At 41.5% G+C, this 72,089-nt stretch overlaps 1 protein-coding gene and 2 long non-coding RNA genes across 3 annotated transcripts; 2 read left to right on the top strand and 1 right to left on the bottom strand.

The window, feature by feature from the left end:
• Nucleotides 1-9,200: 9,200 nt before the first annotated feature.
• LOC140728917 (uncharacterized) lies at nt 9,201-10,527 on the bottom strand. Its single transcript, XR_012099208.1, has 2 exons — nt 10,269-10,527; nt 9,201-9,631 (listed from the first exon to the last, which is right to left on the bottom strand). It is a non-coding gene; the product is annotated as an uncharacterized lncRNA (long non-coding RNA).
• A 96-nt stretch (nt 10,528-10,623) lies between these two features.
• On the top strand, nt 10,624-13,222 carry hand2 (heart and neural crest derivatives expressed 2). Its single transcript, XM_073048011.1, has 2 exons — nt 10,624-11,724; nt 12,738-13,222. The coding sequence occupies exons 1-2, from the start codon at nt 11,188-11,190 to the stop codon at nt 12,834-12,836; spliced, it is 636 nt and encodes a 211-aa protein (XP_072904112.1). The 5' UTR covers nt 10,624-11,187; the 3' UTR covers nt 12,837-13,222.
• A 25,585-nt stretch (nt 13,223-38,807) lies between these two features.
• On the top strand, nt 38,808-57,853 carry LOC140728699 (uncharacterized). The gene is made up of 3 exons (XR_012099154.1): nt 38,808-38,896; nt 40,122-40,286; nt 55,593-57,853. It is a non-coding gene; the product is annotated as an uncharacterized lncRNA (long non-coding RNA).
• Nucleotides 57,854-72,089: the final 14,236 nt, after the last annotated feature.

The following is a 72,089-nucleotide window of genomic DNA, read 5'->3' as shown; positions in this document are numbered from 1 at the left end:
ACGTGACTGGTGGTTAACTAATGCAAACCTCTTTTTTTAACCCAAAGAAAACTAGGAGTGGGAAATATCAACAATTAACTCATGGATCGAGGGTCATCTTTATTCTTTATGCGTACTTACATGTATTAGGAAATTGCTGTGGTGTGTTGGCACATGCAACAATTATAAAGAATAAAAACATATAAAAATAAGATAGAGGTTAAAGTACGAAAATGGAATAAAATGTGCATAAACGCATACACACAGTGGCCACTTTATTAGGGGCTTCCTATAACTAATAAAGTGGCCACTAAGTGTAAAGATCAGTATGTATTCACAGTGTAAACAGCTTTATAAAATGTGGTTTAAAGTGTTTACAGTGCAGTGCAGCGTCTGAGACAGTAGATTGATGGAGATCGGGAGAATAACTAGAATGGTTGATCAGATTAACTGCCTGGGAGAAGAAGGCATGACATTTTTTGTTTTAATATTCGACTGTTCCCAGCACTGCTTTGCATTGGAGAAAACTGTGGAGTCCAATTAATTCTTCTTCGTTCTTACCTTAAAATGTTTTCAGTTTGAGGAGGCGATTATTGTAATTAGTGATTTACAAGAACAAAGATCCTCATTCTCCAAATGTTTTCTTTAAAAAAAATCACTTCATCTTCTTTACAATAGTAGATAACATCAAAAGTCTTTCAATGGCTATAAACTACTATAATACATGTTGAACTTATAAAGGTATATAATGTGAGACTTTCATTCCATTACTCTTTAAATTTCCCACAATAATAATATCAAAGCAGAAGGATTATAACTAATGGGATACATTGGATAAACTGTGCCTCTTTGATCCAGATAATCACTGCCAGAGGAAGTAGTTGAGGCAGGTACATTAACAACATTTAAAAGGTACTTGGGAAAATATTTGGATAGGGAAGGTTTAGAGAAACATGCGCCAAACTCAGAAAATGGAACTAACTCAGATCGGCATCTTGTTCAGCATAGACAAGTTGGACTGAATGGCCCATAACCATGCTCTGTGACTCTGTAAGGGAAAGTCAAGGAGAACCATGCCAACATCCTTAAAGTGATGAAAGACAGATAAACATGCAGAAAATCTTCCCATGTATGAGATCATAAGAATGAGATAGTCACGAACAAATTTTGGCTAAGAATACATGCAAACCTCTTTATTCGGCAGAGTAGTTCAGGATGTAGTCACATAAAATAAAGATACCTTTGATGACAGCAAAGAGAGAAGAAGCTAATAGTGATCAGGTAAATAGAAATAAGTTTCAAAGGAGCATGAACTGGACAGAATGTCACTTCTCTCTGCCCTAAAGTCTTGAGTAAGCCAATAACTAACTGTTCTTGCAATCTTCATATCCCAGCAGATTGTAAACTATACATTCCAACAGAGACATGAAAGATTCTGCAGATGCTGGAAATCTTGAGCAGCACATGTAAAATGCTAGAGGAACTCAGCTGGTCAGGCAGTGTCTATGGAGGGAAATGAACAGGTGATATTTCAGGCCAAGAACATTCATCATCCCTACAGACTTTGATGACCTATGCTATTTCATTCACAGTAGAGCTGCAGCCAAGAATCATTCAGCATCAGGAAATTGAAAGGAGGGGAGCAACCACTTGATGTTAAATGTAGCACAGAAGTAACTAGGATTGTGGTGCTGGATTCCCAGTTACCTATGACCTAAGAGCCACAGTGCAGTCGCTGTTACCTGGAACTTCATCTCAAACCCTTCATTATTGAGGCCATATAACCATAAGGTATAGGAGCAGAATTAGGCCATTTGGCCCATTGAGTCTTCTCCACGATTCTATCATGGCTAACTTCTCAATCCTATTCTCCTTCCTTTTCCCCATAACATTTGACACCCTTACTAATCAAGAACCCTCAAACTCTGCCTTAAAAATATGCAATGAATTGGCCTCCACAGCTGTCTGTGGAAATAAATTCCACAGATTCACCATCCTCTGGCTAAAGAAATTCCTCCTCATCTCCATTCTAAAAGGATATCCTTCTATTCAGAGCTGGTGTGCTCTGGTCCTAGACTCCCCCCATGATAGGAAACTGATGGACACCGTACAGATATTTTTATGAATATCAGGCTTAATATCCATGATGCATATTCAGCGATATTTGCAATTATGTTCTCACCACTGAACTTTTTTAAGCTAAAATTCAGTTGCCAGCAAATAGGTTGAACTAGTGGATAATGAAAAAGAATCTATATAAGTAGGGGACTGGCACCAGGAGGTTCTGGGCCAACCAGGTTAAAAGAGGAGCTGAAGAGCTCTCCTGTGGACTCTGTAGTCAGTAGCAAGAATGGTTAAGTTAATGAACAATTTATTTCAAAAATTGTGCATGTGTTTAGCATAAGACAATAAGATATAGGAGCAGACTTTGGCCATTTGGCCCCTTGAGTCGACTCCACCATTTCTCATGGCTGATTCATTTCCCCCCTCAGCCCCAATCTCCTGCCTTCTTCCCATATCCCTTTATACCCTTACCAATCAAGTATCTATCAATCTCTGCCTTAAAAATACCCACTCCCACCTGTGAGAAAAAATTTCACAGACTCATCACTCTCTGACTAAAGAAATTCTTCTCATCTCCATTATAGATGGACACCCCTCTGTTCTGAGGCTGTGTCCCTATGATCCTACACTCTCCGACCATAGAAAACATCCTCTCCACATCCACCCTAGCAAGGCCTTTCAACATTCGATAGCATAAAATTATACCAATGCTAACACGGGGTTTGGAAAAGCCAGTGTTAAACATGTCCTACAAAAGCATTTATCATTAATTTAGAATGTTAATTCTGTTCTATTCTGCTCTATTTTCCAAAGGCGTTACCTAACGTTCAAGTTCAAAGTGAATTTATCATCTAGGTAGGTATTTGTCACTATATTCTTCCATGTATTTCTTTCGGTATTTACAATAGAATCAATGAAAATCTACAAAGACTGACAAACAACCAATGTGCAAAATACTATTTTTCCCTTTTGAATCGAGTTGATATTTACTTCAGTAACCAGTGCAGCAAGCGTTAGCAGTCCCTCTGACTCTGATGATGTTAATATCGAATAATCATCACAACGCATCCTGCGTCACCCCAGTCCCCGTCCAAGGCATTATAAACATTGAGATGAATAGGTAATCCGCAGAGCACGTAGCGTTCGGCTTCTGCAGTATCGGTGTCACTTGACATTTGCGTTCCGGAGTTTTATTCACTGAATAGGATTGTACCCTTCAATCACCCCTCCACCATCGATTACAAACGACTGCTGAATCTTCAGCAACGCACACAAATCCTGAGTCACCATTACCAAAACATACCACTGTCAAACTACAAGATATACTAGCTAGGTTTCAACTAGGGGAAAAAAAAAGTTTAGTTTACGATCGATGCTCAAGAAATTCAAGACGATTGTTGAAACGTTATAGGGTTTTAACAGATTTAATTTTTAAAATAACTGCAGTCGGTTTTTGGGTCAGGTTCCTACTGGAAGACATGAAGGGCATTGGGGCGGAGCCTCCGCTAATCTGCATTGTGAAGTTTTCATTAAATCTGGACTAACTGCGGGAGAGAGGGAGAAAAAAAGCAATCCCAGGTTGTCGTGGGAATGAAGCTCTCCCACAACAAGACAGCTTCAACCTTTTAAAATAAAATTCCTGAACACCTTTTTGCCGATTTATGATAGACAACAGGAGCAGAATTATTCTGACAAGTTCGCAGTTCTGTGCTCTTTAGGTTTATATATAAACTGCCTGTCTGTGCAACGCCTCCATGAGCGCAGGGCAGCGGTCATTAAAACTTTATTCTCTAAACCATTTATTGATCGGGCCTTAAAGTAGAAAATTTTAACCTTATTTCACGAATTTATATTCCTATTTTCACACAAATATGATTGCTAACTAGGAAACGATCAGTTAAGTATTTCTCACTGTCCCTCTTTCTGTCTCTCTCTCCCTCGCTCAATAAACAGTATATCTATCTCTTTCAATCCCTAAAGAGCCTATAAAAGTAAAATATATACTATATATATAATATGATATATTATATAACAGTATGTAATATATATTCTGTATAGATGCATATAGCTTATTGATATATATCTATATATCTGTAAAAATACTATATATAATCTATCTCTGTGTGTGTGTGTGTGTGTGTGTGTGTGTGTAGTCTCAATATACAGTGTATCATTCTCTCTTAACAATTCTTAGAGTGCCACCAACATATGCCCAAAAAATGCTTCTTGACAGGCGCCGGGGTGTTGGTCGGTTAAAAAGCAATGAACAGAAGTTTCACAATTATCGTTTCTTTTCAGTGTCGGCAGCTTCTGGTGGGTTAGAATGGATGCGGCGACGCATTATTGCAACTTTTACAGCTTTCCCGAGTCGCCCGCACTTTCACTCGGTGATCCTTGAGTCTTAGCATTAATCTTAAAGCATGGGTTCTCTCTGCAAAATATTCCTGTTTGCTATCCAATCTTCACTAACAAGTAAAATCTATATGTAATATTGTCGATTTCGGTGACGAGTTAAAAACTTTTGGTGCCTATTTAGGTGTTTATACCATTCTTCATTTAACAATGTTGCAAAACATGATATGCTTTAAATAAATATACAAATATTCATTTAAAATGTCAATTTCCTTGTTCCCCCAAAGATAACAATATTTAAATTTGTTTTATTGCAAACTCTTTCAGTTTCCTCCTTCAGTCAACACTATATCCCCATCAGTTCAAGATGTATAGTTATCCAGTAGTGTTCCTATCGAATTCTGATGATGTATTTAAACCTGATCCTGTGCTAAACATTCAGCAAATTCAAATGTGTATTCTTTAAAATAAAAAGAGGGTTTTGTCGCTATCACAGGAGGGTAACTGACGAATCACGTCCACACAGAAACGAGGGTACCAACGATTAGGTGAAATCTCAATCAGTCGTTTGGTTTGAATAAGATATTTCACTCTTTAAAATTCTTCTTTCAGAATTAACCACCACTGGAGTATTTCAGAAGCTCATACAAATATTATTAGCTTAAAGAAATCGCCCTTGATTTCAGTGAGTCACTTCGGTTAGTAAATTCATGTGTAAATATCTATAAAGTAATGTTTGTTTCCATGCTACATCTGTAGACTGACTTGGTCATTGAGTGCTTTGGACTGAAAAATGAGCGCTGCTACCAAATCGATGGTTGAACTTCCATGTTGAAAAATTGCAACTTTTCTCTTTTTTTCAATAAGCCAGCCATATCTTGGTTTTCTCTGTTTGTTTGTTTAAAATAAAGTTTGAAGGCACATCAGAGAGCGCTTGAAGAGAGTGTAATAAGAGAATGGCCGAGTGACCCTTGGAGTTGATTACATGCAATTACCTGGAGTCTTAGCCTGTCCGGAGAGTCTGCGAGGGGGTGGGAGTGCGGAGAGGTGAAGGGGGGTGAGACCGACCTCACTCAGGGTAACTGTATTAGCGGGAGGGGGCGGGAAGTGAGGATAATACTTAATGCCATAAATATAATTCCAAATCAAAATAGTACCGAACGACAACTGGGTGCCGAACATAGCACCGGGTATACAAATGCAGGAACAGATTATTTACAATTTAATTAGAAACTATTTCTTTTAATTGCATGAAGCCAATCAGCAGAGTTTTAAAACAGAAACCGTCAAGCACTTTCCGTTAGGACGCATTTCGTTTCATCTCGAATGTGTACATTATTATATGTAAAGTTTGGCAGCAATGGGATAGGCATCTGCTCCATTAACCAATTTCTCAGTTCTCAAGGAAACTCGTGAACTAAAAGGTATTTCACCAACATAGTGATCTGGGGATTATTGCAATGAACGAAATTTTATTTTGTCAGTTTCTCGGTTAGAATTGTTCACAGTATTGTCCTGTGGTGCAATTTTGACGCACATTGGGTCTACGTCGGAGACCTCTTCATATTGCTTACTTTACTGCACGCATTAGTTTTGATTTAAGTGTGCACTTATGAATTAGCTTGCTACGTGGTACTATTTAGACAGGGTCAGGTATTCTCTATTAGAACATAGAACATAGAACAGTACAGCACAGGAACAGGCCCTTCAGCCCACAATGTTGTGCCGAGCCAATTAAATTAGTGATCAAATGGCCAGCTAAACTAATCCCTTCTGCCTACACAATGTCCATATCCCTCCATTTTCTTCACATTGATGTAAAGTCTCTTAAAAGTCCTTAATGTATCTGCCTCTACCACCACAGAGCATTCCTGGCACCCACTATTAATGGACTTTCGTGTACTTACACCGATAGCGTGCACACAGCATTATATAAATAAACCATTAAATGTAGTGTTATTAATATTTTCTTGTATTCATTCACGCATTCAGATAGCTCCAGTCGGGTTATATTGAGAGATGTATTCGCAACTGGTCGAGATGTGCCACAGATCAGTAAAATTCTACTGATATTAACGTAATACATCTGCTCGTAATATTTGGTGAAGAAAACGGCGATAAATATAAATAAATATTTGATAAATAAAAATATATATCACAAGTCCGTAGATACGTCCATGCATTTATTTGCGGAATAGTTATGTTTTGGTATTAGGCACGAAAAGGGCAAAGCTGTCTGAAGTTCGTTCAGAGGAACAAACCATTTGCGAACGATGGCACTACTTGCAAATCCTTCGTCGTGTGTTTGCACGGAAGGATAATTTATGTTATTAGGAAATATGTGGTTTCTTAATATTTCTCATCAGCATTTTACCAATCTGCAATCCAGCCTACCTCAATACATGAGTCCCAAAAGTGCTGTGAATATTTTTCACGGGAATTGAACAAACCGCGTTTGCTCTAAACCCCGCACATCTTTTTTCGTTCGCGTCCCAACTTGGAGGCCAACTTATCAATTTTTTTTTTAATGGATGTTTATATTGATCAGGGATAAATGAGTTCCGGCATTAAGAGTTGCTTGCACCAAAAGTTTGCTCATCAGTACCGAAGTTGAAACAAGCAGCAATATAAAATCCTCACACGCAATACTAATCCAAGTTGAAGTCTAATATGTCATTGATACGTTAGAAGAAGGGAGAAAAGAGAAAAGACGGTATTATTGCGCATTATTAAGGTACCCTGTCTATATTTTCCACTTAATCTGTTGGTACTAAACTGCGCCACCCTATGAGAAAAGATGGCAGCGCACCTTAATAATTCACTCTCTTGACACATGTACATACCTGTTACCTCTTAAAGGGACCTATACTTTTGGTGTTTAGGTAAGTTTAGAGGTGGGCTACCTCTGCTCGGGGTAAGTTAGTCGACATTTCTTCTCTGGCTGTTCAATGGCGCTTATTTTTAGAATCAATATAGCAATACAATGTATCGTGTTTATTAGAAATACGCTGGGTTTGGGGAGTTTAGTATAGCAAGATACGGAATCTGGGTTAAGTGTTCCTCCCTCCATCTAGGCTATTCTTGCGTACTGGAGAGATTTGGTATATCATAGATCGTCGTGGGTCTGCCTTCCTCGCCTATTAACTCTGTAAAAGTGGGTGTGGATGTGAAACATATCTGTGTATAGCAACGTACAAAATTTGATATTAGTTCAAGGTGTGGGGAAATCATAATTCGCCATACCTTCCCACTGAAATGCACACAGAAATTCCCTCTATTTTGGACCAGGGTCGAAATTCTGAAACTTAAATTTGAAAGTCAGCGAATTCTATTTATGACATTAACCTACTAGGTCCACACTTTCTATTATCCAGTCCCCTAAAAAATAATCAAATTGGTTTATTTATCCTTGCTAAACACCTACAAATATATATTGTAAATATAGATATATGGTCAATTATGTATGTGTGTGTGTGTGTGTGTGTGTGTGTGTGTGTGTGTGTGTGTGTGTGTGTGTGTGTGTGTGTGTGTGTGTGTGTGTGTGTACAGACACTCATATATATGTACTGTACATAATTGATTTAATTTGACTGGAGAGTGTACTTTCATTTGATCTTTTTTATAATTGCACATTTACAGATTTCATTTCAATTGATGAACTAAAGTGATGTAAATATGACTATTGCGTAGCCTTATTTTGAGCAAGGCTCCCACCTTTTCTTTGCACAAGGCTGTGGGTTCGGAGTAGCAGCCGGAGAAAGGCGTGGGTTCTCTGCCAGTTTCCAAACATCTATAGGTACCCCAGATTTCTCCCTCAATGTGTAATCGCTTTGAATTCGTTATAACCCCACCTTAGTTCTAATTATGTTAATATTACATGGACCATGAACATTGAAAAATAGTAAAACACTTACATGGTGCTCGTTGGTAGAGCTCAGTTATACACGTGGACTCGCGGTTTATGTCTTCACTTGAACTCAACTGCAGTCGCTATATTCATCCTGATCCATATTCGGATTACTTCTTGACTTTCACGCCTTAGAACTTGGAAATAGTGTTGAATTTTCAATTGCAGGGGGGGGGGGGGGGAAAGCTCATCTACTCACTCCCGGACATTTTTGGTACATTTTTGATTCTGACTCATAACAAGGAGTGGCAGCATCTCTCTTTGTGCCTGCAAGACCACAGCTCAGGGTGTGTGTTGTTTAGGCGATTAGCTAATGTTGCCGGTTCTCTTCGCAGTAGTAGAATCAGCGTTCTGCTGCATATTGTCGCACCCGCCGCCTAGATGCCCGTGTAAACACAACTCCAAAAATAAAACCCTGAATTCTGAGCAGCTCGCTGAACACAAAACTGAACTTACTGATTTTTATTTATAATCCAAACATTTAATGGTCAGGTTTGTATACACCATTCATACAGTTGTTTCGTCTCCCCTTAAAATGCAACGCTCCTTTAAAGTAGATGCCTCTGTATCGCTGCAACTAACTTCTACAACTGGACTCATTCTTACTTGGAAATTGGGAAAATGTATGTTTTTCCGTGTTCTACTCTGAATAGCAAAATGAAGTAAATGAAGAACAAAATCTTTACCGATTGAATAAGTGTTTTCATTAACATTGCAATATAAAAACAAACTGCATTCTTAACAACAATGCTTGAGACTTTCAAATACTATGTATAGTGGCAAACTCGTTTCAATGCTAGAAATATACGTTAGTGGCACTCAATATATTCACTTTTCAAGTGTACTTATGGATTGTATTCGCTTAGTTAAAAAAAAAAGTGTCCGGTTCAAAAGACAAAACTATTGAGTGGTTTTATTGGGATAAGGGCGGTTTTTATGATACAAGGAGATTAATTTTGACTGCGTAAGTCTTCTACATCCGTACAAGTATAACAAACGTTTTTGAATGGAATTGGCCTTTTCTCAGAGGTTGGACAAGCCAGAAATGATTATTGCATGTCCATCTGTATTGCAGTACTTTCATATCCGCTATAACCAATTTCACTGGTTATTTTTCATACCCTGCCTGTTTTTTTAAAATACAGCCATCCTTTTCCAAAATACAGCCATTCTTGTCCAAAGCGATAGCTGTATTTATATCTACAGTGATTAACAATTGTGAATTATAATGGATAGTTATCAAACAAAAAGCCATTCCATCTCAATTTCATACAGATTCCTTTTCCAGTATTTTTTCTGTCTTGTTTGGTTGCTTTAGGCTCGACCCGCCTGAAAATGTGGAAGAAAAAATTAAATATATATTGTCTTACAATTTCACACATTCTGTATCAGTTGTTTTATATTCAAAATACATTAACTTTATTTTTAATAAAATAATTAAGATTCGCATGCGGCCCAACTTAATGGGCTTAATTTCAAACTATGAAAGAAAATGCTGGTTGCAAAGTATTGTAACTATAGAGCTATACTTACTGATTCCACGTGTTACCTAGAAAAATATTACTTATTTCCTCTATATATAAATGTACTCATAATATTTATAGCTTACTTTCCTCAAGAAACTGAATAAGATTTTACCTTAAGTTAACGTTAGTTTTGTGATAAGATACCATGTCAGCTTTAATCATAGATTTTAAATCGGATCAGATAGATTTTAAATCGGACCATGCTGAATTTGATCTGACATCGTAGTGCTAAAACGATCAGCAAAAAAAAAATCCATTTGCAACACGCGATATATCAAACGGTTAAAAGGAAAGTGCAGGGTACTGCAAGACTATGGTAAGTTACTTCAATGTTTGATCGACCGATTGAATTTTATTAAAGGGAAGGCGAGAACAAGATTGGAAAAATAAAGCTGTTTGCTCAACATCTCATATACATATTTACACATTATTATGCTTACAGGTTTTGTGTCAGTCTTCAAGCAATAGTTAGACTGCTGTCGCCGGACTCTTGTTGGGGGAGGGGATAGAAATTACAGTTATCTTTTAACGACCTTTCCAGAAACAATCTTTCAAGATGTGTGCGAAGAATACCTGTTTACGAGATTTTTTTTTGCACATTGTTAATTTCATGATGTAAAAGAAATTTCAAGCCAATCCAAATGTGAGCCTCGAACAATTAGAAAAGTAAACAGTCAGGAGAACTTCTAGTGCTGCTCTTACAGGCCCGCCCCTTCTGCATTCTCATTGGCTCCTGGGTGCTCTGACGACATATATTAACCCAAGCTACCCTAAAGATGTAGCTTTACATGGAGATCAAATTCGGAAAATTCTGCTGCTGCCCTGCTTAGTGGTGACTGGATCAAAAAAATATTGGAGCACCGTTACTGATAAAGTTTGTTTTTTTTTCGTGCGTTAGTAAGAGAGAGAGAAACAGAAACAGAAACCGGTACATAGTTTTTTTTCCCAGTTCGTCTGAAGAAGATTGCTGTGTGCATGCATGCGTGTGTTGTGTACTTTTTTGATGTTGCTTGTAAGCATTGTGGAGCCCACTACACTCTCTTCAAAGAAGATTTTTTTTGTTGTAAGTGACAGTTATTTAAGGCAAAGAATCAAGTCCGCGGAGAGACCGCACAATGGAGGAAGTTGATTGTAAGTAAAGCACCGCGATATTTAAAAAAAAACACTAAAATATCCTTCATTAGAGCCTGTTTGTTACTTCAACATCAAATAACGAAAAGAGGCGAATAAACAAAAACCGTAGCGACATTGCAAATTATTGCACACCTTTGATACTTTTAAACTGCCGTTTAATCTTCATTCAATAAATTGTGGAGAGAGGGAGAGGAAGGAAACTGAAGGGTGGCGTACAACCGAAAGATGAGTTTAGTTGGAGGATTTCCTCATCACCCTGTGGTACACGATGGTTATCCGTTCGCCGCGGCGGCAGCTGCGGCGGCCGCCAGCCGCTGTCATGAAGAGAGCCCATACTTCCACGGTTGGCTCATCAGTCACGCCGAGATGTCTCCCCCCGATTACACGATGGCGCCCAACTACAGCCCCGAGTACGCGAACGGCGGCGGGGGCCTCGATCACACGTCGTACGGGGGTGTTTCGTCGGCAGTGGCGGCGGCGGCGGCGGGAGGCCGACCGACCAAGCGCAGGGGCACGGCTAACCGCAAGGAGAGGCGCAGGACTCAGAGCATCAACAGCGCCTTCGCCGAGCTACGGGAGTGCATCCCCAACGTGCCCGCGGACACCAAGCTATCCAAGATCAAAACCTTGCGTCTAGCCACCAGCTACATCGCCTACCTCATGGACCTCCTGGCGAAGGATGACCAGAATGGAGAGACGGAGGCCTTCAAAGCGGAAATCAAAAAGGTGGATGTTAAGGAGGAAAAGAGGAAGCGAGAGTTGGTAAGAACAATTCAGAACGCTGTCTTTTTCTTTAACATTTGCATTTTTTTTAAAGCGCACTTTTTCTAGTTTAGTGGCTGCATTGCTATTTTGGGGGGAACTACTTTTGCTTATGTTTAATTTCCCAACTAGTAGAATCAACCCCCAATCTTGTTCATGAACCATTATTTAGTCGATTCTGTTCAAATAAAATTCAAATAAAATGTCGAGGGTACAAGATACTTGTGTGGTTCGGTTTGCTCACACGTCAGCGTCGTGGCGATAGAATCGAGAGTGCAACAGGAATTTGCTTTAAGGCGAAATAACTGCATGCACTGCCCCGAGTTCCATTGTGTTGGCCTGCGAAGCCTGGGTAATATTACATCGCTACCATCTCTCCCCATTTACCGATGTGTAAATAAAGCGCAAGAACTGGAAAGTTTGCAGATTTTGAACAACGGCCCTCGAGTTCTGCACAACATCCAACTGAGTTTTAAGAAGTTTGTGTATTGACAGATTATTTGAAATTGGCACTCTTTTGTACCTTCGAACAGTCACCTAATCAATGAAATTTTTATTCAACAGCCTTTTTGAATTACTAACAAACATAATCATTAGAGAGAAAAGAACATTTTGCCTTCTGATACTAACGAGGTTCCAGGGGAAAAGCTTATTAACACGGGGGGAGAAAATCTGGCGAAACGACCAGGTCATAGGCTAAATGTGGTTGTGTTTATTCAAAAAACACATATTATCTGAAAACCAGAAGTATATGGTTCTCAGTCATAGCAGCAGACTCCATTTTCGAAAAGTATGTTTCCTGGGAATTCAATACAAGCTGAAACTAAAGCGTAATTGCTTAAAACGTCTTAATTTCCACCACCACCAACCCCCATTCATCCACTTCCCTCCCTTGTGCGTGAATATTTTGTGAGCGGGTAATGCGCGTTTCTGTTTGAAAACAAAAATACAACTAAGGCTAGAGCTGCATCATAAATAATCGTCTTGCGTTTTACTTTGCTGGGATTTGGCAGAATGAAGTTCTGAAGAATACAGTCAGCAGCAGCGACAAGAAAACAAAAGGAAGGACTGGTTGGCCGCAGCACGTCTGGGCTTTGGAACTCAAACAGTGAGAGCTTGAACCTGACCTTAGAAGGTGGGGGTAGAAGAGACTTCCAGAATTGTTTCCCCGAGTATTTGTCACGCAAACTTTCGCACGTCGACAGAAGCTATATATGTTCAGAATCAACTTTATTTATATGTGCAATTTACCCCACCCCAGAGAGAGAGAGAGAGAGAGAGAGAGGGAGAGAGAGAGCGGAATGTTGGAAGAAAAGCATTTCACAATTGGAAGAGAAAGGCCGAGTTGGTAAGGGGTTGTATTGTTTTATAGTAGATGTGAATGTTGGTCCTCCCCCTCGCCACCCTGTTTTAACGTGTTAAACGTTTATAGCACACACACACACACACACACACACACACACACACACACACACACACACACACACACATACACACACACACACACATACATACACACACACACACACACACACACACACACACACACACACACACACACACACACACACACACACACACACACACACACACACACACAAAATTTCTCGGTAAAGAATTATGTATGTGCAGTGTATTTTTCAAAGTACCTGGCAGGTCTTTTTGGGGTATAAATATTCAAGGTTTGTTTTTCTAATGTTGTATGGGAACGAAAAGTAGGTGTACCAAAGTGCAATTTGGTCATGTTAGTGTGCCGTATATAGTATTATGTTGTTGTGTTGTGGTCTTGCAGTATTTCGTTCGGTTATTTTCCAGTAATTGTTTGATATGTGCACTTCCGTCCAAAAAAAGTGGAGATTAATATTGGAGATGTAAACGTTGTAATTATTGTCAATAAAAAACACTTTTTTAATAAACCTATACACCACTATTGCATCATTTCGACCGTCCATTGACGCCACTAGATTAAATTCAGGCCGCGTACGATCTAATGACTAATTACAGAAAGTGAGCAGGGTAATAATAACAGTAATATTGGCCCCGGATGAAAACGTGGCTTGCCCTATTAATGAAGGAAATCAGGTCCAATATTTAAATGCTTATCTTCCACTAACTAGGGCCGACTGGCTGCGGGTTACGAAGTTTAAATATGTTTTGCTGCATTACAGAGGGAGAGGGTTTTTTTTCCACCCTGTACTTTAAATCGCAGATGGCAAACATCCAACACATTAATTATAACAGATTTGTAAAGATTTCCAAACATTCCCCGGCGCTGAGTAAGCGCTCTTGTCTCGGGAACGTGAACTGGTCCCTCTGGATTTTTAAATCCAAGCAAAAAAAAATTAATATTAATTTGTTTTGCTTTTGAATAATGAGCTCCCATGGGATTTTTAGTCGCCACAACAACTGTTTATTTTAAATAAATTTATGTTAATGAAGTTTTAGGTGTATAATGGAGAGAAAATTGCATAATTGGAAATTAGTAAAAATGAAAACAAGTGGTCGACAAAAGGGTTCTCTAGTTAAGCACTAACCTTTCTTGGAAGGCCCAACTAGACCATGACAGCTCGATAATAGTATTTTGACTTTAATGTTTATGTAGGAGTGGGGAGTGGTGGAATACTTCAAAATGCAGAGTCAGAAAGACTTATGTTGTTGCACGAACAATCTCAAGACGGAAGGACCTTATAAATTTTCTAGTCTGCTAACACTGAACTCAAACCATGTTAGTTTTGTTTTAAGTTTTGAGGGTCTCCGTATCGCGATAAGTTAGAAAAGCAGCCGACGACAGAACAATAGGAGCGGTGAAGAAATTCCGTGTTCATAAACCTAACACAGAATCCCAGTTTCTGCGAAAAAAAACCTGTTTAAATTGTGCGTTTGCGTGTGTACGTGCTCTGTGTTAAAGTTATAGAAAGTAGCAATCCTGAGAACCGGGTTTCAGGACTAGGTCACTGGCGTTTGCGGGTCTTAAGACAAAATGATCTTTGTGTGATGGATTATTTCAGAGGGTCCTTTTGTGCTTAGTTAAGTTTCTGTATCCCAAGGTACTGCCTGGTGACCCGAGATGTCTCAGTACTTGCGCCGTGGGTGTGTAACAATCCCCTCTATTTTTATGACACGCATTGCCATTTCGGATAGGTACATCTGCAATTGCCCATAAAAGATAAGAGAAGCTTTACACCCTCGTGCAAATAGGTTACAAAGGCAAAGGTTGCGAGGTTAACAAAACTGGTTGTGGATGGGCAAAAGTGATGTGCCCTACAGGGTCATATTTTATGTTTGCAGTGTTTACATAAAAGTGCATTTGTTGCTAATACGGTTGATGGTTGCAGTCTATCTCACACTTTCTAGGGACTTTGATGCACTTATCGGTGTCGGCTTGGCTAAGTCATCCCCTCGTAGGTTCTCTGCTTATCTAACACACAATTTCTGGGGAACTCGGTTGAAAACATATTTTCACCAGTAAACTATCCTCTAACGTGGTGATCTAAAACTCGTTGGTTAGTTAAATTGCTCGTCAAATATATTTTCGGTAGGAATAAATATCCTATAAATGTGGTGATCTAAAACTTGTTGATTAGCTAACCTGATTGTTAAATATAGTTCTACAAGGAACAAACATCCTATAACGTGGTGACCTAAAACTTGCTGGTTAGTTAATTTGATAGTTAAATATACTTTCACCAGGAGTAAACATCCTATAACGTAGTGATCTAAAAACTTGTTGGTTAGTAAATTTGATAGTTAACTATACTTTCACCAGGAGTAAACATCCTATACTGAGATGATCTGAAACTTGTTGGTTTGTTTCATACCGCCAGAACCGGTTCGCTGTCATTTTAGTAAAACAGGGACGGTCCTCTTTGCCACTTACTCGCCATAATCTCTTAGAACACATAAAACGACTTGTATATCATGTCAGTATATTTTAAGCAGTTTATCCCTGCGACACAACACCCTTACATTTATATTTGGGTGAGCAATTTCTGCCACATCCAAAAGCTTTTTAAAATACGAGAAATTTAATTAACAACCCCTCCAATAATCACATGACAAACCCCACTCCCTACGCGTTAACTCAACAACAAATACCGGGCATTTTCTGAGGTGTTGAGTGTTGCATCGAATAGTCTCAAAAATATATCAGACTATGTAGTCTCAGTTCTACAAAGTAGTGTAAATCATGGTTTGCACTGTACTCGGTGTGTTTATTTGATTAATCCCTTTTTAAACAGCACGGTGTTCCTGGGTGCCACGAGGTTGACACATTATGATTAAGCCGCTGAACAAATAAACGGCAGTCATTTGCTGATGGCCCATAAAGCTACTATATTTTTATGAAAACTGTTGCAAATATATTCCTTAATATAAATGTGGTTTTAGATCTTTTAATTTATGGATTAATAATGTGGATATGGCAGGAGAAGATATGTGCGTAGATATAAATGTAGAAGTGATCTCCAGCTCTTTGTTTAATGTGGATGCTGCCTCTTTTAAAACAGTCTTGTGCGGGGCGAAAGCATTTGGTCTCTAGACTTGCCGGAGCCGGAGCACATGCCCGATTTGACGTTAAAAGCTAAATGGTGCAGCGAGATGGGTTGAGGTAAATTGATGGGCTATCCGCGATGTCAGTGACATGCCCTCGGTACAACATGTGGGCATGGTGTTATCGATAACACATTTATTCTATTGGATGGCTCCCTGCTCCCCCACTACACTCCTCGTCCCTTCACTCCCTCTCTCGCCCCGGCACACTGCTTTCAGTTGGGTGAACGTGCAACGGGAGCTGTCAAAACTCAGATGGATCTTTTATTTTGAAGCCCATCTCTTTTTAAGCAGAAACTCTCTCGCCCACTTCGTCCTTATCCGCCATCACTTTCAGCCACGAATGTCATGAATGAAAGTAGTTGCACTCGCGTCTAATGCTTGGGAAATGTGTGCGAATCTTGCCGGTGTTATTGGATTAGATCGAAGGTCTAGTTTTACCACTTGGTTTAAAGTATTTTAATCGGATCTTACCTAACAAACGCTGTAAAGTCTATCATTGCGACCGCTTTAATTGAATTGGTGGAATGTGATAATTAAAGGTTCTATTTTATAGTAAAGTCCAAATTGACCTTCATTCTGAATAATGCGCCAATTCGTCAGATTATAGAGGTGCAGTTGTTTACGTATAAAGGGATTTCCCTTACTGGTTCTCGTCAGTAAATTCGGAGCGGCGTTTCATTTTATCATCTCGCCCATTGTTCCCTTGCTGTCTTTTAAAAGGTGCTCGGAAATTCCGCCGGAATTAGTAGCCCACATATGTAGTATGATCCTTGGGCTTTGATTAGACTGGCGTGGTGCTTGGAAATGGTTTTGTGCGCTTGCCAGTATAATATTAAATCCGCCAGCCCACAAAATCGGCGCAATTACTGTGCCAAAAGGAATAGAGGTGAGTGATGGCGCACCTAGACGGTCTCGGGGTTTGCCGCTGGCACGCGTGACCAAAAGTCGGGAAGGAATATGCACTGTGGCAAATGAATAGACTTGTTATGTGCAGAGAAATTTCAAGACATTTTGATTAATTAGGGCTTTAAATCATAATTATCTCAAGAAGTGGGGCCAGGAACAACTATGTTCTCCATTTTTAAAATGCTATCAAACAATTTGAGGGGGGAAGATACTGTGGAAGCAAATTATAAAAGGTCTCGGCCGAAACGTCGATTGTTTATTAATTTCTATGGATGCGGTCTGGGCTGCTGAATTCCGTGTGTGTGTGTGTGTGTGTGTGTGTGTGTGTGTGTGTGTGTGTGTGTGTGTGTGTGTGTGTGTGTGTGTGTGTGTGTGTGTGTGTGTGTGTGTGTGTGTGTGTGTGTGTGTGTGTGTGTGTGTGTGTGTGTGTGTGTGTGTGTGTGTTTCTGTGGATGCAAATTGGGATTACCTATCTGTAAACGATACTTGCTCTCCTCGAACAGAAACAAGCCGGTTCACCACTCAGTTACAAGTGCCTTTTGTAAAATTCGCAATATAGATTTATTTTTTAATCTGTCAAACGATATTACTTACAACGCCCAAAATCGTATCAAAGAAATGCAGGCAAATACCACCTTCTGACGGCTGAAAATTTTTAAAAGCAAAAATTATAATTGACGTTTCTGTGAAGAATGCTAGCAAAGATAACCGGCGTGATTGATCATCTGATGATGTATTTGCAATTAATCCTATGTGTCACGTTTATTCGTGAATGTTACGCACGAGTTTGATTAGGAATATTGCTATTCATATTCACTGTTTCCTGGTTCATATTTGGCCTTAGATGACCGAGGTAATTGGCGGGAGACATTGCAGAGGCAATATTCTGCCTCCACAGAAAGATGCATTATCCTGAAGACAATTCCACTCTCAATGACTACCCTCTAAGTCTCCACAGACTTTCCCCCTCGACGCGCATCTCCCCAAAGGCATACCAATTGATTAACATTAACATGATATTAGCAGGTTCCCAATGGCTCCAATAACCAGATAATTGCTGATAATTTGTTATCAGTGTCAAGATGGCGTCAAAGATAGATTCTGGGGCCATTCCCATCCGATCGAAGCTGGAGATAATCCTTGACCTTGGGATGACCTTTAGGCTAGATGCCAATGGAAGAACCAAAGAAATAAAATTGACCTTACAAGCAGGTGGTTAGTTTTGTGCTGTCCATGCAGAACATTTCAAATGAAACAATCATACCACAATTTAACTGTTGATTCTGACTTGAAGGTAAAAAAACAAGTACATTAACAAAAACTATTGAGTTCATCCCCAAATCGCTTCGGTCCGACAACCTGAACGTCTCGGAAATTTATGTATTTCCAGTTTTTTTTTCGCTACCAATTTATTAGAAATTTGCTTAACAAAATAACAAGTTTCAAACAGATTTTGTACATACAAGCTTGTCTATTTAACTTGATAGAAATCGAGGTTTTGTTCGTCCGGGCCATTTTCAAGACATTGTTCGTCGTATTTTATATCATTGGTTTAAAGTGTGATCTTGCGACACCGCGCGAGTTCTTATTTCGGGTATTACAAACATCTGGGAGTGATTACTGTGCGTGGCCCTTCCCCCGCGGCGCATTCTCTATCTTTCCAAAGTTGCCTATAGACATGTTGACGTCACATCAGACGGTCAGGAGCCATCCTGTTCTCGAATTGGGTGTAATCATCCCAACTCCTTCCAGTTGGAGTCATTGGATTTCAAAATGCGGGTGTGTGTGTGTGTGTGTGTGTGTGTGTGTGTGTGTGTGTGTGTGTGTGTGTGTGTGTGTGTGTGTGTGTGTGTGTGTGTGTGTGTGTGTGTGTGTGTGTGTGTGTGTGTGTGTGTGTGTGTGTGAGAAGTATTCTAATGTGCCATACGGCAGCCTGTGCTAAAATTGTCCCACCGCGGTAACTGGAAGTGCATTGCGTGCTTTGTCCACCTTCGCGATGTTTAAAGGCGGCTGGGTGGTGTTTATGTGCGAGAGTCGATGTGTGCATGGCGAAAATGTAAATGCACCTATGTGTGTGCGCGCGCGTGAGTGTGCATGTGTGTGTGCACATATTTGTGGCTTGTTTGCGTGTGGCATAAGTGGTCGGGGTGAGGTGAGATTTTAGCGTCGTAAATATAGGGATGCATATAAGGAAAAATAGATTGTCTAGGGTCAACAATCCCTTCAGATTTTTTTGCAGGCACCGTTAATTGAAATGTTAGGTTTGTTGCAGTATCTTTCACACGGTTACTACTCTCTGTCTACGAAGCAACGAGGGCTTTATCGAGGTGTCGAGGAAGTCTTTCTGTGCAATTTTAGTATTAATGTCGTTTGATTCCATGCAAATGTGGATGGGCTTAGTTTTTACCCGAGTAATAAGGGTTTTTTTTTGTTGAACTTGATAGCCATTATATACTTACAAATAAAATAGCAACCTACCCTAGCTGCGCGTCCAAGTCATGTTTGCGTCAGACTTCCCACAGTCGTTGTTATGGAACAGAATAATATGCAAATCTTCAGGAAAGCGAAATGTGCGACATCCGCCGCGGCAAGCTTTTTCTTATGGACTAATCAGAACTTATAATAAAAACAGAAAACGATGAGAATATTCAGCAGGTCAGGTAGCAACTGTACTTAGGAAATCCCTGTGTTCAGGTTCCCAAGTTGCTTTGCCAGATTGAAACTTCTGATATCTTAGTCTAACTTCCATTTTGTATTGGCTTCCTAAAATTATGGGCTATAGGGACTGGATAATTATGACGAATGAGGAACTCTCCTTAAAATAGATTTTTGGAGCCCCCCGGCAATTTGCACTCCAATTATATGTAAAAAAGAAGCGGCAATCCGCTTCTTAGAATAAATAACCTTTCAAAGCATGAATTTCATTAGTGAATTGCAAAAGAAAATGCTGATCCGATTGTTTAACGATTTTAAATGAGTTTTTTTAAGTTTCAAAATCGGCCAAGGCTTCTCGATATTATTTTGTTTTATAATATAAATGTCCGGTTTATTGGTCAGGTAGTCAACGGCCGCCATATAAAATATTAAAAGTTATGGCGATAAATACTGACGGACCCAGCGATATAAAAGTCCACACTAATTATACTTCGACATTCGAGTTATTAATTATATCCTGAGTAATCTTTAAATTCCCTGTAATTTGTTCAGGGTAGTTAGCGAAATGAACTGTAACAGTGAGGAATAAATCCTAATTTAACATTATCCAAATTACAGCTTTATTTCTCTGGATTTCGTTCACTGCTGTACATGTTTGCCCTCAATGAGGTGGAAGATGACGAAACAATTGATCATAAGCTGGCTGGAACATAGACAAGGTTGGATGTGTTAGCATTAAGTTTGTGAGGAGCAAATCGAGCGGTTAAGATAACCGCTTCCATATACTCGGATACTGCCAAGCTGTACAGGTTGTTAACCGCTGAATACATAAGAGTATTTGAGGGCCTGATCAGTCGCTTAAATTAATTCCCATCGTTAAAATATTAAATGTCTTTCTAATTGCCCGCATCAGGCGCCGACTTTATAGAAGTCGAGATGCATTTAGAGGAAGATTTACAAAACAATAAACTGAAACATATAAATGAAGAAAAATCATAACCATGGACACTTATTGAATTGGGAATAATAAGAGAAATTAAGAGTCAGGAAGCACATCAGTTTGTGCATTGTATTATCCACATAGAATATAATTTACATAGCATATAAAATATAGGTATATTATTAAACTCTGACAAGTAAAAAACGTGGCCAATGGCGAATGTGAATGGAAAGTTGGCAGTGTTAAATCCATATGGGAAATACTGACTATTTGCTTGGTGTTAATTTCCGATAAATCGGCGGATAGGAATCGACGGGAGAGTTAGGCTGGACGGTATCTCGCAATGGTCTGATATGCCGGAGAATGCCTTGTTGTGTTTTTGGAGTCTCTCTCTGACCTATAGCGCTGTCAGTGTGACAGATCCCAGATGGAGCGGAGACTTTGCCGCTACTGTATGTGAGATTGGGTTTCCGGACTGTCCTCTGTGTCTCCACAGCCCCTCTCCCGTACACTCCCATGGAAAACATATCGTCGTGACAAATCAGGCTGGCCTGAAATCATCAGAGCCGGAATTTTATATCCAAACATCCTCAGCACTCCTGGAACCCGCTCACCTGACCGCTCAAAACACTTCGTTTCCGGGGACCTGCAGAGTGGTGTGCGTCTAATCAACTAAGCGAACTCAAAATATATTTTGTTGGTTTTGTCGTGAGATTATCAAATTAAGTTGGCCTAAGGATCTCGATTTCGTTTGAATTAAAATACGCCATTGTCGACAATTTGTGCTCATACTCACAGATACCTCGCATATGTGTCTGTCTGCTTCTGCACGGTTTTGCTAATTTGCATTTATTTTGGCAGCGTTTTGTCGCCTGGCCGATTCACGTTTATAAACTTTAAATCGGGAAAGGGATTAGGATAGGTTTCAACCGAATTTCGTCCTCATATTTCCCCTGTCCACAAGTCACTGGCTTAACCTCAACAGAGCACGAAAATAACAAAAATGCAGTCCCCTAACACCCTTGCTATGAAGCAAAACTTTCCAGGAATATAAACTACTATTATATACGTGTACAGAGTTTAAATGTGTTTATAGACAAGTAAAAGTGTGTCCAATGGCGAATGTGAATGGAAAGTTAGCAGTGTTAAATCCATATGGGAAATACTGACGATTTGCTCGGTGTTAATTTCTGATAAACCGGTGGATAGAAACTGACAGGAGAGTTAAGTTGGACCGTGTCTCGCAATGGTCTGATATTCTGTATACCTATCTATCTATATATATATATAATTCTTATAATTCTCTCTCCTTTTATATACATATATATACACATACACATACAAAAACGTACATATATAGATATATATATATGTACACACACACGCATATATATGTATGTGCGTGTGAGTGTGTGTACCTGATATTTATAATATATATATGTAAGAAATGTGTACATACGTGACACTTAAACACGTTTATATACAGTATATATGGCATGGCATAGGTTTGCGTATATAAGTTTATAGACATGCCGGAAGACACAGATCAAAGAAAGAAAACAAGTTTTGTATTTTTAGAATGGTCTTTGTATGAATGGAAAGCTGCGGCTTGTTGTGACTGAAAATAAAATGATCGCTGGCCAGAAAGAGTCTCGGAGGGCAGCGTTTGAAGGTCCATTAGACACGACGAACATTAACAGGGACACGCGCTTGCCAAACTTCATTCTTTTAACCCAAAAAAAAACAAGAGGCTTCCTGCGACTGTGGTAACTGAGTCAAAGGGGAGGCCAGCTGGTTCAGACTTTTTAACTTTTTTAACATATGTAACTCTGCGTTGGATGAAACGCATTTAATCCTTAAAATCTGGATGACGCTTTGAAATTCTGAACTAACTGCAAAATTATTACGAAGAGAAACATTCGCAAAAAAAAACAACACGGGAAAGACGACTACAATTAAAATATCGTAGTGCACGGACATGGACAGATTCGTCTTGGTAACAGAAGAGAAGAGGCAATTTAGATTTCCTCGTGAGAGTCCAGATTTTAATTAAATTATGCTTTAGAACAGCTCGCGCGCCTACTCTTCGTTATAATAGGCCAGACGGCGAATATTCTGAAGTAAAGCATCAAAATAAGATACTCACTTCCTGGAAAATCTGAACAGGAGAAGCGAGAATATCCCCTCAAATTTTCGCCGTCCCTTTTTATTGTCCGCGCAGTGAAGACAGCTTCGCAGCAAATTCGTCTAAGACGCATTTGAGGGCAAAGGTCTGCAAATTTCTTCCCCGCTCATACCACAATGGACTAGATCTCTGATATTTAATATAATATGCATTTAATATATAGTGTGTGCGCGCGAGTGTGTGTGTGTGTGTGTGTGTGTGTGTGTGTGTGTGTGTGTGTGTGTGTGTGTGTGTGTGTGTGTGTGTGTGTGCGTGCGTGTGTATAAAGACCCTTTCAGTTTTGAGGTACTCTCAAGACCTCCCAAGTGGCCAAGGTCTGAATGTCACTGACTGTGATTCTGCAGTTTGTCTGTATTCAGTCAACGGAGCCAGATTCAGTGTTTGTCAATGGATTTTTTTTTTGTTAATAACTAAATAGTAAATATTTTGACAAGAAAAGTGGAACATCGCATCGAACGCCACTTGAAACCCCTTGAAAGCAAGGAAACGGGAACCATATTTCATCGCGAGAGAAATATATAAGGAGTTTTTAACTGTGTCACCAATGTTTTCACTTGCAAGGGAAGGGAATCCGTTCACTAATAATTTTGATAACAAGTGCGTCTCAAGTACTCCAAAGCTTTTTTTTTGCAGGCATTGGTTCCCGAGTAGAATTTATTTCGCCTTATTTAGGTCTGGCACTTATATCCCAACCATTTCACGGTACTACCGATTCAGGAAACTGGTATGCAAAAAAAAAATCTTTAATGCTTTATATGATGTCATAAATATTTAAGGCCTGGAGAGTGATATTTTAAATAATGTTTGAAGTAATTTAAATGCAGATTAAACAATGATATAGGCTAATAACAGGTGAATATTTCGAGGCAATGGATGTTTCACATTTTATGGTTCACTTGTTTGCACGCCTTTCTAACTGTAATTTTATGTTTCACACTTGTTTGATTTTTATCTTATATGCATTATGCTTTATGGCTGGATTCTTCACGGCTCTTTTTGCACATTGTCTAAAATCATTTTCTTAAACTGTTATGTAATAGTAAAATAATATTGTAAAAGACAAAATGATATGTTTACTTTAAATTAAAATCGAGGTTCATTGGAGCAACAATGTTGATCAATAATAATTCACTTTATTTGCCGTTGGGACGTTTGAGGTGTTGCCGGCTCGCTTCACCTGAGTACACTGGTTGAACTAAAATAAACTGTGTCTATTGCCATGTATGTAGTCCTGATGAAGGGCCTCGGTCCGAAACGTCGACTCTTTATTCCTTTCCATAGATGCTGCCTGACCTGCAGAGCTCCTCCAGCATTCTGTGTGAGCTGCACTGGGCGTGTTTTCATTGCATCTGTTGTGAGAGACGGAGTGGACGAGGAATATGGAACATCGCGGACAGGCAATCCAAATCGGAATGGTATACAGTCACTTGGTGACTCCGACACAGAAATATAATGTGAACGAATCAGAATGTTTTATTGCCGAGACTTGGCCCACAATCAGGCCTCGATTACTTTAAATGGGTTAATATTTAGTCCTCGTTTGTTGGTCGCGATGGTCGGTTCTATTAGCTCCCTAATAGTTCTGTTGGTTTTGCTAAACGTTCAGTTCTGACACCCAATGACCCCTCGGTCTGTTAAGTCCATTTTCTTCCATTTCTTTCGGAAAAACGCTAGACACCAATAATTGTTAGCATGCCTAATGATATATTGAATACTTAATCTTTATTTGTTCGACATTGGGACGTGAGATCACGGTGGTTTCAATCGACTATAATAATTATCAAACTTCAGACAGCTTATTCTTCACGAAAGTTAGACAGATGGTGAAATCAATCAGAATTAGAGCCAAGCCCTTTATTCTTTATTTAACGTCTCCCCGGCTACCTGGGCAGTCTGGAAACTGCTCGAAAAAAATATTAAGCCTTATTGGGTACAAAGCAAAATCCTTGTTCTAATTGTAAGTTCAACTAAACACATGGACATTCGCCGTTTCTTTTACCACGCCGAATATCGAAATGCGTTGTTCGTTTGCCAAGTTGGATGAAAAAGTTATACTGAAAGAGAGTGGTCGTTAAAATTAATCATATGTTAATTATGGGAGTCCCATTACTAATGGGTAGACATAGGCATTTTCAAAATTAGGAAGTAAAGTCAGAACCAAAAATGTGTATTGCAAGGAAATACATAAAGACGATAATAATAATAAAAGACTTCCTGGTAAAAGTTTCCTTCCAGACCAATTCTATCTAGAAGAGTAACTGTACCTTGGAAACTTATCCTGTGTGTGCTGCGTGTCTGATGGCTTACTGGAATGTGGCTGATTTAAGCAGAACAATTGAGATCCCGTAACCTGGAAATAAAGTTGAAGGAATTTAACGAAAATCGAGCCCAACTTATTGTAGATTTCAACGTCTTGAAGTAAATGACTGTATTTTTATGATTTAGTAATGTACCAAGTACTTTTTAAATGTTAGTTATTACATTTTTCGTTCTTAGTAAACATGGAACTGAACACGGCAGGCAAGCTCACGTTTTCCACGACCAAATATTAAAACGAAACCTGCAACACATAGAATGCTGGAGGCCAGGCATCATCCATAGAAAAGAGTAAACAGCCAAGACCCTTCTTCGGGCTGTTGCGTTGGATTTCTAGTATCGCATTTGTTGTATTTTTGTAGACTTAATTTCCCTACATTAATAGCCTATACTTACAGAGAGGTCAAATTAATAGCAACATTGGAAAGAAGCAGCCTGGTTCAACTCCTCTAACTTACGCGGCAACACCCTTTCGTATAGCACGTTATTTACAACAGTAACTGGTGACATCTAGTGGCAAACTCGCCACTAGAGCACGTTAATGTAGCTTTTCTGGCTTCGTTTACTCAATAGACGAAGCCAGAAAGATAATCTCGTCACCTGAAATTTAAACGCACCTTTGTAGTTAAAGATTTTATCTATTCTATGTTAAATGTACTTGCATTTCAGAGTGTGGAGGCATAAAAGTTTCGTTAATCTTGCGATTCACTTGCTATTTCGTATTCAAGATTCAAAGTCAAACTCTCTCAAAGTAAATTTTATTATCAAACTACATAGATGTCACCATATAAAACCCTGCGATTCATTTTCCTGCGGGTATACAGTACTCAGCAAATCTATGAAAGATCAACCAGAATGCGGAAGACAGCAAACTGTGCAAATGTAAATATAAATAAATAGCAATGAAATATTCGAAATTGTTTATCGTCGTTCGTCAGTACACAAGTATGAAAGAGAACAAAATGATTGTTGCGCCGGATCCCATGCATCATATAAAAAACACAATAGCACAGTAAGCTTAATAAGCGTATTAAAATATTCTTTTGATATGTCTGAAAAATAAAGCATATGCCCAGAATCGACATTGTGCCAATGCTATTGGCGATCCCTAATAACCATCCTAATTGTCAATTTATTCTTCTCTTTTATGTCTCTATATTTTCGTTTACCAATTAATGGTTATCACGCATGTAGGCCCATCAAGGGATCCAGATAATTATAATTCTACTTAGGAACTGATAGACACGTACGCGATAACAGGCAGAGATTTGCACCTCAATACATCACACTGAGGTACAAAGGTGCGCGTTTAAGCGTTATTAAAAATAAAAACATAATAGCATGTATGATCCAAATATGACGCCTGAAAAAATTATCATGTGCATCTAACATAATTAGAAATTAGAACCTGATTGTTAAGAAAGGGTCTATAGTTTCGTTAAACATATCTACGTTTAGTGTTTCATGTAGAATGTAGAATGTTTCATGCAGAACTACATAGATTCAGGCATTATTGTACAGATAGTGAGATATCCATAAACATATCCATGCAGGGTCTGGCTGTAAACACGACCGTGGAACGTGAATGTCGTTTCAGTTACTACCGCCACGTTCAAATTCTGAATGAATCAGGTCGCGATATAGAACAATAAATACATTTCCATATGCAGTTATAGAGAACAATAACCTATTTTTATAGAGCCCTCTTCATACAGACGATGTAGTTCAAAGTGTTTTACACAGATATAAACTGCGAATATGAAAATGAAAGACAAAACATACTGGCTAAAAGCAAGGTTAAATAAATAGGCTTTGAGCTGGCGTTTAATAGTATCACCTGAGTCTGCATCGCTTAAAGTTTTAGGCATTGAGCTCCACAGTGTAAGAGCGCAGTTCAAAAGGCTGACTTTTTTAGGGAGATTGTTTAAATTTAAGAGTTCGACGAAAGAAGACCTGAGAACCCGAACAGGATTGTGAGGCGAAAATGATTCGGTGGTGTGCTCCGGTCCAAACCATTGGGAGCTTGAAAATAAGTAAGAGAACTTTAAAATCAATTCTCAAAGATACGGGAAGCCAATGCCGAGTCGTTAGGACGAGAGTTATGTTCTCCTTCATCCTGGATTGAGTTAAAAGACTGTCAGTGGCGTTCTAAATGAGTTGAAGTTTGTCAATGGATTGCTTTGGAAGGCCGGTAGAAAGTGTATTGCAGTAATGTAGTCTATTCGATATAAAGGCGTGAAGTAGTTCACGCCTTTATAAAGGGTAGTCTAAGAGCATTTCGTTTTCTAGAAAGTGTCAGATCGAATTTAATTTAAAACTCCTGAGCATAACCTTTTGCGGTGAACATGATTGCATTCCCAAAAGCTGCGTAAAGGCTGCGCCCATTCTCGCGTGTATACTAAATTGCTGTGCGCCGCTTCGGGTTAGTGAGGTGAATGTAAAGAGCTCGTGCGAGGATTAAGATCTAGGAGTAAGTGGTGTTTAAAGTCTAAAGGCGACATTGGGAGGGTTCAGCGAGGTTAAAGTTACAAAGTGATAACATTTCAAGGGAGTGCCGATGTCATATATAACGGATAGGCGCGGCCGTCGTCCCCCATCTCAATTCTGCCTTTGGAAATATCAAACCCGTTAATCGAGTTTGCAGAACTTAAAAGTAGTTAAAATCGGCATCAAGTTTGCTTCTGTTCGCCCACGTCAGTCGCCGTGTTGTTTGTCGAGACATATCCGAGAGGTATAATGAAATACTGTGGGCTGCATTCTCCCAATTCGGAACTGGGTTCGGTTCGCCCATTTCCCAACACGTCCTTTAAGGAAGGTAGATAATTCAAAGCGGATCCTTGACAACACCTCAAGTCTAGCTTACAAAGGGGTTGAAGAGGACTGGGCAGTTCAGGCAGCATCCGCGGAAAGGGAAATAGAGTTAATACTTCAAGTCATCAAAAGGGTTATCTGACCTTAAGCGTTAAATTTTCTTCCTACGCTTGCTGCCTGGCTTACGAAACAGTTCCAATATTTTCTGGGTTTTTTAAAATTTCAGATTCCAGTCAGTTTTATTTTTACTTAGAGGGGGCTGTCTGGAAACGACAGTCATACTGGAATGTTGTCCGCGTCTTCTCAGGTAGATAAAATATTCATGAATCAATATAATTCTTATTTAATTGAAGCCTCCGATTACAGAGAAAAGAGTACAATAAATGTTTAAGGGAAATTGTGCTTACAGCAGGTACAGAATGAAGATAATATTGAACGTAAAGAACATATTCCTGCTTGGCATCTATCCGTACACATAACGTTCGATGCTGACAAATGTAATATTTTCTTAGAGCTGAAATGCTTTGATTGGGATTATACTGGGATCAGGTTTACTATAAACAACAGTTATAATCTTCCAGTTCAAAGCTCGGCGGAGTAAATTTGTGCCATTATACATTCAGTGATTCAAACTGAAACAAAAAAAGAGGCCAAAAACCAAATGCAGAGCTTGTTTTACATAGAGGAATGTCAGTTGGAAAAAGCTAACTGCTCTTGATTAGACGGCGTCGGGGGTGCAGGGGGCAAGTTGTCGTTGTAGCCAGTAAGCATGCGGTTGGGGAACATTTAGTTTTGGATATGTGTCTGCTGTTATGAGCTATGTTCGGATTAGATCCTATGGATCAAGAATTGACTGGAACTGGGTACTACGGATTAGGGATACACATCTGGATCAGACCCAGCCCTGAGAAAGGGTCTCGGCCCGAAACGTCGACTGTTTATTCATTTCCATCGATGCTGCCTGGCCTGCTGAGTTCCTCCATTGTGTGTGTGTGTGTGTGTGTGTGTGTGTGTGTGTGTGTGTGTGTGTGTGTGTGTGTGTGTGTGTGTGTGTGTGTGTGTGTGTGCGTGCGTGTGTGTGTGTGTGTGTGTGTGTGTGTGTGTGTGTGTGTGTGTGTGTGTGTTGTTCTGGATTTCCAGCATCTGTAGAATCTATTTTAGTTTGTGATTGGATCTGCCTTGTCTCCCTTTTGGGCCGTGCATGGAAAGCGGAGAGTGCAAAATCCTCACACAACTGGTACGAAGAGATTTTAGCCAACCTCTATAAAATAAATAAATGTGGTCATATTGTAAATGTCACTGCACTGTTTACACATTGTCTCACGTGCCTGTTACCGTAAGCATCGGAGACGGACAAATCCCGAGAGTCAGATCCTTCAAACTGGAACTACTCTACTGATATAATATACATTTTACACAAAATCTGTTAAGAATGCCACATAACCACCGCGACTCCAATAATTACAAATATGTCTGTTATTACTACAAAAGAATATTTGCGTGACCCTTATAAATCCCAGACTTCCTACTAAGCAATTAATTTAAAGCCAGCGATATACACCCGCTGGATATACTCGATGTAAGGCAGATTTTGCAGATCTATATCTGCGACCTTGTTCAGTTAACGTAATTGTTGTTAAGACTCGCTCTCAAATAAACGCGGTTTTACAGCCACTGGTCTCACTTTAAAAGTCTAGGAATTTCGGCAATTTCCCGACCCGTTCCTTTTTCTTCCCCCTCCCTGAAATGGTGATCATGCAAGGTGCCCAGTTCACGCAGAGAAATAAACGCCGCCAGGCGCCGCAAGCGCGCCTCAGACTTAATTTACTGCGGAAAGCACATTCTCAAAATAAAAGCAAGCGCTGGTTATACGTTCTTCAGAATGTAATTATTATAAGCGGGGAGGGCCCGTAGCACTGCCATCTTTTAATATGACACTCATCGTCACCTTACATGTCTTAATTCGCGAATGTCTCCCGTGTAAAGAATTAGCCTTATGGTCCAATATCAGTAACTGGGGTACCAGATATCGATCCTGCTTTAAGAAGCTCGATTGTCCCATTCCTAACTTATCACACTGGAATGCCTTCTCCGTCGTGCCAACATATTTGTGTTAATGGAAGTCAGCGTTCGTGTAGCTAGTTTCCAAATCAGTATCATGATACAGAGCTTTGTGATACCGGCGACTAAAAGGTAGCAGTGGGTGGGAGGGGGGGGGGGTGGAAACAGCGCTGTATCCATTGCAAACGCATCACACAAGTAGGGACGCACATGACTGAGTAGAGAACGTGATCCTGATCTTTCCTCCCCCTGTCAAGTTCCCGAGCCGGCGCGCAGTCTTGCCAGACCATCATGCTTTTGCCGAGTCAGAACGTGCTTCGGTCTTGTGGCGTTCGTGAACGGAAAACCCACCCGGGAGCGCGTTTACTATTAACGTTCAGAAAGGGAGGTGGACAATTACTTGATGAGGGAAAGCGCTCAGGGCCATAGGAAAGGGGCGAGCGGAGCGGCCCCTGGAAGGAAGCGTTTGGCCCTTTGCCTACGCTATGATATCAAGTGAAAGAGTTTTCTCAGCTGACGTGCAGGGGAAGACTGGACCCGGATATTACAATGCCCCTCCATGCATCCGATTTTAAAATCAAGGTGAACCTAATTCTTTGAACTGTCAGTGCGGCTGCAATGCAAAACAGCGGGCCTGTGGATTTTCCCGCAGGTGTAAATTGTAGAGAAGTGTGAGGTCCGAGGCTGTTTACGAATTTAAGACATTACTGTGCACCAACTCCACCGTTAATGAATGAGTCTTCACAGTAGCACCTGGAAGCACCGGTGCTGAGGCATTGGCGAGTTCAGAGAGACAGACCCTTGCGACAGCGAACCATGAGTCGGCAAAAACTGAAGTTCTCATAAAGGATTTTTGTTTTTGTGTTTGTTTACCTTTCCACCTCCATTGCAAACGGCTGGAGGGACGAATAGGTCGTTTCTTAGTCCAAGATTCCAGATTCTTCCATGTCACTTCCAGTACACAAGTGTAAAGGAGAACGAAATGCTTGTTACCCCGGATCCGATGCCGCACCAAAAAAAAACACACACAATAAGAAAAAAAAGACAATAATAAAAAAGCACAATGAATATAAACACATAAGAGAGTTTATAATCATAGATTCTTTATTATGTCCATGAAGTGACGCTAGGCGCGGGAGTGTCTGTACATCAGGTGACTGACAGGAAATGATAATAATAGTGGCGGTGGGTGGGGTAGAGGGGTAGTTAGTGGGTTGGGGTTTCAACGTTCAAAGTAAATGCATTATCAACGTATATTTTTTAAAGCAGAGGTTGATTCGTTCTTGATTACTCAAGGCGTCAAAGGTGACGGGGGAAGGCTAGAGAATGGGGCTGAGAGGGATAATAAATCAACCAGGATAGAATGGCGGAGCATATTCGATGGGCCGAATGGCTTAATCTTGCTCCAATGTCTTTTAGTTTTATATATGTCACCATATACTGTCCCGAGATTCATTTTCTTGCGGTCGCATCAATAAATACAAAGAAGCACAATAGAATCAATTAATAACTACACACAAATATGGGCAAACAACCAATATGCAAAAGACGTCAAACTGAGCAAATAATAGTAATATATAATCAAGTAATAAACGATATTGAGAATAGGAGTTGCAGAGTCCTTGAAAGTGAGTCCATGGTTTGTGGAATCAGATCAGTGTTGGCGTGAGTGAACCACGCTGGTTCAGGAGCCTGATGGTTGTCGGTAATAACTGTGCCTGAACCTGGTGGTATGGGGCCTAAGGCTCCTGCACCTCCTCGCTGACGGCAGCAGCGAGAAGAGAGCATGGCTTGAATGGTTTAAAATCTGATACGCCATGTTGCAAAGGGAATTTCAGTATCCCTTTCAGAAGTGCAAATGTTCTTATCACTTACGTCCCCCCAAATATTTGGATTAAAGACGAAGGGGGGGGGGGTAAGGGGAGGAGTAGAGGAGGTGGGCGAAGCAGGATATCGGAGGCTGGCGTTGTCTGAAATTCCAGGCGTTAATTACCAGGGCACGGGCGCCGTCTTCTGTCTCCGCTCCGAGACCGTAAATTCCTGTAAAATGTAAACAGTTTCTTTCCACGCACTGACACATCAGACGGCATTTCTGCGCGGGTGGATCTGCTGCTTTTAAATTTCACCTCTTCATAGTCAAAGTGCTTCATTAAAAAATATGTTAGTCAAAATGGAAACAGTATCTCAGCCATGGATATGAGTGCGTCTGACTTGCAAAAATGATGTCTTTTACAATAAATTAATTAAGTATATTAAACACTCAAAATGTTGGCGGAAAATATTTGCCGGTTTCTGATATCGGATTTCTGAATGGATAATGAACATGACCTCACTTCTTTTTCTTTTTACTCTTTTTACTCTTTTTACACTAAATACTACATACTTGTATTATATATATAGTATATTTCTTAATATAATTTATAGATTTTTTTTGTTATTAAGCATTGCAAAGTACTGCCGCCACAAAAAAAACATACTTCACGACATATGCCGGTGACAATCAAACTTGGTTCTGATTCAGTTCGATTTCATATACAGGAACACGGGGAACGTTCCAGGTAGTGCGTCAAGTTATAGTGTCTATTTTCTAACTTTACAATATCCCTGTTAAATATCGATGACTTATGATCAATTTGTTGCCATTATCTACAGTACTCAGCCGTCAGAAAGCCACGAGAAGATACACACAGAAGCAAGCCAGAGAAGTTTCATCAAAATTTCCCGCCAAATGTGTGAACGGAGCCTGAGAATTTTTTTTTTGCATTTGATAGGGACCTGAGTATACAGGATGTCATATCCCCCGATTTTATTTTTTGTTTAATAGTAACGTTTCTGAACTCATCAATGACTAATTTTAAATGTCTAATACCAGAGTGCGTGCATTTAAGGTGAGAAGGGGCAATTTCAGAGGAGATGCGAGGGGCGAGTTTTTTGTTCCCCCACACAGAGTGGTGAGTGTCTGAAATGTGCCGCTTTGGGTGGAGGTAGAGGCAGATACATTAGGGACGCTTAAGAGAGGTTTAGATCGGCACAAGAACGAGAAGGATATGGACATTATGCAGGTATGAGGGATTAGCTGAGTTGGCCATTTGATTGCTAATTTAATTGGTTCGGCACAACATAGTAGGCCGTAGGGCCTGTTCCTGTGCTGTGCTTCTATGCTCTATCAAGAAGCTGACGTAAAATACTGTGCATGCACAGAAGTTCTATGTCGACTGTAAAGCTCATCTAAGTACGTTTAAATATCCCGCCATTGTCCACTCAAATTAAGTGAGATAAGACATGCTTTTGAAAAGAAAGTAAACTATGTGGTTAAAGTTCCAGTAATGCCTCAAAGCGAAATGTGATGGTTCTTAAAGCAATACTGATGGTGTCCGTTGTAATTGAACCAAAGAAAAGGCAGAAAAGATAAGAATCGAACTTGACTGGGTTTTAGAAAACAGCACAACCGTTTTCGAAGTTGCCCGCGAACTGAATAGAACATTGTGAGTAAAGACGGAGCGCGCACAACACCGCCACCTATCGGAGAGCGGTAGCATTTATAACCCAAGGCTCCAATAAAATACCACCGGCAGCGTAAGTGGGGTCAACTGCCTGGGATTCCGCGCGATATAAAGTTAAAAAGAAAATTAACTACGCGACTATTTTTTATTAAGGGTCCATTCCCCTTATCACTGATTTAACTGGTCCCATTCCAGAACATGACGAATTGAGTGGCTGGCTGACGGAGTCATTGAACAGTATCGGTCTTCAATTCAGTTGCAAGCTTAAATTAATCTGTATGAGCCAAACAACGAGTGAATTTTCCGACGGGGCCTGCTAGAATTACGGTTCACTTTCAACACAATCTTTGGTTGTCAGAACCGGGAATGCTTGCAACATATAAAATGGAGATCTGGCGCAATGCTTACAGCATTAATCAAATTTCAGGTAGTTGAAACGCGTTTAACATTTCATCTTAAGGGAATGCCTTAATGTTGGATCATTAACCATGTTCCTTTCGTCCTGCCCTTAAATTTGTTACTTATTTCCCAATTATACACTGCAACTGTATAAACTCCTGTCGCTATACGTGGTACTTAAAAGGTAAATAGATCAAAATGGCTGGTAAACCTAATGAACTGAATTCAATCGTCCATATGGGACGTTTATTCATAACTAAGTGTTTTATGCTTTTCGTTCCTTTAAGAATTCTGAATGAAATGTGTTACAAATATAACTGTTTTCAAAATGTTTAAGAACGATTGTATATAAGTTGTTATAGTAAATGCATATAAATATTTGTTATCAATTTTTCAATTTCACTTTCCATTCGTGTAACTTCTCAGTTTGTAAAAAAATATAGATTTTATGCAAAAAACGCGGAAGTCACTAATTAAAAGAGAAATATAACTTCTTGCAGAGTCGAAAATACTTAGTATAGAAACCACTGAGAATCTGTCAATAATATTTTATAATTGGTTTGATGCACGACATCTGATCTCAAAATATCTTTTTTTTAAAGCGAAATATATTGGATTCGCTCGGCAAAATAAATTTGACTTCTATAAACCAATTTTATGCTCTCTCCCTCTCTCTCTCTCTCTCTATCTGTCTCTCTCTCTCACACACACACACACACACACACACACGCGCGCGCGCGCGTACTCTCCCCCTTCTATCTCTCTGTCTGTCTGTCTCTCGCTTCCCCCCCCCACCCCCCGCTAAACGAGGCACTACAGCCGTCACAATTTTAGTGTGCTAGCGATCACTGAAAAAATCGTTTTCCTCTGCGATGATTCCGTATAATGTGTGGGTGTATTAATTTAATTAAAGAACGCATTAGGCAGTTCACTTGGAATCATTGCACACGTTTTATTAGTGGAATTGTGAGTTTTAAACAACGAAATTTTTGCATCTTCCAAACGCGAAAGTAACATGCTTTATCCTTATTAGATAAGTACTAATCGATATTAAAATCTATAAATCTATTATTTTGTTTTGTTGATGCAAAATCGAACACACTGTTATATTTTGTCTATACATGTCTCTAAATTATGACTCATCTGACATTCCAAATACTAGAATATAATGTAAAAATAATCATTTTCTGATTTTATCAGCTCTTTGTACCAAGTGTATATTTCTATGCAATAGCCTATTCGGGGAGTTAAAGATTTTGAAAAAATAAACATCTTGGATTTATAAGGAAAGTATTGAAATTAAAAACTAACTTACATTTCTCAAAACGACTTTTGTCGTCCCGAAATGTCTGCAGCACTTCTAAAGAAAGAAATTTTGTTATAAGTTTGTTGATTTGAATACCTTACCGATCCCTCTGACAAAAGATATCATAACATGCAATGTTTAAGGAAAATCTGCGCTGTGGTAATCCTCATTCATTTTACAGTTTTAATATAATTATGCAGAAGCCTCAGTCGGTTTATTTATTAAAATGCAAGGTCTGTGTTTCTTCGATTTTGGTGTTTTGTGATAGTAAGGATTATTGTCCGCAGAACGTCTTACTGATATTTCAGAAAAACATATTCCTTTAACAATTGCGATGCGACTCTTCTTTAACCAGCACCGAATCGCCTCGCCATTGTAAAACATCCAACATATTCACAACTATGAAACAGCAAACTCAGCAAAAACTAACAGGCGCGCTCTCATCCGTTTAGGTTTATGGGAGGAATATTTAATTAGGAAAATCACGGCGCGTAGAGGATCCTGCCTTCTAATTCAAACAAGTCAAAGTATTCTCGGGACAAGCACAGGCCACTTGGCCCGCTAAGAGGACATCAGTGATAAATCGCCCCTCCCATAAGTCGTTATTCGTTCTATGATTGTTATGGACCACAGCCTCTCGCATGTTTCTTGGGGAGGAAATTCGCATGGTTCACTGTCAAGCTCGTGCTGTACCTTGACGGATGCCAGGAAGATGGTGACGAGGTGACAGTCTATTCTGAGCACCGACACAGATTGTCTGTACTGAACTCTGTTGGACTGGCGGGGATTGACGCACTTTACTGTTGTGTTCCGATGTACACGCGTCTGGATTGTTCCCCGAAGGAAGGAGCTCGGTTACGATGCCTTCAGCTCCCTGGATCCGCAAGAAACGACCGCAAAGTGAATTTCTGCAATGTTTCAATACAATATTTCGAAGTAAGTTTCGCAGGATACGTCCATCAATTTGATCTAGGATTTGCGCCGTCTATACTCAGCAATGATGTAAATTACTATCAGATAAAGATTTTAAGGTTAACTTTAGTCGTCGCGTCTACATCGAAGCATGCAGTGTAGTGCTTCCTTTGCGTTAGCAGCCGACACAATCCAGGGATTTGAGGGGGCAGCCCGCAAGCGTCACCGCACTTGCCGCGCCAAAATAGCATGTCCACAACTTACTAAACCTAACCAGCATGTCTTTGGAATGTGGGGGGGGGGGGGGGGGGGGGGACACGGACCACCAAGATGAAACCCACACGGGAAGAGGCAGGAACTGAACCGCCATCACTGGCGCTACGCTACCGCGCCAGCCCAAATTCCGCGTAATATCCGTGTAAAATTCCGCGCAGATTTTAAGTCTATAGAAGCTCAATTTCTCACCCGGAAATTAATTCTCGATAGCAGAGAGAAAAAAAAATGTTATAAATCTGATTGGAATGTGAGAAATCAGTGTGCAACTTGTATTATAAACTGGTTCTACTGTGCAGGTGAGTGGTAGATTCTGGGAGTAGTTCAAGGGAAAGTGGGGAGAAGAGAAAGTGTAAGATTAGTATAAATGATGAACAGCAGAAATTCGGTGGGACGAAGGGTCTGGTTCTATACTGATCTGATTAATGAGATGATTTGATTGATTTCAAGCAGGTGAGCCAGAATCTCAACCTAATCCGGTTTCACAGTCCTCGCCTCGTTCCTTCCACGAGACCGCACCTCGCATTAAGCACTTCTCGCTGCAACGAGTGCAAGTTAAACAAGAGAACGCGATGCAGTCGGAGAAGCGACGGTGGTTTTCGGCTTTGGGTTCTTCGCGAACACAGTCCCAAGAAAGCCCTCCCACTAACGGGAAAAGCAGCGGAGTATCTTCAAACTTTAAGGCAACGTGGAGTTGTTTTTTTTTGCAACAGGAACTGATTTTTTTCCAGAAAATCTTCACGATCAAAATTCCTTCTTTCTATATCAATCCCCTTTTCTGTGTAAATTTCTGTAAATATCTGTGTGAATGACCCCAATCAGGCCAGGGGAACAAATTAGGACTTGGAAGCAGAAAAGAAAACCTGATTACAGTATGCGGAATTGCTACAGAACAACAAGCTGTTGTGCTCACCTTTTAGCCTACTGTAAGATCAATCCTCCTGCATAATCCTCCATTTTTCTTCATCCAAGTGCCTGTCTAAGATTCTTATTTGTCCCTAATGTATCATCCTCTTCCACCACCCCTGGCAACTTACATCTGACAATCCCCCCCCCCCACCCCCAAACTTCCCTCCAATCAACTTCAATACCTCTTGTATTAGACATTTCCACCCTGGGAAAATGTTTCTGGCTGTTCACTCTTATCAATGCTTCCGATCAGCCCTATCAAGTCTTCTTTGATCGTCCTTCACTCCACAGAGGAAAGCTCTAGCTGGCTCACTCAACCTTTTCTCACAAGGCCTGCTCTCTAATCCAGGCAGCATCCTGGTAAGTCTCCTCTGCAGTCTCTCTAAAGCTTCCACATCCAACCAGAAACGGTCACCATATTCCACATGTGCTCTCAAAAGAGGCTTATAGAGCTGCAACTTTACTTCATGGCTTTTGAACCCAATCCCATGGCTAATGAAGACCAGCACACTGTATGCCTTCGTAACCACCCTATCAACCTTTGCAGCAACTTTGAGGGATGGATGGACATGGACCCCAAGATCCCACTGTTCCTCCACACTGCTAAGAATCCTACCATTAAACTTGTAATCTGCCTTCCGGTTTGACCTTCCAAAGTGAATCACTTTTCCTGATTAGATCCAAAGTTCCGGATTCTGTTATGTGTAGATTGTGGTATAGTCAGTCCAACCAGTGTGAAGAATTGATTCTATACTTACAAACACTGTTGTACTTTGTTGGTTCTGTTTGGTTCCGGTGGCTCACTGATAGCAGAGTGGCTTATTATCAGCAGCAGACAGAGAAGAGACAGCACGGGCAATTGCCGAACCCCTGTAATTAGACTGAGTCCAGGTTGAGGTGCTGGATGAAGTGAAGCAATTCTCCCAGTCTGACAGGCTTCACACAGATATAGTGAAAGCTAATATCTTCTGCGTTTTTTCCCTATCCGGTTCCCTTTTTCATTCTCTCTCCTCTTTGTCTTTCCTGAAGGAACAAACTTCCTTCCTAGACTCCAGTCCCTTGGATAATTGGACACTCCTCATTTGTTTACATGGAGACTGGGTGGTGATAACTGGAGGAGATAAAGAGATGAGGAGGACAGCGAACCATGGAAGGAAGGGAAGGATGAGGGGCACCAGGGAGTGGTGATGAGCATGTGAGTAGAAAGGAAGGGATGAGAGGTTAACCAGAATGGGGAATGGAAAAAGAGAAAAGGAGGAAGGGGGCAGAAGTTACTAGAAGTTGGAGAAAGCATTGTTCATGTCATCCGGTTGGCCCTGTTTTATCTTTCTTGGCCCAACTGTTTATTCCCCTCCACAGATGCTACCTGGCTTGCTCAGTTCCTCCAGTATTTTGTGTGTGTTACCCCAATCATTTCAATGGCTTCGCACCTTCATAAAAAAAAGGTAAATATAGAGTGTTCCATGGTTTATTTTTTAATTCATATGTTAATAAATGTATTTAACATTATTTATCTTTTTCACTGATTTAACCTGCAAATATCTCTGAATGTCAGCTAGAAGATGCGGTCTGGCTGGACGAGGTAGAGCAGGAGTGGGTTGTACCTCATGCTCTGACACCTATGTCCAGGTTGCTGTTCAGATCAAATTCAGTCACGTCTATTGTCATGTGTAAGTAAGGTGAGGTACATGTATAGTGAAACCTTGTTTATAGCAGCATCATAGGTTCATTGGTACAGACAACACACAGTACATAAATTATACAAGACAGTGAATAAAACACTGTGTAAAACAAAACATTAGTGAAAAAGAAAACACAACATGAAACAAGTCTGTAGTAGCATTTTAAGGTGATATGTCAGACGTAAATTTTCAACACAGAGTTTGGTGGGTGCATGGATCATGCTGGTAGAGACAGACACATTAGGCAGATTTAAGATACTCTTAGATAAGCACATGATGAAAGAAAAATGGAGGGCTATGAGAGATGAAAGCATTAAAAGCATTTTCTGATCTGGCTATTATTCACAATTACACTTAATAAAAAAAATTAAGAAAAAGGTTAGCACCACAACGTGGGCTGAAGAGCCTGTACTGTGCTGTAGTGTTCTGTACTTTATGTCTTATGTACGCCAATAGTAATTCCCTCCAAGAATGACAAGGAAAGCAGGCATATGAGAATCCCAGCACTAGTCAGTTCCCCTCCAAGTCACACACTACACTGACTTGTAAATACTAGTTTCTACCCAAAGACATTGAGCAATAACCATCACCAGACATACTGTAGTGGAGGCAAAAGTGACTTAACACCAGCTTCCCAGCAAAAAATCTAGAGACACTCACATCCTGTATGTAAGTAGAGTCGGTTGTGGATTCAGAACGAACAGGTTAAAGATATGACTGCTTTTGGTACAGGGTATCACTAATATTCAAAGTCATCTTAACTATTGGATTTTTATTGCTCACTTTCCTCCTGCTCAAATAGAGTGAATTAACTAACATACTCATGAAGGACCCGAAGAAAGTTTCAACATGTTTGTTTTTAAAAGCAGTTTTTGAGCATGCATGGTGTGATTTGTAGTCAATTCTATTAAAATTGTTCTGAAAACCAATGATTTGCTTATTTTTAAGTTTCCTTAAATTATTTTAAATTTCTTTTTGTTTAATTTAGAGATGCAGCGGGGAACAGGCCCTTCCAGCCCAACGAGCCACACCACTTCGCAACCCAACCATCAAACCCTCGTCCAATCACAGGACAATTCACAGTGACCAATTAACCTACTAACCGGCACATCTTCGGATGGTGGGAGGAAACCAAAGCACCAGAGGAAGCCCGGTTAGATATTTAAGTAAAGATATTTCAGATAGATGTAGATATTTTTTGAAAGAATTGGGAAATTGGAGATCATGGGGATTTGGCACAGGAGGGGAGTTGTGGGGAACAGAAGCTGTCTTTACATATGTTTTATTTGTAGGATGGGATGGCCAATAGACGCCGGCTACCAATCACGTGTGATAGCGTGAAATCCAGTGGCCAGAGGAACCCCGCAATGGGAAATCGGGTTGTGCTGCATCTGATTAGTATATACACAGTGGGTCATGAATACACACACACAGTACTGTGCCGATGTCTTAGACATTTATATATAGAGGGTGCTGTATTTGTATACATGGAGTGGAGAGGGAGTTTGTAAATATGGTGAGAACAAAGGAGGCTGGGAATGGTGAGGGTGGATACCTCACCAGGCATGTGGGAGAGGTGGCAGAGAATGAGTGTCAGGAGCAAGGGGGTGGCATGGGTACAGATACACCCAGCCCTGAGACACCAGGCAGAGTCATTTCATTCCAAGCAATTGGTTTATTCATCATTTCTGGATGTCTCTCTAGTGCTTCCTGCTCCCTCCCCTCTCCCTGCCCTTTCCCCACTATCAGCCCACAATAGGGACTCATATCAGAATCAGGTTTATCATCACTCACATATGCCATGCAATTTCTTTTTTTTTTACAGCAGTACAGTGCAATACATTATTACAAAGGTCTACTGTGCAAAAGTTTAGGCATGTTAGCTATATATATATGTGACTAATACTTTTGCACAGCACTGCACAAACACACACACACACACACACACACACACACACACACACACACACACACACACACACACACACACACACACACACACACACACACACACACACACACACACACACACACACACACACACACACCAAATACAATCTGACTACACACATCCAAGGACACAAACATAGTCTTGCTCACATCTTGCCCCTCTGTTCTCCTCTCATCCCCAACCCCACCTTGATCCATTTGATGTCCCTTCCCCTCCCTGCTTCACCTCTGGCAAACCCCTTCCCCCTCACGCACCACTCCTTCTCTTTCAGCACTCAGTTCCCTTCCCTTTACTCCCCAGTCCTGGCCTTCCTTTCCTCCCTAATTGCCAACGCACACTGTGTATTGTTCCGCCCTGCTCTAAGCCGATTTCCCCCCCCCCCCCCCGCCAGCTTCTACCATTCTCCCTCCCCTCACTCAAACTGTCACTCCAGCGTCTCTCCACTCCCCCCACTAAACCTCCCTACCCATTCTGTTTCCCAATCGCAGTTTACCCCGCCCTAAGTTTTGACACCTCTCATTTCCTCACAGATCGGCTTCTCCAAACCTGCCCTCCTGCATTCTCATCCAACCCAACCCTCCACCCGTTTCCGCACGCCCACAGCCTCCCTCTACTTTTCCCACCCAACCGTCTCCCCACCACACTAGTTTAACCCCTCCATACTCCAGATATGTAAGGGAAATATCGAAATATTGCACAGAGGGCCACGGAGGCCAAGTCTTTACGTATATTCAAGGCGGAGGTTGAAAGATTCCTGATTGGTTAGGGCATGAAGGGATGTGGGGAGAAGGCAGGAGATTGAGGCTGAGAGGAAAAATGGATCCGCCATGATGAAATGGCGGAGCAGACTCAATGGGCCGAATGGCCTTATTCTGCTCCTGTGTCTTATGGTTTTAAATCGTCAATGAGACAATTTAAAATGGCTGATAATTGCACACACGCGCGCTTTTATTGACAATCTCCCAAAATGGTTCCCTCTTCTACTTTATCTTACTCACTTCCTTAAGGATTTAAATATCAATTATACCTCGTTTATATCATGCAATTCTTTGCTAAATGCTCCGTTATTTATTAAACCCCTTAGTGAATTATTTCAGGGAATAGATTCATTAAGAGGCTATTGTCAGCAATCTTTTAATGTTCCCCGTTATGATTGCTCAGACTTTAGTGAAATCACTGTGCCCATTAATCAGAACTAGCAATATAATTAACACTTCTGGAGTGTGCCTGGGATGGATGTAACCGCAAATTAAATTCATATTTACTCCGCGACTTACGACGAAGACGCAGGGGTGAAGACTTAAATTGTAAACACATGAATATGAATCGAATTTTTACTTATTCCGCGTGGTAATCTAAAACACATTCATTCACTCCGGCCATTAGTCCCGCGGTCTACTTTCAACTGATATCCCCCTGCCATGGTCAAAACTCGCTCCTGGGTCAGGTTTTTAAAGTGTGTACCAAAGACGTTGCTTGTGGTTTTGGGATACTTAATTCCAGCTCTGTAAGTTACACACACACACAAAGAAAATACGGGGGGTAATTACAGCTAAACTCGGAAAATATCCCTCAAGAGTTGAATCATTTCCCTTAACGAGGCCATTCTCAAATAGGTCGGCTCCAGAGGTTGGGATTTAGACCCAGAACGCGTCTAACGTCCAGCGTCCCAATGTTGTGACATGCGAGTCCCTGGTGTAACCACAAAACCAGAAATGGACATCTTCAGGGAAGGGACAATTGCGTCCTTTACAACGCACTGTGCCGGTATGAGGTCAGTGGAACAAGATAGTGTATTTGTCGATGTAATAAGATGATGTAAAAGGTTTCACTTTCAAGATTAAGTGAAGGCAAGTCAAGTCCTTAAACCGCGTACTTCTTGAACAGCGACGCATAAGGATGCTATTGAATAGGCGAATGGAAGGAATTAAAAAGCAAAACTATTGAGACAGATTGGCCTTCTATTTGCAACACGCAGGCTTGTGAGTTTGTAAAGAGGGAAAAAAAAGAAAGAAAACAGTTCTAATCCGGACTCTTGCTGGGTTACGGTTCCGCGGGCGCTACAGAGTGTTCCGGCACCTTGTCCAATTGTTCATTCTCCCGTGTGCGCGAACGCAGGGAGTTTCCAAGTCGTTCTGTTCTTAATTGAAGGCGTTCTTTGACAGCAGGGGTCACCGGGCAGTAATTGGAGGATGGCGAATTCAGTGGAGCAAATGAGTTGGAGGGCAAAATAAAAACAGCGTGGCTTCTCTTTATGGAAAGCCCGCGCCGCTCTTTGTCAACAGGAGTGGGGGCCCCTCTCCCCAGCAAAGAGTTTCGACAACGCTGCCGGGGACGCCCGCTCCTCACCCCTGCCAATCCCCGTCTCTCCTCCACACTCAGTTACTCGTCTGCGCGGCAGAGCGAAGCGTCATCAACGAAATCAGAAATCGGTTTAATATCATTGGCATTTGTCGTGAAATGTGTTGTTTTGCGGCAACAAATCATTGCAAAAATAATTTTTAAAACTAAATTACAATGTGTGTGTGTGTGTGTGTATTTAAGTAAGCTAGCGAAAAATTCGTGAGGTGGTATTCATGGGTTCATTGTCCATTTAGACATCAGTGCAACTGATAGCGGGCGGAAAGAAGCTGTGCCCGAAATGTTGAGTGTGCATCTTCAGGCTCCTATACCTCCGCCTGCCCTGGGTGCTGTGGGTGATGGATACCTCCTTTCTAAGACATTTTGAAGGTGTCGCCAATGCAGTTCTCTGCGTGTGCAAATGACTTAAGAGTGCGATGATCATAAGTTTGTTATTTTGTCCCCTTGCTGTTCAAACTCTGAAGGACAGGGACAGACACTGATAGAGAAATGCAAGCTGTATTTTCTCGTCGCAATGTAACCGGGGAAATTACACGTTCACATGTTGCAACTTGTGTTCCGACTCACTCACATTTATGGCTTATCTTTACAGTATAAACAAGTGGTTTTAACCCCCAAGAGTAACAGCAAGGGACTAATTCGTGCAAAAATAACTTCGTTGTATCAGATCACAAACAAGAGAAAATCTGCAGATGCTGGAAATTCAAGTTAAAAAAAAATACAACAAAGTGCTGGGGGACCTCAGCAGGCCAGACAGTATCTATGGAAAAAAGTACAATCGACATTTAGGTCCTGCCGAAGGTTCTCGGCCTGACACGTCGATTGTACATTTTTTTCCAGAGTTGCGTGCTGAGTTGCTCCAGCATTTTCTGTGTGTGTTGTGGTAACAGATGGTCTAACTTTTTTTTTAATCTTAAAATTAATTCACGATCTCCGTCTTAGGCTGGATAACTCTTCAAAGGTCCGCTGCAAATCATGGTTAAAAATCATTAAAATTAGGCAGAGAAATTCATCGCAAATTTCCAGGAACTGGCGCTAGTGCTGTATAAAATGCGTGCGCACTTACACACACACACACACACACACACACACACACACACACACACACACACACACACACACACACACACACACACACACACACACACACACACACACACACACACACACACACACACACACACACACACACATTTATACATTATTTCATCTTGGAGTCGTAGAATAACACAACACGGAAACGTGCCTGGCCAAATGTCTTATTATTTTTACAGCCTCAACTACTGGCAGCTCGTTCCGTATACGCACCACCCTCTGTGTAAAGAAATTGACCCCAGGGTCCCTGTAAATCTTACCCCTCTCGCCCTTAAACTTATGCTGCCCAGTTTTTGATTCCCTTTCGCCAGGAGAAATTCCCAGTATTCGCCATTATCTACCCCCTTGGTGATTTTATACGCCTCCATAAGATCATCCCTCACCCTACTGTGCTTCAAGTTACAAAGGCCCACCCAACTTCTCCCTCTAACTCAAGCAATATTGTCGAAAGTCATTGCACCCTTTCCAGCTTCATGATCTCTTTCCTATAGCAAGGTAACCAAAACTGTACACTATACTCTGAGTGTAGCATTACCAGTGGCTTCCACATCTCAGAATCAGGTTTAATATTGCTGGTACAAGTTGTGAAATTTATTGTTTTGTGGAACGAGTACAATGCAGTGTGTAATATTAAAAATGAAATTATAATAAGGAGACCTTACTATAATTTAGTTTTTATTATTATGCATATATATTATAATTAGTGCAAAATGAAAGGGATTAATATTAAGGGAGTGTTCTGGGGTTCAATGTCCATTCAGAAATCTGATGGTGCAGGGGAAGAAGCTGTTGGGCGTGTGTCTTCAGGCTCCTGTACCTCCTCATTGATGGTAGCAATGAGAAGAGGACATTTCCTGGGTGATGGAAGTTTCTTAATAATGGATGAACCATTTCTGAGGCATCACTGTTCTCCGTGCTGCGATATCCCATATTACAGGATGGAGCTGGCTCAGTCTGCAACTTCCTGCAGCTTTTTCCGATCCTGTGCAGTGAATTTCTGCTCTCCCCCCCCCCCCCCCCCCCCGGCCACCCCCGTACCAGATGGTGATACAACCAGTTACAATGCTCGCTGCAGTACATCTGTAGAAATTTGATAGAGTCTATACTTAATGCCCTGACTGATGAAGGCCAGCATGCCATTTCAGAAGACCATAAGACATAGGGGCAGAATTAGCTCATCAAATCTACTCTGCCATTCCATCAAAGCTGATTTATTATCCCTGTCAACCCCTTCTCCTGCCTTCTCCCTATAACCTTTCACACCCTTGCTAATCAAGAACCTCCACTTTAAGTATGCATAATGACTCGGCCTCCACAGCCTTCTGTGGCGATGAATTCCACAGAGTCACCTCCCTCTGCCTAAAGAAACTGCTCCTCATCTGTGTTCTAAAGGTGCAAAGGTACATTTAATGTCAGAGAAATGTGTACAATATACATCCTGAAATTCTTTTTCTATTGTGAAGCTGTGCCCTCTGGTCATAGGTTTATATAAGTTACATATTTATGTTAGACTGGTTGATTTCCTGACCATTATAGGACCGTGTAACTCATAGCTTCTTTCAAGACCTTAAAAGACACCCAGCTTTACTGGGTGTCTGTTATTTTCCATTAGTATAACTAGTATTTATATTATTATAATAAATTAGTATTTCTGTGGTACTATTGCTGTTATACTGTACAGATGAAACATAAAAGTACAAATTTCACAGCATATAAGACAGTGAAAATAATAAACTTGATTCTGATTGTGAATTCTTGGTAGCTATTAAGTTCAAGACCCACACAGGCAACAACAACAGAAAATTTAAGTCCATTTTCCAATTGCGATCTCAAGCTAAATCTAACCACTCATGTTTGAAAAATCCCAGGTGAAAATGTCCCTTGAAGAAACACTGGGGAATTCAACATGGTATCCTGGCCAATATTTATCCCCAATCAACAACAGTGAAGTGAAATATCTGCTCAAATTGTACAATACTGTGACCATAGATTGTAAGTACCTCATTGACTGTAAAATGCTTTGTAACATTCTAAAGGCCAAATTGGCTAAAGGTCAATGTTAGCCAAATCAACCGACCTGCCTTCATCAATTTTCTTAGTTTGGACAGGAATTCTGTAGCATAGATCAGAATCAGTTTTATTATCACCGGCATGCGTCGGAAAATTTGTTAACTTAGCAGCAGCAGTTCAATGCAATACATAATCTAGCAGAGAGAGAGAAAATAATAATAAGTAAAATAAAACATAATAATAAATAAGCAAGTAAATCAATTACTGTACATATATTGAATAGATGTTTTAAAATGTGCAAAAACAGAAATACTGTACTTTTAAAAAAGTGAGGCAGTGTCCAAAGACAATAGACAATAGGTGCAGGAGTAGGCCATTTGGCCCTTCAAGCCTGCACTGCCATTCAATCTGATCATGGCTGATCATCCACAATCAGTACCGTGTTCCTGCCTTCTCCCCATATCCCTTGACTCCGCTATCTTTAAGAGCTCTATCTAACTCTTTCTTGAAAGCATCCAGAGAATTGGCCTCCACTGCCTTCTGAGGCAGAGCATTCCATAGATCCACAATTCTCTGGGTGAAAAAGTTTTTCCTCAACTCCGTTCTAAATGGCCTACCCCTTATTCTTAAACTGTGGCCTCTGGTCCTGGACTCCCCCAACATTGGGAACATGTTTCCTGCCTCTAGCATGTCCAATCCCTTAATAGTCTTCAATGTCAATGTCCATAAAGCTTCAGTGTCCATTTAGGAATCAGATGGCAGAAGGGAAGAAGCTGTTCCTGAATCGCTGAGTGTGTGCCTTCAGGCTTCTGTATTTCCTACCTGATGGTAACAGTGAGAAAAGGACGTACCCTGGGTGCTGGAGGTCATTAATAATGGACGCTGCCTTTCTGAGACACCGCTCCCTGAAGATGTCCTGGGTACTTTGTAGGCTAGTACCCAAGATGGAGCCGACTAGATTTACAAACTTCTGCAGCTTCTTCTGGTCCTGTGCGGTAGCCCCTCCATACCAGACAGTGATGCAGCCTGTCAGAATGCTCTCCACGGTACAACTATAGAAGTTTTTGAGTGTATTATACTACATTATATCAGCGACTGCATTTTAGAAGTGGTCATTGCTTGTGAAATACTGACTTCCGGAGGTTCTGAAGACTGTTGTATAAGTGCAAGAATTTTTTTTTCATAACTATGTTGTTATGGAATGCAGGTAAAACCCAAAAATGTCCAAAATCGGCAGCAGTAGTAAAAAAAACCTTGGAAATTTCCAGTGTTTTTCCAATCAAAGCTCTTCCTTCATATTCAAAATGGATAAACAACATTTATCAGTGATGTGCTTTCACCATCTCATGTTATTACAGACAATTTTATAGCCAATAAAGTACTTTTACAAGTGCAGTAAATAATGTAGTGTAGGCACTTGACAGAACATTCAGCAACGTACAAGGTAGGCACAGCAATTTACTCTGTCTGGATATGGTCCAGATGCAGGTGGATGGGGCTAGGCGGAATGAGAGTTTAGCATGGACTAGATGGGCCAAGTGGCCTATTTCGGTGCTGTAGTGTTTTATGACTTCATGACGCTATTCACTAAATATATGTTTGATCATTTAGGACTCTCACCATCCAGGACATGCCCCCTTCTCTTTGCTGCCACCGGGGAGGAGGTGTAGGAGCCTGAAGACACGCACTCTGTGTTTCAGGAACAGCTGCTTCCCCTTTGTCTTCAGGTTTCTGAACAGTCCATGAACACCTTCTCACTATTCCCCTTTTACACTATTTATTTATTATTGTAGCATATAGTATTTTATGTGTCATGCACTGTACTGCTGCCACAAAACAACGTTTCGCAAAGTATTTCAGTGATAGTAAGCCTGATTCTGATTCATCTTCGTATTCTCATTTACCCAATGAACCTTTCACCTCCTTGCTTAACAAAAGCCGATCCACCTTAAAAGCACCTCTGCTGCCAGTGCCCTCTGAGGAAGAGAATTTGTATATGGGCGCTAGCCTCCCCACAGCCGAGGACACCTACAAAAGGTGATGCCGCAGAAAAGGCGGCATCCATCGTTAAGGACCCTCATCGCTCAGGAAGTGCCCTCTTATCAACATTACCATCAAGCCTGAACACACACACTCTTCTTATTCAGCTTCTTCCCCTCCGCCATCAGATTTCTGGATGGGCAATAAACCCATGGACACTACCGCACTCCTTCTTTTCTCTTCTTTTGCTCTCTTTGTGCACTATTTATTTAGTTTTTTTACTTATTTGAGATACAACGTGGAACAGGCCTACACAGCCGCACAGCCCAGCTACCCAGCTACTTAACCCTAGCCTAATCGCAAGACAATTTACAGTGACCAATTAACCTACTAAATGATACACCTTTGGACTGTGGGAGGAAACCGGAGCACCCGGAGAGAACCCACACGGTCACAGGAAGAACATACAAACTTCCTACAGAGAGTGTTGGATTGAACTCTGAACTCTGATGCCCCCAGCTTTAGCAGCGTCACGCTGCTATGTTACAGTGGCACCCCACTACTTAATAAATGTATTGTTTATTTCATATTGTAATTTATAGTTTTAAAAATCTTTATGTATTGCAATGTACTGCTGCTGCAAAACAACAAATTCTGACTTTGCTTCTGAAAAACCCAATAACTCCCTGAAAAAGAATTAAAGATCTTTTCAATACTTCAAACAACGGCCTTCTGATGATTCCGCTGATTATACTTTCCCTGTATTGATTATCTTTTCAACTTTCATTGCTTGTTCTGCATAATAGACTGTCTAATTGGGCAGGACATTATAAAATTAATAACTTCAGAGTACGACTGTGTACATTTTCAGACTGAGCAACCGTGTATATTCCATTCACATAGCCTCCAATCTGGTGACATGAACCGACTTCTCTTTCCCCCTACCCTCTTCTTCCATTCCCCACTCGGGCCACCCTCTTACCTCCTCTTTCCTCCTCACCTACCTATCACCTCCCCTGATGCCCGTCCTCCTTCCCTTTCTCCCTTGGTCTACTGTCCTCTCCTATCAGATTCCTTCTTCTTCAGCCTTTCACCTTTTCCACCTATCACCTTACAGCTTCTAACTTCATCTCCCCTCCCCCGCCCATTTGGCTTCACTTGTTACCTTGTAGCTTGTACCCCTTTAGCTAGAATCTGGAAGGCTTTAGCTGAAGCCTGGTGAGGGGGAAGATAGGTGGGTGGAGGAGGGGGGATGAAATGAGAAGCTGGGAGGTGATAGGTGGAAAAGGTAAAGGGCTAAGAAGAAGGAATCTGATACACATGGCTTCGCCTATGACCTTCTAGCTTGTAATCCTTCCCCTCCCCCACCTTTTTGCAGCTTCTTCCCCCTTCCTTTCCAGTCCTGATGGAGGCTCTCCACCTGAAATGTTGGATATTTATTCCTCTGCATAAATGCTGCCTGACCTGCTGAGTTCTTACAGCATTTTTGTACACTGGTCCTAGAAAGTTCGTGAACCCTGTAGAATTTAATCTATTTCTGCATAAGTATGACCTCAAATGTAATCAGATCGGCATGTAAGTCTTAAAACTAGATAAAGAGAACCCATTTAAATAAATTCATTTGTTTATTGAGAAAATTAATACAATATTACATGTATTTGTAGGAAAAAGTATGTGAACCTTTGCTTTCAATAACTGGTGTGACCCCCTTGTACAGCAATAACTTCAATTGAATGTTTCCAGTAACTGTTGATCAGTCCTGCACATCGGCTTGGAGGAATTTTAGGCCATTCCTCCTTACAAAACTGCTTCAACTCTGGGATGTTTTTGGGCTTCCTTGCATGAACTGCTTGCTTCAGATCCTTCAACCATATTTCTATAGGATTAGGGTCAGGACTTTGACATGGCCATTCCAAAACATGAATTTTCTTCTTTTTAAACCATTCTGTTGTTGATTTACTCTTGTCTTTCAGATCGTTGTCTTTTTGCATTATCCAACTTCTATTAAGCTTCAGCTGATGGACTGCTACCCTGACATTCTCCGGTAAAATGTTTTGATACAATTTTGAAATCATTGTTCCCTTAACAATTGCAGCTATGCAGGCCCTGGCGCACCAAAGTAGCTCCAAACCATGATGCTCCTTCTACCATGCCTCTCAGTTGGGATGAGGTGTTGGTGTGCAGTGCCCTTTTCCCTCCAAACATAGCAATGTGCATTTCTGCCAAAGAGTTCAACTTTAGTCTCACCTGTCCACAGAACGTTGCTCCAGAATCATTGTAGAACATTCAGATGGTCTTTTGCAAACCTGAGACGTGGAACAATGTTTTTTTTTTGGAGTGCAGTTGTTTCCTCCATGGTGTCCTTCCATGAAAACCATTCTTGTTCAGTGTTTTCTTATAGTGGACACATGAATAGAGGCTTCACCAAGTTCTAGAGATCCCTACAGGTCTTCTGCTGTTATCCTTTGGTTCTTTTTCACCTCCTTCAGCATTGCACGTTGTGCTCCTGGTGTGAACTTTGCAGGATGCCCACTCCTAGGGAGAATAGCAACGGTACTGAGATTTCTCCGTTTGTAGACAATTTGTCCTACTGTGGGCTGATGAGCACTCAGGTCTTTTGAAATGCTTTTGTAGTCTTTTCCAACTTCATGCTACTACAATTCTTCTGTGGTCCTCTGAAAGGTGTTTTGATCACAGCATGGTGCATGTAAACACCTCTTTCTTGAGAAGAGCAGGCTTTGTCAGCTACCTGACGTTGTGTGTCTTTTTTTTTAGGGCAGGGGACCTCTATAACCCACACCTCCAATCTCATCTCTTTGATTGAAACCTGACTCCAAATAGCTTTTGTAGAAAGCATTACCCCCAGAGGTTCACATACTTCTCCCAACAAATATATGTAATATTGGATTATTTTTCCAATAAATAACTAAATGAACAAGTATATAATTTTTGAGTTATTTATTCAATTGGGTTCTCTTTATCTAGTTTTAGGACTTACGTAAATCTCTGATCACATTTTAGGTCATACTTATGCAGAAATAGAGAAAATTCTAAAGGGTTCATAAAACTTTTAGCACCACAGTATGTGTTACTGTGGTACATTTTATTTCTCTTGGGATCCTCAGTGCAGATATTATTTTATATGTTGTGATAATATCTCACATCAGCCACATACATTTTTAGGACCATGCCCAGCTCTCAGTTCCTGTGTTAAATCTTTGTTGGCTTTTATTATCCTTTATACTGCAGCTTGATTGTAACAATCAGCAGCTGCCTCTCTTGAAAAACTATTTTAATTGTCTGGTGCATTTCTTGGAAATTGCCACAATTCCAACACTCTGCCAGCAACTCATAAACACAAGAGGTTCTGCAGATGCTGGAAATCCAGAAGTAACACACATAAAATGCTGGAGGAACTCAGGAGGTCGGGCAGCATCTATGGAGAGGAATGAGCAGTCAATTTTACAGGCCGAGATCCTTCTTCAGAACTGGATAGGAGGGGGGAAGAAGGCAGAATAAGAGGTTGGGAGGGAAGGGAAGGAGTACAAGCTGGACGGTGACGGGTGAAGCCAGATGAGGAGGAACGTAGGTGGATGAGGGAGAGGAGGTGAAGTGAGAAGCTGGGGGGGGGGGTGACAGGTGGAAGAGATAAAGGGCTGAAGAAGAAGGAACCTGACCTACTGAATTAATATTTTGTACTTGTTATTCAGCTAACAACCTTTCATTTCTATGTGGTCAGTACAAATAAATTCCTATTTATTAATTTTCAAAGTGATCATCATCATCATCATCAGGTGCCGTGCCCAGTTTGAGCTTTGTCTGCCATGGCCCACACACTCCTGTTTCAGGTCAAGTGGATCAATTCATTGGTATTCATTTCCAGTTCTCTGGCTGCTGTCTCCATCATCATTTGTCCTTGTCTTCCTCTTGCTTTCTTCCCTTCAATCTTTCCCATAATTACTGTGCATTCCAACTCCTCTTTCCTAATCACGTGTCCAATGAAGTTACGTTGCCTTTTCATGACCTCATACATTATTTCTCTTTTTGTGCTTGCTCCGTTTATGATATCCTCGTTAGATATTCATTTCATTCATGATATTCTTTGCATCCTCCTCAAACACCACATCTCTGCTGCTTCAATTAGTTTCCTCACGTTACTAGATATTGTCCAACATTCTGAGCCATATAACGTAACTGGAGAAACATAACATTTCAGTGCTCTGAGGCGGGTTGTCATGCCTAGCTTAGTATTGGTCAGTATACTCTTCATTCTCGTAAAGGTGTCTTTTACCATCCCTATTCTGCTTTTGATGTCCATGTCACACCTACCATCTGATGTCACCCAGCTTCCGAAGTAGCAAAAGTTCTGTACTTGTTTTATGTCTTCCCCGTTTATTCTCAGCCTGCAGATAGGATTCTCCTTCTTTTTGGATATCACCATACATTCTGTCTTTTTGCAATTGATAGATACACCCATTTTTGCACTTTCTTCAACAAGTGTATCAATTAAGTTTTGTAGTTCTACAAAGTGATATGTTTTGTTTACAAGGTGGCAGAGTGCATCCTTGGTAAGGGAGGTAATACTTTACTATAATTCTGAAACAAACTACTGGAGGTATTCTGAGGGTTAGGCAGCATCTGTGGAAGTAAATGGAGAGTTGATGCTTTAGATGTGAGGCCCTTCATCTAGATGGCTCCCCGCAACTAAAGTCCTCCAATCAAGGCAAATTCCTGGAGAAACTCCTTTGAACTCTCTCAAGTGCAGTAGCATCCTTCCTAGATGTGATTACCAGAACTGCACACAACATTCCATGTGCTGCGTAAGAAGTGTTTTTCTAAAGTTGCACCATAATATCCCAGCTTTTATATCCTGTGCCTTGACTCATGAAGGCAGAAGTACATTATGTGCCTCCGTGGTGATTGTGAATGAGCCACGCAAAGGCTGGAGCTGTAGATACAGAAAGTTCAAATTTCAAAACTTCAAAATCAATATGATTTCCACAATATACTACCTCGAGATTCATTTTCTTGTAGGCATTCACAGTAGAACAGAGAAATACAATGGAATCAGTAAAAAACAATACATAAAGACTGACAAACATCCAATGTGCAAAAGAAGACAAACTGTGCAAAATAACTAAATAAATACAGTACCATGCAAAAGTCTAAGGCACATACAGTATATATACTATAGTGCCTAAGACTTTTGCACAGTACTGTAGTAATTTTATGTATTACACTGTACTGCTGCCATGAAAAAGAATGAGTTTCATGACATATGTGAGTGATGATGAACCTGATTCTGATATTGGTCTCTATGTGTGCTGAGAGTGGGAGAGGGGAATCATGGTTGGGAATAGGGGATGGGAGAGGAGCAGGAGTGGAAAGCACCAGAAAGACATTCTGTAATGATCAATAAACCAGTTCTTTGGAGTCAAATGCCATTGCCTGTTGTCTCAGGTCTGGATGTGCCTGCACCCACACCACCCCCACCCTGACACTCCCTCTCTGTCATCTGTCCCACAGCATTCCCCTCACACTCTATCCTTGCCATTCCCAACATCCTGCCAAACTTACAAACTCACTCTCTGCTCCACATTGACAAATACAGTACTGTGCAAAAGCCTCTCTCTGTAAGTATGTGCCTAAGACTTTTGCACAGTGTATATATATATACACACACATACAAACAATTAAACAAGTTATGCAAAAAGAGAGCAAAAAAAGAAGAAAAAAGTAGTAGGTAGTGTACAAGGGTTATTGTCAATTCAGAAAGTTTAGAGGATCAATGGGAGTCGGCAGTTAAATGGTTCAGCACAGACTAGATGGGCTGAAGGGTCTGTTTCTGTGCTGTACTTTTCTATGACTCTTTGACTCTGTGGATATGAGCTATGTACCAGGAAATGGGATTAGCTTGTATATACATCTTGGTCAGCATGGACATATATGGGCTGAAGGGCCTTCTTCCCTCTAGCACCTTAATTAACAGTAATGCAATGTATGTACTTAAATAAGCAGCGGGACTCGTCGTTTACCCTTTAGAAAGTCCATAATTATTGTTCCTAATTCATTAATCAACAATAATCTCTGCTGAACATTACCATGACATGGCTCGCGAGAGAATTGTTCAGAAGATTATCATCAACTTGGGCACATGCTCTCAAAAAGGATTGCCACCCCTGTCTCTACAAGGACCTCTTCAGCCAGTGGGAGGACTCTTGAGCGAGGGATGCTCGCAATGACCTTCTCTGTGTCAGAGAGCATGGAGATCCATTTGTAATCACCACCGTCGGGTCAGTCACTTGTTCTCAAAGACAGCCTCCGAGATTGCCCTGATTCTTTCTATCTCCCAGGTGAGTCAGGTGAGGCCACGAGTTCACCATCTGCTCCGACCCGTGGGAAATCCTGACCCGTAACTAACCATATGGAGTGGAGCATCCTGGTCAGCACTGAGCACCCGAGTCCCTGTAACCTGGAGCATTTGCAGGCTTAGGGCAAACACCTGAAGGAGCACACAAATTCTCAAAGGAACAGAAAAGCCTATGAAATTGGTTGAGACAGTCTGTTCCATCTCAGGCAAAGCCTCTCCGCACAAAGAGCACTGCCAGGAGAAAGCATCATTCATTGTCAAGGGCACTCACCATCCAGGCCATGCTCTCTTTTCACTCCTGCCATCAGGAAGGAGGTACAGGCGCCTTCAGTCCCACTCAGCCAGGTCCAGGAACAGTTATTACCCTCCAACTATCTGACTCCTGAACCCCACCACTGACCTGATTCCACAATCTATGGACTCACTTTCAAGGACTCTACAGCTCATGTTCTCAGTACTATTTAGTTACCTATTTATTTGTCTATTTACTGTTATTATTGTAATATTTAGACGGATTGTCTTCTTTTGCACATTGTTGTCAGTCTTTGTGCAGAGTTTTTCACTGATGCTATTGTATTTCTTTTCTTCTGCTGTAAATGCCCCTGAAAAAATGAATCACAGGCTAATGTACAGTGTATGTCCTTCGATGGTAAATTAACTTTGGATTTTGTATTTTAAACCTGCATCACCAGCAGCTGGCCTATCTTCAGCCATCCCAGAGCCCGAGGAATGGAGGAGGCAGAGGTTTTCTGTGCCCTTGTTGGGGGGCTGCCTAAGAAGAGCTATTATCCTGGAAAACTGAACCAGAGTCAAGCTCAAATCCCATCACAGCAGCTGGGGAATTTAAATTTAACTAATTAAATAAATCTGGAATGCAAAAAAAAAGATATTGTCAGTCATGGTGACCATAAAACATTTGGACTGTCTTAAAAGCTCATTTAGTGTGCTGTTGTCCTCCAGGGAAGGGAATCTGTTGTCCTTCCCTGCTACAGACGGCATGAGACACAAGCAGGGTCAGATTCAGATTTGTTTATCATACGTGCTTTGGAACATACAGTGAAATGCATCGTTTTGCATTCACAACCAACTCACCCGAGGATACGCTGGGGGCAGCCCACAAGTGTCACCGCACATTTCGGCGCCAACACAGCATGCACACACGGCTCGGCAAAACAACACAGAATGCAACAGGCAACAAAACAACAACAGTAGAACAAGCCCCAGTCCTCCTTCCCCACCACCCACACACGTGGACTGTCCTGCGACCCAGGCCTCCAGTCTCTAGGCTCTGGCCAATGGGTTGTAAATATAGTTAACCCTTACCCCCACCTTTGAAACCCCCACCTTACCCCCTTTGAAACGATCAAGAAAACCATTTGGTTCAAGGGGAATTAGAAATGGGTATTAAATGCTGGCCTTGATGGCAACATTTGAGTCCAGTGAATGAGATGATATGCCAACCAATTGTTACTCTGCAAGATTCCACAAATAGCATGCGAAAAGTGTAACCAAAGTGGAGTTTCTTTTCATTTGCTTAAGCACGTGTATGCACAGGTGTAATGAAAAACTCACCTGCAGCAGCATTACAGGCAGATGGCATCGTGTAAGCTGCAGTCTCAAGGAAAACATAAGTTACACATAAAGTATATAAAAGTTTTACAGAAGGGAACACAATTCAAGGGAGAAAAGTCCATTTTAGTTAACGAGATCTAAGTGGCCATAGAGTTAGAGTTGTGCCAGTTGGCTCAAAAGCAAGATGGTTGAAGGGCAGTAGCTGTTCTTGAACTTAGTGGTGTGGGACCTCAGGCTTCTGTGCCTCCTGTTCAATGGTAGCTGCGGATTGATGGCATGACCCGGATGGTGGGGATACTTGATGACAGATATTATCTTCTTGAGGCAAAAAGTCTCCCGTGGATATTAGCAATGGTGGGGAAGGATGTGCCCGTGATTAATTGGGCTGAGTCCACTAGTCTCTTCAGCTTCCTACGTTCCTGTACGTTCGAACTTCTGTACCAGACCATGATGCAACCAGTCAGGATGTGTTCAACGGGGGTTTAACTAGAGTGTTTGGTGCCAATCTCCTTAAACCCCTAAGAATGTAAAGACATTGGCACAACTTTGTTGTGACTGCAGTCATGTGCTGAGCCCTGGACAGTTGATCCAATGCATAAAACACCCGGGAATTTAAAGCTGCTGACTCTCTCCACTGCAGGTCACCCAAAAGAGACAACCCAAACATAGACGTGTTCCTCTCCTTCCTCTTGCTGAAGTCAACAATCAGCACTTTAGTTTTACTGGCACTGCATGAGAGGTTGTTAGTTTATCATCGCCAAATATTTTATTGATGTTGGTCGATGAATACTGGCAAAATAATGGAAGCACTCTTCTTCAAAATGGAAATAGTATCTGAATTTAACGTCTCCCTTGAAAATTAACAACCACCAACAATCTATTGCACTGGAAAGTATCAGCTTTGATTTTAATATAGAACATAGAAGAGTACAGCACTGTACAGACCTTTCAGCCCACAATGTTGTGCTCATTTTTTAACCTACTCCAAGATCATCCAACCCTTCCCTCCCACATAGCCCTCCATTTTTCTTTCATCCATGTGGCTTTATAAGAGTCTCTTCAATGTCCCTAATCTATCTGCCTCTACCACCACACTCCACCAGCTCACTCCACACTCTCTGCATAAAAGAAGTACCTCTGATATCCTCTCCAAGCATCCTAAAGTTAGCCATTTCCTCCCTGGGGAAGAAAAGACTTTGGTTTTCTATTTGATTTCAAAGATTCCAAGGTTCGTTTTATTATCAAATATGCATGCAGAATACAACCCTGAGATTTGTCTTCTCCAGATAGCCACAAAATACAGAAAAAAATATAGAAGTAATTAAGAGAAAGATAGTAAACGCCACCCCATGCACGAAAAGGAAATTTAACAAAAACTCATAAATCCCAAACCCCCACAACCCCTCCCTCACAGAAGAACTAACAGATCACCCACGTGGAGAAACAACAAGAACATCAAACGCTGAGTAGGCTACGGTCAATTATGGAAAACCCTGAACATCCTCTACATAGCACCATCCAGAGACAGAGAAGCAGTTTCAGCGACAGGTTGCTATCGATGCAATGCTCCTCAGACAGGATGAAGAGGTCAATACTCCCCAATGCCATTAGGCTTTACAATTCAACTGCCAGGAGTAAGATATGTTAAAGTGCCGTGGTTGATTGTATTTATTGTATTTAAGTAAACTACTTAAGAACTTTTTAAAAGCTAATATTAATGCTTTTTGAGAGAGTGATTTAGATGCATATCATATTTTTACTGAGTTAAGTATTGTATGTAATTAGTTTTGCTAAAACAAGTGTATGGGACATTGGAAAAAATGTTGAATTTCCCCATGGGGATGAATAAAGTATCTATCTATCTATCTAAACCCCAAACCCCCACCTGCCAATCAGCAACCAGAAAAATTGGGTGAGAACACGGAAAATGGGTGAGAATGCATCTGCCTCTGGGTTAGAAGGTTGTGGGTTCAAGTCCTGCACCAGAAACATCAGCACAAAAATCCAGTGTGGTACTGAAGGAGTAGTGTAATGTTTGATTGTGTGTGGTGTCTCAGATATAAGATGTAAGCCATCTATATAGGTGGAAATATATGATTTCAGGTTACAGCTTGAAAACTTGGGTCAGACCACACTTTAGAGTACTGTGTTCAGTTCTGGTCACTTCATTGTAGGAATGACGTGGAAGCTTCAGAGGAGGTGCAGAAGAGATCTACCAGGATACTGCCTGGATTAGAGAGGAAAGGTTGAACAAGCTGGGGCCTTTCTCTTTGGGGAAAAGGAGGATGAGAGATGACTTGATAATGCTGTATTTTTTAATCGAATAAACTTTAGTCATAAAAAATACAAGAATAAACTGCGCAATGCCTTTTCATTCTGTACATTCTAGTCAATACTTTTGGTACTGTTCAATAAAATCCCTACACATTTCTTGTAAGGTTATAAGAGGCATAGATCAAGTGGACAGTAAGCACCTTTTCCCCAGGGCCAGAAAACATCTTTTTAAGGTAAGTGGAGGAAGTTTAGTGGATATGTTAGTGGGGCGGGGTGGACCTGGTAGGGAATAGAGGAAGAGGGAAGGGGAAGGTGGAAAAATTACCAGAAGTTGGAGAAATCAATGTTCATGACATCAGATTATGTTACTGTTTTCAGTTTGTGAGAACTTGTTTGAAATACAGTCGATGCAACGGAGGTCCAAAATCACTGTATGTTGAATGATTTTGTAGGATCGTTGGTGTTTTATCTGTCACATCATGAACAATGTCAGGATGAGGCACTGTAGGGATTGCAAAGAAGCAGGGAAAGTTTTCAATCTAACTGCAATTCAATGGATTGGCCACCGGGTGGCAGCTGGGAGCAATTTCTTTTGGAGAAAAGACATTACTGACTCCTAGATACAGAATGGAAATAGGCCCTTCGGCTTATTGTGTCCATGCCAACCATCATCTATCCATTTATACTAGTCTTACATTAACCCTCTCTTTATTCTCTCTGCATCTTTTGAACTACCCCACCCCCACCAGATTCTACCACACACCCACACATCGGGGCAATTTACAGCAGCCAACTAACATACTGACCCACATGTCTTTGGACTGTGGGAGGAAACCAGAGCACCCAGTGGAAAGCAAGTAAGTTTATTTGTACAGCACTTTTCAAACACAAGTCTTTACATAGAACAAGATATAAAAATCAAATCAAATTGCCAACAATATATGACAGAATAAAATCACACAAAAAATGGACATGATAGTTACAGTGCAGGAGATTCTACTTAAAAGCAACAACGAAAAGAAAAGTTTTAAGCCTCAATTTGAAAGAGCTTAAAGTTGGGGCAGACTTCTGATCCTCAGAAAAAAACTAACAGATATGTAGAGCATAGCAACTAAAAGCAGCTTCACCATGTTTAGTTTTGTCCCTGGGGAATGGTAAGCAAACCCACCCCAGACAACCTGAGAGGTCGGGAAGGTTCATAATGCAGCAAGCGATCGGAGATATATTCTGGTCCTCGACCATTCAGTCTTTTATAAACCAGTAGTAATATTTTAAAGTCAATCCTCCGATAGACAGGTAGCCAGGGTAGTGATCTGAGAGCTGGAGTGATACGTTCAATTTCCTCGGTCTCAGTGAGGACTCTAGCGGCAGTGTTCTGAATGAGCTGTAGCTGACTGAGGGATTTTTTACAGCGACCTGTGAAAATGCCATTACAATAGTCAAACCAAATGCATGGATGAGATTTCTAGATCTTGCTGAGACTTAGGCCCTTTAAGATGGTAATAGGCTGACTTTCCAATTGTCTTAATGTGGCAGGTAAAATTTAAGTCAAAGTCCATCGCAACACCAGCGTTTCTGACTTGGTCTGTGGTTTATAACAACAGAGGTTCTAAATGAGCACTGACTTTTAATCTTTATTTTTTTGGCACCAAAAACAATTATTTCAGTTTTCCCTGTGTTTAACTGGAGGAAATTTTGGCTCAGGCAATCAGTGATTGTATGGGACCATAGTCACTTGATGATACTGTGATATAAATCTGAATGTTACCTGCATGATTAAGGTAAGATATTTTGTTGCTTACCATGATTTGAGCTCGAGGGAACATGTATATGTAGGAACCATTAAGGCATTCCGCATGTCATTTTTGTTCGGTCAGATATGTAGCTACCAATTGATACAAAATAGTCCCTGTGCTGTAAATATGATTTAAACCACTTTAGGACTGTGCCAAAAAGTCCCACTCAGAAAAATACATGATCATGCGAGGTGAACATGCAAACTCCACATAGTCAGTACCCTAGGTTGGACTTGAACCTGGGGTCTACAGTGCTGCAGGATAGTAGCTCTATCAGTTGCACCACTGTGACATCACTGGCAGGTCTGACATCTCCCGTCTGTTCCTAACGTGCCCCTGAACAAAGTGACTCGCAAGCCCATTGCAGGGGACAATTAAGAAGCAACCACCTCAGAATGTTGCAATTATGTTCACTCAACATTTTAGGAACAGTAAACACAAAGTACACTGCAGATGCTGTGGTCAGATCAACACATACAAACAAGCTGGTTGAACTCAGCAGGTCGGGCAGCATCCATTGAAATGAGCAGTCAACGTTTCGGGCCGAGACCCTTCATCAGGAACAGCTTTCTCCCCTCTACCATCAGATTTCTAAAGAGACAATGAACACAAAGTTTAAAGCTCAAAGTATTAAGTGGAGAGTGGTGAGTGCGTGGAATGGGTTGCCGGCGACGATGGTGGAGGCGGATACAATAAGATCTTTTAAGAGACTCCTGGATAGGTACATGGAGCTTAGAAAAATAGAGGTAATTTCTAAAGTAAGTACATGTTCGGCACAGCATTGTGGGCCAAAGAGCCTGTATTGTGCTGTAGGTTTTCTATGTTTTTATGTATATTTATTATCAAAATACAGACATGTATTCATATACAACTCTGAGATTCATTTTCTTGTGGTCATACTCAATATATCTATAGAATAGTAACCATAACAGAATCAATGAAAGACTGCCCAACTTGGGTGTTCATCCGGGGTGCAGAAGACAACAAACTGGGCAAATACAAAAGAGAAAGAAATTATAAATTATAAACAAATAAGCAATAAATATCCAGAACATGAGATGAAGAGTCCATGAAACTGAATCCATTGGTTATGGGAATATTTCAATGATGGGGCAAGTGAAGTTGAATGAAGTGAAATATGAGTTGAGAGTTAAGGGGCAAAAGTTTAGGGGTAACACGAGGGGGAACTTCTTTACTCAGAGAGTGGTAGCTGTGTGGAATGAGCTTCCGGTAAAAGTGGTAGAGGCGGGTTCAATATTGTCATTTTTTAAAAAATGGGATAGGTATATGGACAGGAAAGGAATGGAGGGTTATGGGCTGAATGCAGGTCGGTGGGACTAGGTGAGAGTAAGCGTTCGGCACGGACTAGAAGGGCCGAGATGGCCTGTTTCCGTCCTGTAATTGTTATATGGTTATCCCCTTTCGTTCAAGAGCCTGATGGTTGAGGGGTAATGGGCCGACGGGTGGGGTAGTGGCATCAGCACCGGACTTGGAGGTGGATGGTGGTGAGTTCAAGTCTGGCCGTGTCGAACCTGGGCAGCAGAAGTAAAGCCTGGCAATCTACTTCTGCATCTTGCCACGAAAACCCAATGGACAACTACATTATCCATAGAGTCACCAGGAGTCGATGGCGCTCAACAACAACAGCTCCTGAACCTGGTGGTGTGAGTCCCTGACGATGGATGCTGCTTTCCTGCGACAGTGTCTCATGGTAGGTATGCTCAAGGCTGGGGAGTGATGGACTGGGGCATATGAACACTAGCTCAGTATTTTTCCTTTCTTTTTTGCACTGCTGATTTGATTTTTTAAATATATTTCTTATGGCAATTTATAGTCCATTTTACGTATTGCACAGTACTGCAGCTGCAAAACAGCAAATCTAACAGCATACTGTATTTCAGTGACGATAAGCCTGATCCTGATGCAGAATGATGCATGTCAGTGTTTGTGCGTGTGGTGAACTACATATACCTGTCTGGACACGCCCCCCCGCTGACTGCTCCTGTGGCTCCTCCCACTGACCGTGGCTCCTCCCACAGACCCCGGTATAAAGGCGATTGGGGCCTGAGCCCGGCCCTCAGTCTACAGGATGTAGTGTGGTGGTCAATTACTGCTTGTTCTTTCTTCCAGTCAATAAAAGCCTATATCTCGCTTCACGTCTCAGAGAGTTATTGATGGTGCATCAGTGCGTCTTTGTTTATGTATAGCTTTTTCATACTGTTGTATTTTTCCTGTAAGTGCCTGCAAGAGAAGGTACCTCAAGATAGTATATGGTGGCATATGCATACTTCAGTAATAAATTCACTTTGATTTTAACATTTAACAGCAAGAGTCTTGGATCACTGATCGCAGAACTGTAGAGTTGGATAGCATAGGAACAGACCCTTTGGCCCATCACCTCTACCCTGACCATCATACCTATCTGTAATACAGCCACCTGCCCAACTTAATTCCATATCCCTCTATGCCCAGCTCATTCAAGTGCTTGTAATTGTTGTTACTGTTCCTGCATCCTCCAACTCTTCTTGGCAGCGGGAACGCGCACAAAATTCCAGAAAAGCTCAGCAATTCAGGCAGCATCTATAGAGGGGAATAAGCAGTCTATGTTTCGGGCTGAGACCCTTCATCAGGACTGTAAAGGAAGGGGGCAGAATCCAGAGTGAGAAAGTCTGGAGGAGGGGAAGAAATACAATCTGGTAAATGATAGGTGACACCAGGTGAGTGGGTGGGAGAGGGAACTAAGTAAGAAGCTGGAAGGTAATAGGTGGAATTGGAGTAAGAAGCTGGAAGGTAATAGGTGGAAGAATTAAATGGCTGGAGAAGAAGGACCCCACCCATCCTAGACATGCTCTCATCTCTCTCCTTCCATTGAAAGCATAAACCACCAAGATTAAGAACAGCATCTACCCTGCTGTTATAAATCTACTGAACAGATAGCTTGTACAATAAGGTGGACCTTGCCATGGCCTCGTGCCTCCTGCACTGAACTTCCTCTGTAACGGTATCACTGGATTCTGCATTCTGTGATTGTCTCCCCTTGTACAACCTCAATGCACTGATGTAATGAAATGATCTGTATGGATGGCATGCAAAGCAACGTTTGACAATAATGAACCAGTTTAGCAATTTAAAAACATTGGAAAGCAGCAAAGAAAGGCCACAGCACTGCAGAGCCAGATTCCGGCTCCTGGGTGCTATCGATGGGGAGTTTGCACGCTCGCCCTTGCGTGTTACCTCCCACATCCCAAAGGCATGTGGGCGGGTAAGTTAATTGGGTAGGGTAAATTATCCCGAGTGTCTGAGAGAAGTTGATGGGAATAGAGGGTGATAACATGGGATTAGTGTAGGATTACTATAATTGGGCGATTGATGGCTGGGATGAACTAACAGGCCTGTTTCCATGCTGTGTCTGTGACTCTAAGACACCTCAGCGTCAAAGTCAGAACTCATTGTCACACGCACAAGCTCCTTACAACAGAATCATGGGCACGGAGCTTCAGGTAAGTGGCATTCACAAGAAGAACCTCAATTATACACAGAGCATAACAGACATACATCCTGTCCTATGTTTTAAACAGTAAATAAACAGTTTTTTACAATAAAGAGCACAATAAGGACAAAAAATATATAGAGAGCTTGGAGTATAGAACACAGTACAGAACAGGAACAGGCTCTTTTGGCCCAGAGTGATTCTTTATCCATCTATCCATCTTTTCTTTTATCTTTTATCTTCTACCTTCTACCTACTATCTTCTATCTTCCACCTTTTACCTTTCCATTTATTCATTTACATCTTGTGGTGAACTACATATACCTGTCTGGACACCCCCCCCCCCCCCCCCCCCGCTGACTGCTCCTGTGCCTCCTCCCACAGACCCCTGCTGACTGCTCCTGTGGCTCCTCCCACAGACCCCGGTATAAAGGCGATTGGAGGCACTGCTCCTCCCTCAGTCTCCAGGATGTTGTGTGATGGTCTCTTGCAGCTAATAAAAGCCTATCGTTCACCTCCTGTCTCCGAGAGTTATTGATGGTGCATCACATCTTATTTCTTTTTGTTAATTAAACGCTGTCGGAGCAGTGCTGCCAGGATAATCAAGGACACGACTCACCCAGCCAACACACTTTTTGCCCCTCTTCCCTTTGGGAGGAGGTTCAGGAGCATGAAGATTCGTACGGCCAGATCTGGGAACAGCTTCTTTCCGACTGTGATAAGTCTGCTGAACGGATCCCGACCCGGATCTGGGCCATACCTTCCAAATATCTGGACCTGTCTCTCGGTCTTTTTACACTACCTTACCCTTTTCTATTTTTTATTTATGATTTATCATTTAAATTTTTATTATATTTACTATCGATTTGTACTCCAGGGAGCACGAAGCGCAGAATCAAATATTGCTGTGATGATTGTATGCTCTAGTATCAATTGTTTGGTGACAGTGAAGTAATAAGAGTAAAGTAATTATTTATTTGTTTGTTTGTTTGGAGATGCATGTGGAGCAGGCTTGTGCAGCCCACTGAGCCACATCACCCAGTTGACCCGAGCCTAATCACACAACAATTTACAATGACCAATTAACGTCCTAACCAGCACGCCTTTGGACTGTGGGAAGAAACTGGGGCACCCAGAGGAAACACGTGCACACACGGGAAGGATATATAAACTTTCTTACAGCGGATGCCAGAATTGAATCCTGAACTCTGATGTGAACTGCTGCGCTACCGTGGCACCCCTAAATCAGTCATTTAATCCCTTGTACCTACACCCTTCCATTTCCTGTCTGTCTGAGAGCACCTGAACACCTCTGTCAGAGATGAGTCCACCACCACCCCAGGCAACACATTCCAGACACCCACCACTCTGTGTAGAAAAAACTGGCCCCTAACATCTCCTTTGAACATCCCCCTCTCATTTTAAGCACATACCACCTGAACAAAGTCCATTTTAGTGCAAAGTGGTCAGAGAGTTTCTAAACTATAGGATTAAGGTTCTCCTGGTTTATTCAAGAAAAGAATGGTTGAAGGAAAGTAGCTATTATTGAAACTCCAGTCTCTGTACCTCCTGCCCAGTGCTGGCTGTGAGAGATGACATCAAAGCAACTTGTCTGACTGTGCATTTCGAATCCTTCTACTTATTCATTCACAGGACATGGGCACAAATGGTAAAGTTAGTAATCGCTGCCCTCGATCTAGTCACCATTTTCAGTTCTGTTTGATCTGGTGATATTGACCGAGACGTTCTTTGGAAGCAACAAACGAGGCATAAAACTTGGTGGTTACAGCGTTTTATTAAGTGTTACAAGAACAAAGTTCAGAATATATTAATTATCAAGGTACATATATGATAGACAACCATGAGGTTTGTCTCCTTGTAGCCAGCCACAAAATGTTTTCCAGAAAAAGTGTGATTAATAGCGTAATTGGTAGTTTGTTTGCTGCCAGGAAGTCATCACTGTGTTTCACCAGGACCATCTTAAACTGGAGGAAAGTGGGACAAAGAACAAACAGAGGAGAGAAAAAGAAGTTGTGGTCGTCTCATACTCAGACTGGAGATAAAGCTTATCCCACTGGTAAGATGTAATCCATGAAATAGCCAGATTCAATTGGTACCAGACCCTCTCCAGAAAAACTGAGGAACATCTGGACAATACAGAATCAGCTGTACTACAATTAGCAGTACATTTACTGGACAATAACATGTATATACATATGTTGGTGATTATATAAAATTATAAGCATGCATTGGAAAGCTAAACTACAAGGAAAATAACAATTCTACACCCTAATCCGATAGTTCATTGTTAGCAATTATCATGCTTGAATTAATGGCAGGAAAGAGTTTTATTGTTTGGCAAAGTTATGCATTTCTCCATTCAAACTTCTGCTATGTAAATGCACAAGGATGATGTTAGATGAGCCAGTTATTATTACTTCGGCTTCAAAGAAGGCAGCATCCATCATTAAGGAATCTCAACATCTGGGACCTGCCCCATTGTCATTGCTACCACCAGGCAGGAGATGCAGGAGCCTGAAGACACACACTCAATATTTTAGGAACAGCTTCCTCCCCTCTGCTAAAAGATCTCTGAATGAGCATGAATCCATGATCACTACCTCACTGTTTTGCTCTCTTTTTGTACAACTTATTTATTTTAGTTTTTATTTGACATTTCATATTGTAACTTATAGTTATTTTTATGTATTGCACTGTATTTCTGCCACAAAACAACAAATATTGTGACATGTATCAATGGTGATTACCCTGATTCTGAGAACGACTTTAGAAGCATCATCTTTTTTTTGAAAATAGAAAGGTAATGATAAAAGCAAACACATGGTGGCGCCAACTCTTAACTTCTCAAGCAGTTCATTGGGTCAACGAACAGAGTACTGCAGGAACTTAAATTGGTGGAGCAGCATCCGTGGGCTGTTACAAACTTCGACGTTGATATCACTGGCCTCAGTGAGACTTGCCAGGCTGTAGGTGGTCAGCTCAGGAAACGAAGTTCACTTTCCTCAATAAGTGAACAGCGGAGAGTATCGTGACTGGTTGAACCATGGCCTGGAATGGAAATACCATTGCCCAAGAACAGAAAAGCCTTCAAAACTTCGACAAACTTCTCCAGACGCACAATGGAGAGCATCCTAGCTGGTATAGAAACACCAAGGCCCAGTACTGAGAAAGACTGCCAAGAGTGGTGGATACAGTCCAGTTCATCAGAGGAAAGGCCCTCCACACCATTGAGCACAACGACAAAGAGTGCTGTCACAAGATCCATCACCAAGGACCTCCACCATCCAGACCATGCTGCCTTCCTGCTGCTACGAGGTGGCTCAGCTCCCATACTACCAGGTATAAGATCCATTATTAACCTTTGAATGGGGACGGAGCGGTGACAACGGCATTAAATGGCGACTCCTTTGCTTGCATCTTTGGAAACAGCTCTATTTCCATCTTTGATATCTCTTATTTCCCTTTTCAAGGTTCTTTTGAAGACCCCGACCTGGAGTAGCTCTCTGAATTTGGTTCTTTGCGGGAATGGGACCCGCTGTCAGGGCCTCCCGACTGGCCGTATTTTGATATCTCAAGGACACGGCTCGGAAGACTAGCGTGTATTCAGGGTGCCGGATTTTTGTGGCTTTGGGGTACTGAAAGCCTGTGGCTTTATTGATGCTTTGCTGCACGCTTGATCGTCCGGTGGGGGCGCCGATGCCTTTTTGCCGGGGGGGGGGGGAGAGGAGGGGGTTCGTTGTTTTGCTGCTGCTTGTGCGTGGGAGGGGGAAACTGGGGGAGAGCTTTGGGGTTCCAACGTTTAACTGTCCTCTGTTTTTGTGGGTATTTGTGAAGAAAAAGAATTTCAGGATGTATATTGTATACATTTCTCTGACATTAAATGTACCTATTGAAACCACCATCTAACTCAATATAACTCGGAGTCCTGCCATGTGCAGAAGTTCGCTGATGACACGGCCATAGTGGGGTGTGTCAGGAATGGACAGGAGGAGGAGTATAGGAAACTGATACAGGACTTTGTGATATGGTGCAACTCAAATTACCTGCGTCTCAATATCACCAAGACCAAGGAGATGGTGGTGGACTTTAGGAGATCTAGGCCTCATATGGAGCCAGTGATCATTAATGGAGAATGTGTGGAGCAGGTTAAGACCTACAAGTATCTGGGAGTGCAGTTAGACTAGAAGCTAGACTGGACTGCCAACACAGATGCCTTGTGCAGGAAGGCACAGAGTCGACTGTACTTCCTTAGAAGGTTGGCGTCATTCAATGTTTGTAGTGAGATGCTGAAGATGTTCTATAGGTCAGTTGTGGAGAGCGCCCTCTTCTTTGTGGTGGCGTGTTGGGGAGGCAGCATTAAGAAGAGGGATGCCTCACGTCTTAATAAGCTGGTAAGGAAGGCGGGCTCTGTCATGGGCACAGAACTGGAGAGTATGACATCGGTAGCAGAGCGAAGGGCGCTGAGTAGGCTACGGTCAATCATGGAAAACCCTGAACATCCTCTGCATAGCACCATCCAGAGATAGAGAAGCAGCTTCAGCGGCAGGTTGCTATCGATGTAATGTTCCTCAGACAGGTTGAAGAGATCATTACTCCCCAATGCCATTCGGCTTTACAATTCAACCGCCAGGGGTAAGATATGTTAAAGTGCCGGGGTTAGGATTTTACCTATTAATGTATTTTAGTAAACTATTTAAGAACTTTTTAAAAGCTATTTATTAATGCTTTTTGAGAGGGTGATTTTAGATGCATATCATATTTATACTGAGTTAAGTATTGTATGTAATTAGTTTTGCTACAATAAGTGTATGGGACATTGGAAAAAATGTTGAATTTCCCCATGGGGATGAATAAAGTATCTATCTATCTATCTATCTATCTATCTATCTATCAGTCCCTGAACCACTCTGGTTATATCCACTCGCCTCAACACTGACTGATCGCTGCACATAAACTATGGACTCACTTTCAAGGATCTACAACTCATGTTCGAAGTATTATTTTTTTATTTGTTTTTGTTTATTTATTATTTTCCTTTTGTTTTTGCACAGTTTGTCTTCACTTGCACGCTGGTTGTCATTGTATGTGGTATAATTTTCTATTGGTTCTATTGTATTTCATTGGTCTGCTATGAACGCCCACAAGAAATGAACCTCAGGGGAGTATTTGCTGACGTAGGTGTACCTAGATAATAAATTTACTTTAAATCTTCTTCTGGAAAGGCACATGCTATTCCTCAACCAAAACACTGTGAACTGCTAACAGTCAGCTAAACAGTGACAGTCCATAAGATTAACATAACTTACCACAATTCATTGCTTCTATATTGTCTGCACTGATCACACGCTGTGTGGACTTTCATTACTCCGATAACCACCTTCCAAATTCTCCTGTTTACTCATCTGCCTACCTCAATCCCACCGCCAACTGACTCAAAGGATCCCTTAGGAAAAGTGGTTTGAAAAAAAATGTGAGTTGTTTCTTCTGGCTGCTGGAAGCTGAGGGGAGATTTCATAGGAGGCTGGAAAATTATGAGCGGCATAGGTAGAGTAGATAGAAAAAGTTTTCTTTTTCAAGGTTCAAAGTTCAAATTAATGATCAAAGTGTGTATTCCATTACAAGCTTGAGATTCATCTTCTTGCTGGCAGCAATGAATCTCAGGGATGTATATGGTATATTTAATGGTGTGTGGCCTGCAATCATCCTGAGCAGTTGTTTGTTGGTGGTTTAAAAAGAGCTTGGGTCCTTTCTGGACTTCTCTGCGGGCTGCAGGCATAACAATCTCCTAGGGGCTTGGCAGGAGTCAATAAAGAGAAGTCAGGTGTAAGCAAAGCGGCCATTGTTGGAGTGGTCAGACTTTGACTTAACAGGCTTGGGTGAGAACAGGCACAGGCTGGAACGTACACTTGAGAAGTCAGAGGTGTAATAAGTGTAGGCATCAAGGTGGTTCAGGCAGTGGAATGCTCCTTCTATAAGATGCAGGATTTCAGACTACATCTGCAGAAAGTGCAACCAACTGCAGCTCCTGACTGACAAGGTCACTAGGTCAAGGAACTGGAGCTGGAGCTGGATTTACTCAGGACCATCCAGGAGGCTGAAAACGTTTACCGAGGTGGTCATACCCAGAGTGCAGGCATCAGATAGTAGAGGGGGGGGTGACCACCAGGAGACGTGAAGGGAGTGAGCAGTCAGTGCAGGGTTGCCCTGTGGGCAATTCCCTCAGCAACACATACACAGCTGGGGTGGATGAGCTCTTAGGAACAGCAGCCAGTCCAGTGGCACGACAGCCAGCTCCGAGGCTCAACAGGAAAGGGAGACCAATAGTGACAGGAGACTCATTAGTTAACGGTAAGACAAGAGATTCTGTGGTTGCAAAGAAGATGGCAGGACGGTGTGTTGCCTCCCGGGCGCTAGGATCCAGGATGTCTCAGAGCGGCTGCAGGAGATTCTCAAGAGGGAAGGTGGGTGACGTAGGTGGAAAGGGGAAGGAGGTCCTGCAATAGGGAAGCAGCTGAAGAACAGGAGCTCCAAGTCCCTGAATTGTTCCCAGTGCCACATGCTAGTCAGGGCAGGAATAGGGTGACAGTAGAGAGGAATGAGTGGCTGAGGAAGTGGCAGGTTTCAGATTTCTGGATCATTGGGATCTCTTCTGGGGAATGTATGACCAGTACAAAAAGAACGGGTGACACCTGAACCTGAGGGAGCCAATATGCTTGTGGACAGGTTTGTTAGAGCTGCTGGGGAGGGTTTAAACTAACTTGCAAGCAGGATGGGAACCGGAGTGATAGGGCTGAGGATGGGGCATTTGGTATACGAGTTGACACAGTATGTAGTGAGACTGTGAGGAAGGACAGGCAGATGACAAGGCAACATTACAGTCAGTGGGATGAGTTGAAGTGACGGATTGAAAAGGGTGATGAATACAGGATTGAAGATGTTATATTTGAATGGACACAGTATACAGAATAAGGTAGAGGAGCTTGTAGCACAGTTAAAGATTGGCAAGTATGACGTTGCGGATATCAGTGGGTCATGGCCGAAAGAGATCATAGCTGGGAGTTTAACACCCAAAGATACACTTTGCATTGAAAGGAGAGGCAGGGAGGCGCAGGGGTGGAGTGGTTCCGTTGGTAAAAATTTTAACCAAATCTTCAGAAAGAGGTGACATATGATCAGAAGATATAGAATCCTTGAGGGTAGAAACATAGAAAACCTACAGCACAATACAGGCCCTTCAGCCCACAAAGCTGTGCCGAACGTGTCCTTACCTTAGAACTACCTAGTCTTTACCCATAGCCCTCTATTTTTCTAAGCTCTGTGTATCCATCCAGGAGTCTCTTAAAAGACCCTATCATTTCCACCTCCACCACCGCCACTGGTAGCCCATTCCACGCACTCACCACTCTCTGCGTAAACAACTTACCCCTGACATCTCCTCTGTACCTACTTCCAAACACCTTAAAACTATGCCCTCTCATGCTAGCCATTTCAGCCCTGAGAAAAAGCCTCTGACTATCCACATGATCAATGCCTCTCATTATCTTGTACATCTCTATCAGTTCACCTCTCATCCTCCATAGCTCCAAGGAAAGAAGGCCGAGTTCACTCAACCTATTCTCATAAGGCATGCTCCCCAATCCAAGCAATATCATTATAAGAGCAAACACGAGGGAATCTGCAGATGCTGGAAATTCAAACAACAACACACACAAAATGCTGGTGGAACACAGCAGGCTAGGCAGCATCTACAGGGAGAAGTGCTGTCGACGTTTCGTCCTGACGAAGGGTCTCGGCCCGAAACGTCGACAGCGCTTCTCCCTATAGATGCTGCCTGGCCTGCTGTGTTCCACCAGCATTTTGTGTGTGTTGTTGTTTGAATATCATTATAAATCACCTCTGCACCCTTCCTATGGTTTCCACATCCTTCCTGTAGTCAGCCCAGTACTGCATCCTATCAATGACCCACTGTAACCTCTGACAGCCCTCCACACCATCCACAACACGACCAACCTTTGTATTATCAGCAAATTTACCAA

Source organism: Hemitrygon akajei, chromosome 6, assembly GCF_048418815.1.
Source record: "Hemitrygon akajei chromosome 6, sHemAka1.3, whole genome shotgun sequence".
In the NCBI taxonomy this organism is placed as follows: Eukaryota; Metazoa; Chordata; class Chondrichthyes; order Myliobatiformes; family Dasyatidae; genus Hemitrygon; species Hemitrygon akajei.
The sequence above is the reverse complement of the archived record's forward strand: the minus strand, read 5'-3'. Positions and strand labels throughout refer to the sequence as shown.

Bases quoted from the DNA above. Each gene is read 5' to 3' on its own strand.
- hand2 (XM_073048011.1), top strand. From the start codon at position 11,188: ATGAGTTTAGTTGGAGGATTTCCTCATCACCCTGTGGTACACGATGGT. The intron at 11,725-12,737 runs GTAAGAACAATT...GGGATTTGGCAG, and splicing joins AAAAGAGGAAGCGAGAGTTG to AATGAAGTTCTGAAGAATAC.